Source organism: Rhyacophila brunnea, unplaced genomic scaffold (genome assembly GCF_057557595.1).
Source record: "Rhyacophila brunnea isolate RB1 unplaced genomic scaffold, BYU_Rbru_1.0 scaffold_161, whole genome shotgun sequence".
In the NCBI taxonomy this organism is placed as follows: domain Eukaryota; kingdom Metazoa; phylum Arthropoda; class Insecta; order Trichoptera; family Rhyacophilidae; genus Rhyacophila; species Rhyacophila brunnea.
This window is the reverse complement of record NW_028232818.1, coordinates 360723-432811: the sequence shown is the minus strand read 5'-3', so window position 1 is coordinate 432811 and position 72089 is coordinate 360723.

Below are 72089 nucleotides of genomic sequence, written 5' to 3'. Positions count from 1 at the left end.
ACTGTATTTTTTGTAATTAGAGTTCTACTAAACACGTTTTTTATATGTCGATTCAGAACAATTTCCATTTATTATATGGGTATTATGATTTTTAATCTAGAATGTTACAGATTTTAAAAGATTCAAAAAATATTTAAGAAATCTGACTTTAGTAAAGGGCAAAAATTAGTCTGTTTTCTATACAAATAAACTGAAAAATCTCCATATGTTCTTTTGCTGAAATATATTTATATGTTTAGTGCAATATTCTTGCTAGAAACTTAGGCGAAATATATTTTTCAAATATAAATATGTATGTAAGTTAAATAATAATAACTTTTACGCGATTACGAAATTTAGAATGAGTAATTTTTGTATTTTGAATTGCGAAATTTACATAAATCATCTGCAGATATTTTTGCTTTCGTTTTATATTCACTTTCATCGTATCAAACTCGTTTTATTTATAATTTAACAGAACAAAGAATTTAAAATTTAAATCTATAAATTGATTATATACAAGAAATAATATAATTTTTATTGAAAGTCTCTATATTTGTATTTTTAAGCTCTGGAAAACGGATATTTTGGGTTTTCTTTCTCTTTAGAAAAATACATTAAATCATGTTAACTATTAATACTACCCCTTTTAAACTAAGAATACATCCTAAATATTTAATAATACCTTTACGACCCTCTTTTCGCTTAAACCACTTTTATTATTTATTTAGATTTTTTATCCGTGCAAATAAAAATAAATCCTTTTGTGTCATTGAAATCACAAATATTGCAAGCATTATATTTAATTTAAATTTCATGTACATTCGCAAAAGTCTTCCATTATTTATATGTGTTTAAATAGTTACAAATACATATTATTATCAAGAAAAATTAGAAATTCAACATGTATTTATATTTTAGTAAATAAAATATTATTTCGAAATATATAAGAGAAAAAATTGTTAATCTTTTATATACAAAAAAAAAATTATAAATGAATATAATCATGGATAACACAAGAAATCATATATGTAGTGATCTTTAAACTTATATTAATACAGATACCCGCTACAAGAAATATTCAATTTGTTTAATAAAAAGCCCCCTAGCTTAACAATCGAACGAATTACAAACCACATTAAATCAAAAACAACTTGAAATAAAATTTATGAATATGTTATCAATTTAAGTGATAAATATATGTTAGGTAGTTTTATTAATTTATCCGTGTGAATAAGCTGTCTATACATAATCTAAGTGAAATTTTTCAATCGATAAATTTTCATGAAAAAACAGAAATCTAGAAGGTACTACTCTTTTCTTTTATAATTTAAAATAATATGAGATGGCTTTATGCATTTCATGTTAGAGATAGATAAACCATGTTTGAATATAAAGTTTACCTTTATAAAATATTTTTTTTGCACATTCTTTGATAATTCTAAATTTTTTCCTAAAATAAAATAAAAAAATATATAACTTGATCAAATTTATCAAATAAAATATACAGTAATTTAAACATAAAATAATTTTATCTGGGGTTGTGTTCAAACGTCATCAGCATTAAATTATATCTAAGCACAAAAAAATTTTTATTCCACATAAAACCACAAAGTATATTAATTGACAGCTCGAATGTAAAAATAAACGATAAATCGTAGTTTTCATTGTATGTTGCATTCTTTTAAAAGGTGTGATAAGAAAATTAAAATAATATTGATCATGAAAAATCATATTTTTACTACGTAGTTAGTTATATTTTGTGAATATTCATTTTACAAATAAAAAGTAACAAAAAAACAAATGTATTTATTAATTGAACCATCAAAATTAATATGATTACTTAGCTTATGTTGCAAAACCTGTCCATGGATGTAAAATAGTTTTATATTTATAATTTTTGTCATATATTAAGGAGTTGGGAATTGTGAAGTAATCAAAAAATACACAAAAGAATAGGATTTAAGCCTTCACTATAATTATTAAGTCTTAAAGAATAATATTATAAAGATATTAATGGTTAAAAGGTAATTCGTAATCTTTTCTATAGGGTATTGTAAAGTTACGCTTGTGTAAATTGTATCAGCTAAAAATAAAATTGGCACATAAATGAATTTTAAGTATTATAACATATGTTTTTAATTAGATCTTAATATTTTTGGAAATTAACATGGATAAATATAGTAGTATAAAAATAATTATAATCTCATTAAACCGATTCAAACGCGAAAATAGAATAAAATTCTAACATTGATAAGCGAAAAGTAATACGGCGTTTTTTGTGGAATTTATCTGTTTCAGGTCATTCTTGCACAAGCTTAACACCATAAAAACAAGAAAATAAGGCTCTGAAATATTATGAGGCAAGCTTAACAAAGTTACAAAATATTTATATTTTTCATTATTATTATATGTCTTATTAAGTTTGTAGGGATTTAATTAAGGTAATACTAAAATTTAATTGTTAATCTTAGTATGACTTATGGCATTCGATCTTAAAATAAATAATCTATAAAACGTGGTTCGTATGTAATTTGAGAAATAGGGTTGATACATTAGCCATATACTGTTCATAAACTAAGCATTTTTAGAAAAAAAATAGGTCATTAATAATAATTAAGTGAATTGATTTTCTATGAAAAGCAGTTTTTATTGTTCATTAGCAATAAATGACGAAAAACTCAGTAAAATTGAGAAGAAAGTTCTAAATTATCAAAAAAACCGAATTTTTCCTCGTGAAACAAACCTAACACCCCAAATACCATCTAATAAGATATATACTTTTAAAAAATTAAAATCAAAAAGTATTGCAAAAATTTTATTTTTCGACTGTTAATATTTTATTGTGCTTTAAAATTTTACTATAATATTTTTAAAAGAATTTTTATTTAAATTATTTTCGCTTAGAATTTTCATAATCAGCATTAGATCCTCTTTTAACTCCATGTGAATCGTTTTTTGGGCTATAAATAATATTATTGACTTTATTTATTAATTCTGTATCGCCACACAAGTAAAAATGTTTGAGGGCATCTTTTGTCACATCAAGCTTCAAATAACAGGCGCCTAATATTTGATGTATAAAAGATCTCAATTTTTTAAAGGATTTTTTTCTCGAAATATCGCAGAATATTTCTTTGGCTATTTTTATTGCCGAATCATAAAATTTTCTTTCATAGTGAATTACAGAAATGTATGCAGCGGCGTAAACACATTTAGGTTCGTATTTTAAAACCTTTTCGAAATATTTCATGCTTGTATTTAATGAATCAATATTTTTATTTCCTCTAAAATTTGATAGATGTAAAGTTCCAAGAATTAGGCACGAGTATAAAAAGTATATTTTTTTGGTTTTTTCCTTGATATTCCCGTTTTCATATTTTGTCACAATTTTTTTAAAGTTTTCCTTTGCTAAGTTGGTGTTTTTCATTGAGTAGTGATAAACTGCAGTGAATGTTAGAAAGGTTGTTTCATCCAAATTGATCAGTTCTTTGAATGTTTCAAGACAATTGCTTAAAATACCTTTTCGTAGATATACGTAAATATTTTTTTGTGCTATATTATCGAGTATTTCTAGAGCCTTTTCTTTTTTAACGTAGAAAGAGAGGTTATACATTGATATGGTATCGTTTTTTAGTTTATTCAAATTTGATGCGATAAAAACGCATATTATGTATATTTTGTTAGTTTCCAGGGTTATATTTCCTTTTTCAGACTCATTATCATCCAAAATATTTTCTTTTACACATAAAAATTCGAGTTTTTCAACTTCTGGAAACTTCAGTATGATTTTTTCATATAAATTTTCAATTATTTCGAATTCCCCTTCTCTCAAAGCCATAAAAAAATAAAATGCAAGATTGTTATAAACTAAATTCTGATCAACACATGAATTTCCGATGAGATTAAAGTAGTTAATAATACAATTTCCCGACCATCCCTCTTCTTTTTTGGTCTTATATATATCGTAATGATCTATTTCAGGCCTTAAAATAATTTTTTCTTTATTGTTTTCAATAAGATACATAATATTTCTTAAATTATCGGTATCAATAGATTTTTTCATTTTGCTGATATCGATGTCGATTTTAAAATTAATATCGATGCTCATTAAATTTACTTTAGATTCGTACAAATCAGAATCTTGGTAAAATAGTTTAGCTGCGACAAAGTCACCTACTAAATGGCTCATTTTTCCAAGATAATAGTTCATCGAATTCAAAAAGACGCTTCCATTTAATGTACTTATATTTCCCTTTAATTTTTTTACCAACGATTGAACTGTTATGCCCATTTCTTTTAAAAGTAAATGATCGTATTCCTTCTTTTTATTATATATACCCAGTAAATAATCAGAAATAACGCGAATTATTTCGACAAAATCTTGTTTCGATATTCTCGAAAAGTCATTAGACAAATCAGGATCATTTTTATTCTCTTCTTTCCCACGAATAAGCTTTTTACATGATTCATTAATTGCATCAGAATCGTTTTTTATATAATTTACTGCATTATAATCTTCGTAAAGGCTCTTTAACTTAGAAAAACGAAGGATTGACTCATTTTCAAACCTATAAGAAGATCTATTATTTTTATTTACGTTGCAAATTTCGATTCCAAGTTTATACAACTTACTATTATCATCAAACCACGAATTTTGAAAAGCTGTTTCATCACAATCATCTTCCCAATTATCCTTTTTCTGTATTTTTCTTTCTGAATTAAAAATATTTGCTGCTTTATCAAAATTGCATTCGTATAAAAGAAAAATACCCCGTAAATATTTCGCTATTGGATGCTGTGATTTACTTAACAAAGAAGTTATTTTCTCGGAATATAAACGGGATTCGATGTCATTAAATAAAAATGAATTACTTCTGCAAAACTCGTGAACAAGATTATTAAAATTTACTATTTCATTCGGCAAAGTTAAATTTGATTTACAATGCTTAAAAAGAGCTTTAAGAGAACTTGGCGTCTCCATAGTTCTTAATTCGATCAAACGTTGCATGTATAAAGATATTCGATAAACACTAACTACTTCTAGATCCTCTTTGACAAACATATCTACACCTTCAATAATATTAAGTATCTCTTCCCTTTCTTTAAAATATGTGTTGTAAATTCGTCCATTACTTTCAACATATTCGGATAACGTTTTCACACGATACATATTCGCTAATTCATACAGATCATCCATTCTTATACTTTCCGATAATACTAAATCCTCTATTGCCGACATTTCTCCATGTTTTGGAAGATTGTGTATTTCATATGATATTAAATCACCACTCTTTAAATTCTCTATTATCATTTGAGTTTAGGGTCCTTGAAAAATATTTGTGATCGAAATGTGATACATTATAATTAAAATTGGATAATTATTGTTTTTGAAGGTTAACTTCGAAATATTTTTTATTAGAGCAAATTTTTATAGAATATTATTTTTTCAATAACAGTATTCGATTTTAGTTTACTCATAAAGCATTATTAGGTATAATATCTAATTTTTTATAATGAAATTAAAAAAATTCTCGAATATAAATGTATTTGATGTAATTTTTGTATATTTTGTTTGTTATAGATAATATTCGATTCTATATTAACAGATAAAAGGTTTTTAAGGATTAAATGTAATTCTTTGTGATAAAACTGTGGAAAAGAGACAAATAGCACTTTATTGAGAAAATGCGTAATATTATTTTAATAAATTATGGATAATATTTTATTCTAGCTTACAAACTAAAGGGTTTTTAGAGGATAAACGTAACTCTTTATAATAAAGTTGAAAAAATTCTTAAATGCAAATTATAGAATTCAACCCAGTTAAAATATAATTCTTAGCAGTTATTTTTTAATCTATGTTTATAGACTGTTCACTTGAAAAGTATAGTACAATTTTTTGCGATAAACTTAAAAAAAAATACAAGCAAGTAATTATTTATGTGGATCTAAAAAAATCGAATTAATTATAGATCATACCCGATTATAAGTTTATATGTTGTAGCTTGAGAATTTTAAAATTGATGTTTTATAAATTAAGAGCCAAGTATTGGTTTTAGCAGAAATAAGTTTATTTTACATTTTTTAATGGATCAGGCATTTTTAGAGTTATTTGTGACAATTAATGCATGTGTATATATTTTTTAGATTAAATATTGCCAAAAATATCTCAAAAAAGGCATGTCTTTACAATTATATCTTAAATACCAGATTTATAATACCTGCTACTTAATACAATCGTTTGTTTTGAATTCGGAGATTATTTTGTGGGAGTTTATAATTTTATTGATTGATATTTACATGCTTTTTTTAATTTAATTTTGTGTTGATTACAGTATTTTAAAATGACTCCTAATGTATGGTTCATTGCAAAATATATCTATAAAAAATGTAATTTCTGTGCTACTCTTTGAATTTATTCAAACCGAGTCTACCCATCTTTAAAATAAACTATGAATATAATTTTTGATTTACAATTTAGTTTTTCTTATATATGAAATTTGTTTTTGGTTGTATTATGATCTTGTTAATTATTAAAGCTAAAATCAAAACACTGCAATGTAAAAATATGTAATTATCAGGTTCTTTGTAGAAAGATAAATTTGGGAAAATATATTTAGCATATTTTTTTGATTTAAATATCTGTAAAAGGAATCATGCCATTATGGGGTATCTTTTTGATATTCATGGTATTTTTATTCAATAAGATCAAAGAAATATAAATAAAAATTTAAAATGAATCTATGGTTTTTCAAGTGCCCAAATTCTATATATTTTAGGCATCGGAATTTGATAATTTGAAACACTAGTATTTATTGTTTTTACGTTTAATTAAAACATAAAGGATAGTGGAATTCTAAGAGTACAACAATTCATAATTGAATGAAAAAAATTTATAATGAACAAATTTTATGGTTTTTATATTTTGCATTATTATCGCAAAAAAAATATATTACACGTGATAATTTTCTGATTATAAATTGTCTGAAACCATAATAACCAAAGAAGAACATATAAATTCTATTATTGTGGTATAAATGTTTAAAATATAAGATAAAATCAATTTATTTCTTATTTCAAAAGGATATAATTCAGCATGAATTCTTTTAAAATGCACTATCCGTATATCTACGCTAGATCCAATTTTTATATTTGATAAAGTTAGCACATTATAAGTAAAAATTGTAGATAAATATAAGCAAAATCGATATTTTCTCCCACACGGACATTATCGAAATATAAAACATAATTTTAGGTGTTTAATTAGCATACGCATTTGATTATATGATCATTTAAGAGCGATAACATATAAAAAATTTTTTATAACATTGCGAGTGCTCAATTCTTTTATATTGTGTTTTTTTAACAAAATTCTAAAAAACATAACTCAGTTAAAATTATCACAATTTAACATAGATTCTAGATTTTTGAAAAATTATGCTAGCGTTGGAACTAGAATTATCGTTTTGAACAGAATATCTGAAAAAATATTTGATTTTCTCATTTTAAAACTAAAAACTATTAATAATTTTTTTTTCTATTAATTATTTAATATTTACTAAAAGAAAATACATAGACAACAATACCATTAAAAATATACGAAAGCAATACAAAACATAATATAAGTTTAATACTACGTTTGTGATGTTATATTTAAAAAATTATTTTGACTAATAAATCATTCTACGAAATATTTCAAATCCACAAAAAGCATTAAAATAAACTGAAACTGGAAAATAAACTTGAAAATAATCAAATAAATTGGCTTTTTAATACATAAGGGAAATATATTAGTTTATAAGATTTAATTCATTTATAAAATATCCTAATTATGCAATATTTTGGCTCGAATAAATAGAAATGCCAATACAAATAAATAATTATAAATTGAACCTTAAAATTATTTTTTTATTAAATTTAATGGGGTTTTTGACTGTTTCGAATATGCTTTTTGCATTAGTATACAAAAATGCCTTCCGATAATATTTTTATAAAACATAAAAAAACTTTCTTTTCGTCGTTATATAATTATATATATGAAAATTTTATAATTACTCATCTGTAATAACCGAAAATGCAACAAATAATACATTACGTGCATAAATTTCCGTTATTTGTTCATGAATTACCCCATTTAAATAAATTTTGTATAAAAATAAGCAGATTTTTTGTATATTTAATTCTTTTAGCTTGATTATCACTTGCTAGTTGAGACTAAACCAAAAAATACAACCATTACACAGTATATGGACCGTAATATGGTATCAAACATTATATTACGTTTTATTTCACCAAATTTTATTTTAAGTTTGATTTTTTTCATAATAACTTACACATATATATCTACAAAATCTGTAATTATGCAAATCATGAAATCTAAAATTTTATATTCTGTTCATCTTTTTAGAAACGCCCTTGACGTTTTTTTACAGTAGACATATTTTCATATATAATTCCGCTGTATAATTCACTTTCAACCTCTTTTACTACATGGATTAAGCACAAAGTCTTAAAATATTTCATTTTTTCTTTGAATATGTATGCATAATTGGTTTTTGTTAATTTGTATATTATTAGCATCACAGAATGATTATTTGTACATTTACAGGGAGATTTAACAATATTATAATGTTCAATTCATAAATAATATTCTTTTTCAAATTAATGTATTTTATAGGAATAGTTTTTAATGTAAATTCTTTTAAGTAACCAAAAAAATTACACAATTAAGTGGTACATAAAGTATATTTTTATCTATTTTTTGTGTTTATGTCTCGACATCAATCGAAAAACGTTTATAGTAGTAATGTCTTTATGGAATAATTATAGAACATAGACTTCAGAGATAATCATTTAGAATATAAATATTTTGCAAAAATATTGTTAATCATCTATAAATCTTTAACAATCAAAGTCAATATACAAAACACATAAATACCCGGATTAAAAACATAAAAATTGGCCAATTTCGTTTTCATATTTTTTTTCTATGTTCATGAAATCAACAAACGCTAGAGTCTAATGCTGGAAAATGATTTTCTAGGCTTATTTGATATATATTAGTCAGAAAGTAAAAAAAAAAGCTATATAAGACCATGATGAACAGAAGAATGTGTTATAAACTAAAGAATAATACATTTTATATAGTTAAACATCTTCAAAGAAAATATTATCATGTTTTAACTTTTATTGAATAATCCAATGCAAAAAAACAACGTATTTATGCCAATGATCATATAAATCATAAGTTTTTGTTCATATGTCTAATTGCCTGTATCAATAATATATTTTTTATTTTCTTTCTACTGTTCTGGAAGGTTATACATGTAATTATTAAATGTTTTTCTTCATAATTTAAGCATCTATAAACTGTCTTAATTTCTTAAAACCCTTTTTACTACCTTTTTTTATTTATAGTGTTGATTTTTTACTTTTAAATATTCTACCAAAATCGTAATAATTGTAAACCTGTGGTTGATCACCCGTTATAAAGCGCCTTTTGATTTTTCTAACATAATCTCCTTAACGATAGATTATTAAAGAAGTATATATTTTTGTATTTTCTCTTTTTGCTTCAAGCCTTAAATCGTTTAATTACAGCTGATTCTTTCTGTTTTATATCATCTAAATTTCTTTCAAAAATTTTTAAATGATTTTTTTACCTTTAATTTTTTCAATCTTTTAGTTTCGAAACTATTTAGAATTGTATTTTCTAAATTTAAATAAGCTACCCATTTTTGCAATCTTGTCATATCATAGCATTCTAATTCTTAATGGCTGTCTGAAATTCATATTCTGTGCGTGTCTTATATAACCCATACTATAGGAAAAGAATTCTGTTCTGTGCCACTTTTAGCATTTAAAAAGGTAAAAAATTCTTTAATTACACATATTTATTGCAATTATTACATACAAAAAAAATTCGAGACTCTGTGAACAACATAAATTTAGGCGCTAAAAAATTTGATAGAAATGTTATTTCAAGTCAAATTCAATAAAATGGTAAATTTCGAAGGAATCGGGAACTTTACTCGACTACTTTTCTGTTTCAATGCCTCGAGATTGAATTGTTATTTTTTAAATTATATATTGGCGCATTGTTATTTTTTTCTTATATTGATTATAAAAAGATTTTTCTGAATTTTTTGTTCTATTATACCTTTTTTTGATGGAAATAGAGTTACATAAGCTGATTAAGAATTTATAGTTTGATTTGTATTTTTGATATGATTAAACTATAAATAGTAAAGTATATAGAAAAAATAGAATATTTCATGTCTTTAAAGATATTTGCGAAAATCAATACAAAATTACATCTTTTTATATCATTTAATAAGATTTATAGTTTTTTTCTGTAAAATCTATCCATAATTGTTAGAATTCTAAAGCAATTATATGCAATATCAATAGTACTTAATATGATTTCTTTTTAATGTATAATTTTTATACATATATGATTTAATAATATAATATTTGTAACTATTTCATGATTTAATTGTTTATATTTTTATTAGTGTTAATTTTCTAGATGCTTTCTATCTTCAAGCGTAATATGAAGTAAATATTTTGAAATCTAGACTAGAACATAAAGAAAATATATTATTCATATTTTAATTTTAGTCTAACTGTTTGAGTATATTTCTAAAATTATTAATTGTATTTTCATCATCTAGCTTTTTAAGATCTTCTTCAACTTTGATTTTCATATCGTGTATTTCTTCATCAATTTGATTTTTTTTCACCTGGAAATTTTCAATTTCTTTACCCATATTTTCTTGAATATACTTTTGTATTTTTATGGTCTTTTCAGTTATTACTGCTCTTTTCGACTCATTTATAGCATAAACTTTATTAATTTTTTTAATTAGATCTTGTAATTCAGTTTCTTCACTCTTCAATTTCTGAATGTAAGAAGACATTTGTTTTCGTGCAGATGTGTAAAACGTTTTAATTTTGTTTTGTCTTCTTTTAAAGGCCTCATGCAACTCCTTGTCTTTAGAATCATATATGCATGATATCTCTTCTTTTATTTTATTTAAAAGTTTGTGATTTTGTGATTTTATTTTAGATTTTAGCATTTTTATTATGCTGGTTACCATTTTTTATGCATTTTTTTTTGGTATAAAAATAAATAAAAGTTCTATATTTCAATCTATTTTATTATAACAGTTTTGTGCAGAGAATAAAAAAAGGATCTGTAATTATTAGTAATGGTAAACTTTAAATTATAAAATAAAAATTTATAAAATAGACAAAAAAATATAAAAACTAAATGAGGTAATTTCTAACCACAATGTTATATTTGAATATTTGATTTGTTTGTGCGTAAAAATAGACATTTTCTTATTCGACATAAAGAGAATTTTAGTTTATAATATATAAAAGTAAACAGTTTCGGATGCAATTTTCCCTCCAAAATTAAGTAGATTTATATGAGTATTTAAGAAAAGTAACGATACACATAAAAAAATAAATTAAATATCTGTTTTTTATGCAATTAATGAACTTTTTTTTTGTATTTGATATTTATTCTTAATAATGTAATTTTTTATTTGTATTTTTTTACCTTTTTATGATTAAAAAAAAGTTAAAGCTTTTATTTTGATACAGCAATCGAGTAACCACTTCGAAATATATCCAATTCACTTAAATAATGGCTTTATTTATATGTGTTTGAGTTCGAGAGTTGTTCCAGTGCCAAAAAAAGTTTCCGCCCATGGCTGAAAGTAAACTTTTGCTAAATAATGTTTTACAGGTGTTTTCTATATCTCTTGCAGCTAGCCGACAATAATATTCATTTGGCAATATAAAAATTCTCTTGCATCCTAAGAGAGAATATTCAACCATTTCGATTGAAGATTATAGTTCAAATTTTTGCATCACATAATCATAGCTACTTATTTTTATTATTAAAACTTTCATTGGCTTGGTAGTTTCTTAAATAATTTTTAAGAAATCTCATATGTGTTTATAATTTTTATAAATATTCTAATGAATGATTTGTAATTTACGAGTGTTTCATATAATTATTTTGACCGAGTTTAAAAAAATAAATGGATTTTGATGTTTGTCTGTCTAAAAAGATGAATTCAAATGACCCTAATATTTCATTCCCACGTTTATCTAGGTTTTTTTATTTCTTATGCGCAAAAATCAATCTAAAAATAAAAAATTACACTATGCATCAGTTTAATTTGGTGTTACTATTCACATATTTTATTTAATCATACTAGAAAATTAATTTAAAGATTAAAAAAAATAAAAAAAATATAATCCTGCTTTTTTTTTAATCAATATAATATAAAAATAATTTTTATTTTCTGATATTCAAAAAAACGGATCTATTGTATCACCTTGAGGCAAGAGATAGTGATGTTTATATATTCAAGATTTTTATAAAATTCAATTAGTTCATACTTGGGTGCTTTAGTGTTTTTAATTTATATTAGTTAATTATATCGCCACTTCTCGAAAACATTCCTCATTTCCCTAATAATAGCTTTTATGCCTTGTGCATGCGTTATAAAATCGATTAAAGTTGTTTAACTACCATAAAAAAGTGTATGTACAAATCTAAAAATATTCTTTTGCAGAAGACATTCTAATGGTATGTGCTGTATCGCTTACAGCTTGGCGAAAATAATTAATGTTTAGTAATTTAACATAATCCTTGAATAGAAGAAGCATATAATCTTTAATAATTTAAAAAATAAATTTTAGAACAAATATTTGTGCATACCTCAGCTTTATAAAAATGAACTAGGTGTTGAATTTTTTGATAAAATAGTGTTAGAAACTATATTTGTTTTATTTTTTAACCATACACTAAAAGTTGTTTTTATTTATGTGTTAATTTTGTTAGTGTAATTTTAGATTCATTCTTCGAGCTTAATTTGATTGATTTCCTGTCCACACATCATATTTTTACTCTTGGCCATATTCTTTTCTCCTAAATCTTCTTATTGTATAATAAATTACTTTATTTTTATTTATGGGCTAATTTATTTTTGTAATTTGTGTTTTTGTTCACAGGCACAGCTTGCTTGATTCTCTGTACGCACAGCGTATTTATACTTTCGGCTATCTTCTCCTCTCCAAAGTCTTCTTTAATACCCCCTCCTTCTTTCGAGACCTATTAATTCAAGATTTTTTCTCAATCCAAAGGTTTTTATATATACCCCAACCTGATTTGTGATATCTAGTTCCTTCTGGTACCTTTTATGGTATCGTGATACCCCACCATCCATTATATAATAAAAAGTACAAATTTATTATTTTAATTATGTAATATAAATTTTATTATTTCGATCAAGTTATAGAAATTTAATTATTTCGAAAGTAATAGAAATTTTATTATTTTAATCAAGTAATAGAAAATTAATTTTTTTAATCAAGTACTAAAAATTTAATTATTTTATTAAAAAGTTTAAATTCAATTATTTCAATCAAGTAATAGAAATTTTATTATTGGCTTGTATATTTTGCCTATAAAAATATAGCTTCCGCTTAATATTTTTATTTTATTATTTTAATCCCGAAGAAAAATAATAATTACTTTGCTAGTATATTTCACTTCTAATAAATTTTGACAATAAAGGTTTAATTTCATCATTAAACAAGTAAATAAAATAAAATATTTTCTGTGTATTTATCCTTTAAAAATATAAAATTTTCTAAGGGAACAAATTATTGTAAAATCAAAACTACCACTGTGGAATTTTAAAACCCCCTGATATTACAGTAGATGAACAATACAGATTGCTATATACTCGGATCATTATTTACACTAGGAGTTTCGTACGAAAGAACATCACCATTAATGCAAGTGATATCTTTTATATCTTTTTTTTATTATACACGTTCCAAAATGAATAAAAGTAAGCGAGTCGAATTTCTTTCAGAAATAATAGATTTACATGGTGTCTGTGTTTTAGCAACAATTAATATTTTAGAAAATCATGCAGTTAAGAAATTGCTTCCTTTTCTTCGAATGAATTGTCTCATGCGATTGGGTGCAATTATAATGATTATTGGATATTTTTATAGTGCCGCTGCTCTTGTTTATTTGCAAAGCTCTAAAACATCGTTTGCAGTTAATGGTCCGTATAAGTATATGCGAATGCCTTATTATGCTGGACTAATACTTTCTATTCTTGGTGCTTCAATATATATGGGAACATTCGCTACTTTGGGATTTATCTATTCAAACTATAAAAATAAGCTTAAGTTTATCATTGAAAGAGAGGAGTTAATGGTTGTTAAAGAAGACGAAAAGTATAGAAAATATATGGGAACTGTAAAAACATTTGGGTTTTGAATATTAAAATATTATTTTTAAATCAATATTATTTGGGTATGATACAGAAAAAAAGTTATAAACCGTCAAATTGAAATAAAATATACGAGTAGGAAAATTTCACGTAGTATTAACCTTAAACTTTTCGCATTAAAATTTTAAATATGTTTAATTATACGTTATTAAATTCTTTTTTTTGAAAATAAGTTTAGTACCGCTCTTTTTTACATTTTTGAAAAGGGTATAATACTTCTTATTTAATCTTATAATTTCACCTTTCCCTTTTATTTTATTATGGAATATTTAACACCAAAACATATAATTTATTATATATTAAATTTTCAAAAAAAAATTCTTTTCACTCTATAAAAGGTGATCTAAGAGAAAAAAAGTAAAATAAACAGTTTCCAATATCAGTAATTATATAGTAGATTTTCAAATGAAATCCCTTTTCAGTCTATAAAAGGTGATCTAAGAGAAAAAAGTAAAAAAAAAATAGTTTCCAATATCAGCAATTATATGGTATATTTTTAAATAAAATTATTTTGTACTGTCTAAAAGGCGATCTAAGAGAAAAAAGTAAAATAAATAGTTTCCTATATCAGTAATTATATAGTAGATTTTCCAATGAAATCCCTTTTCACTCTATAAAAGATGATCCAAGAGAAAAAAGTAAAATAAATAGTTTCCTATATCAGTAATTATATAGTAGATTTTCAAATGAAATACCTTTTCACTCTATAAAAGGTGATCTAAGAGAAAAAAGTAAAATAAATAGTTTCTAATATCAGCAATTATATGGTATATTTTTAAATAAAATTATTTTGTACTGTCTAAAAGGCGATACAAGAGGAAAAAAGATAAAATAGTTGTAAGTAACAGTAATTATTTAGTATATTTGCTAAATAAAATTATTTTGTAATGTATAAAATATGATTCAAGATAAAGATAGTTTCAAATAACAGCAATTATTAGTAAGTTTAGATAATAAAATTGTTTTATTATCTATAAAAGGGTATCAAAGAGAAAAAAAGATAATAACCGTTTCCTATATCAATAATTATATATATAATTTTTAAATCAAATTATTTTGTGCTGTCTAAATACGATTCAAGAAAAAAAAGTAAAATAAATCTTTTGTAAAAAGAATGGTTTTTGAGTAAACGATTGTATTGTAACATTAAATACCTCTAAAATAATAATTTTGCATTTTAGTGTATTAAAACTACAGTAAAATCTTATATATTTTATGTCACTGATTAAAAAATATAATAATAGATCCTTTCTAATGCATACTTATCATGAAGCTATAAATTTTATTCTACTTAGGCCAACTTCATAACAGTAAAAGTCAAACTTGAAAATTATACTTTACGTTTCGCTAGATTAAAAGAGAAAAATATTCAGCACATTTTTTATATTAAAATAAATGCATTCCTTATTCTGTTTATTGCTGGATAAATATTTTAAACATAATTAGTTTAAAGAAAGGTACTATTAAATTTTATTATTCATGTATTTTGTTGAAATCCTTAGATAAAAATAGATAAATTCATACAAAGAATAAATTTATTTTAGTTTAAAACTTAACTGATGTATTTCCAATGCCGTTTTCCTACACAACTAAAATTTTTTTATTTCGACCAAAATATTATAAGTCTTGTTGCTTTAGAAAAACTATATTTCTCTAAAAAATTTCATCTGATTTTAAAGATCATGCAGCAAAAAAAATTGATCACAAAATCATAATTGGTTTTATTTAATGTATTTCCTTTTGCATAATTAAAACAAAATTTTTATATTGATCAATTTTAATATATCTAAAGAAATTTCCGTGAAAAATATAAATTTTTAGAAAATATAATTTTCAGTATTGGAATATTCTAAAAAAATAAAGATTGTAATTTACTTTAGTTATATTGATAAAAACCCAGTTTTTAAATAATATTCACTGACGTAGTGTATCTTTAAGGATATACTTCTAATAAATGAATACATTTTTACTCTTTCATTAAATATAGTTATAAAATCAATTTTATCAGAAAGTATTGGGCTGTTTGGACTCAATTTTACGTTCCTTTGTTGAAATACAATAAAACTGCGCTAATTTTTCAAGACTTATCAAATATATCGAAAGTTATTTAAGTTCTAAAGCAATATTATCACTATTTAAATATTTTGATTCATCTACTATTATTGAAAAAAAAAAGATAGTCGAAAGTATAAATACGCTGTGTGTACAGAGAATCAAGCAAGCTGTGCCCGAGAATAAAACTAAAATTACGACTATAAATATAGCCCTTAAATAAAAAATACTATTAATTCATCTATAAGGCAAAAATTATTGCATGTATTATAACTTGGGACGCAATATCATAAAAAGTACCAGAAGGAACTCAAAGTCACAAACCAGATCGAAGCATAAGTACAAACTTTGGATCAAAGTAAAAAATATGAGCTATTAGGCCTTAAAAATAAGAAAGGTAATGAAAAAGACATAGCCAAGTGTATAGATATAATATTTCACAAGAGAATAATGACGTTATGCTTGATGAGAAAATCCGAAATTACAATACTATTATCAAACCATAAATAAAAAATAATTAATCTTTAATTTTTTTACATTATAGAATTTTGATCTGACACAACCCGTTTAATTATCAATAAAATAACAAGATATAAGCATGAAAAGAACTAGAAATGTTTTTTTGCGACCCCTCGCCTAGAAGATACTAATAATAACAATAGCATGGTCTAGGAGTATATATAAAAATAATTTGCAGAAATGCTGTTTTTGTGTTGAATCAGATTTTTAAAAATGAAAAAATCTTTTTTTAATTTAGTGTGCTGTTAAAAGAAATAAAAGCCTCCAAAATGACATTCATCCCTTTGAGAAATAATAAATATATTTATTTGTTATAAATGTCATAATTTTGCATGTGAGATTGGTGATTAAAAGACAAGGTTCTTATAATTGAAAAACAATCAAATTCAGTAACTTGTAAAGAGACATAAATGAAAAATTCATACAAACCATGAGCCATAATAAATATTAAAATAACACTCTACAGTATTATTTGAAGATTATATGATTTTTCAAACGATTCTTAGAAATAAAAGATAAACAAAAAAAATTACAAGAATTAAAAAAAGCCACAATTTAAATAAAATTTATTTTTATATTTAAGAAGTTTCTAGACACTAAAAAAATAAAATCATGCCAAAATATGTAAAATCTAAAAGTAATATATTTTAACCATTTTTTTATCGTAAATACTAGAATTTAATATTCTATGAACACGTCAAGATATATTTAGAATATTATTTTTATCCTGAAATTAAGGGTCTATGTTAAAATAATTGGGTATGTATAAACGCTTGAGTGGATGTTAAGTTCCATTATTTAATATTTTACATTGTTTAAAAAATCACTTGGTTTTTATGTCTTCAAACTACCTTGCAATTTCCTAGCTTTTTACACCATATAGTGACGTATTTTATGCAGTTTTATTTTCTTTCCAAAATTGATAATCATTCGGGTCCCGCGTTCTTATGCTGTTATGTAAATTTATGCAATTTGATTTTTTAATAGATTTTTATTATAGTTTTTATTATAGTTTTTATTTATTTATAGGTATTCATAATTTTAATAATGCCTGTGATTCGAAAATTTACTTATCTTATCTATATTAGCATTTGCATTTTTATATTATTTAGACCATGCATAAAAAAAATATGATGTGTGCATGATAAATATCCCGCTACTATAATGATAAATCCTGAAAGATATTTTAAGCACCATATATTGAATTTTTTTCGTCCAAAAAAAAACAAACTTTCATGACTAGTATTACTATCTGCCTTCTTTTGGCGTAAGTTATGTCCTACAATAGTGAAGAACTGTGATAAAATGCACAGAATCCATATAAAAGTAAAAATAATTTAAATAAGATTTTCTATGATAATTTTTTATTTTGAATGAATTTCTTGTACTTTAAAAAACGATTTTAAAAATTTTCAAAATTAATCTGAGAAATATATTCTGTAGCATAGTATTTTGGTTTAAAAATATGCCAATTACATGGATCAAAGTAATGAAACACGTAAATACACTGCAAACTAAAATTGATGTTGGCCTATAAAATTTCTTTTGATGTTATACACAGGTATCACCTGATCAATTTTTCATGGATCTTTTTTTTCTAAGTATGCAACCTATAAACTGCAGGATAAATTTTCTTTTAAGTAGATTAGAAATAATCGATTTGTTTTTAAAATAATATGCAGCAATTTAATTCATAATAAAAGTAATGTATGATAATGAAATACATTCGTTGTTTAGATACCAAAAATAACACGTTAAATTGATAAATTACTAGCCTTTTCATACTTTAGAAGTAATTTTTACAATTTTATTTGTAACATCTTATGTAAAAGCTTATGCACACTATAATTAAACGACTATAAAATATTCGAAATTTAATTATAAACTAGATTTAAAAATATTATTATTGCTAAAAAGGATTATGTTGAGAGATAAAATTTACACCAAAGAGGTTTTAAAGTTATATTAAAAATATTAGGGCATCATTGAAAACTATGTAAACTCTATTATATTTTTAAAAACTAATTTGGAGTAAGTATCTTAGATTTAGACATATAAGAAAAATTATGTACTGTACTACAAAATATGTTTATCTGTAAAAATATTTATATATAGTAATTATTAATGATATTTGTTTGTATAACTTTATTTCGCACTGAAATTCTGAAACTCTCTATATTTACAAGTAGTCTTTAGACTGTAAATTAGATTTCTCAAGTATATTTTAAACTTTTTTTTACACGTGATTTCTTAAATTTAAAATTGCTATATTTTTTTTACTATTGTGTGTGAAAGTTTTTTTTTTAAATTTTTGTTTTTAGATCGAAAACCACACGAATAAAAAACGAGGATTATTATTTATCAACTCTTTAATTACACAATTGTATTATAATCGGCAAATTATCCAGGTAAATTTTTTTATAAAAATCGAAATTCGATATTTGTGGAGCATAAATTACAACTTAAAAAATGATTAAATTGTACATTAAATGACTAAAATCGCCTATAATTAATAAATAAAATTTTTCGTGACTTACTGAGGGATAGAAAAAAGCCAAAAAAAAAATTCTAACTCTATTTATAATATAGACAAGTTATACAAAATTTAAGTTGTTAATATTTGAAATAGACCAATTTTATGCATAAATATGGACCGAAAAGATATAAAAAATATTCATAAACCCTTTGTATTATATAGCAACTATCGTAATTGAAGATATTATGTTTATTTAGATAAACCTATCAAATTTACGTAAATTTAATCTATTGAGCAGACAAATAAAATCTAAAAATTAAAATATTTCGAATAGAGCTTGGATAGTAGGCTATAAATTGGGGTTTTAGTGGTATTTTATGCTTGAAAACTAAAACAAAAACGCCAGTAAAGATAATGAAACAGAATAAAATGTTAACATCTATTTTTGTGTACTTTATTAAATTTTTGAAGCTTCTAAAATATATATTAAAATTTTATAAATTATTATGTGCTTAGAAAAGTGACACTAGTTATTTTAATGACATGATTTCTGTATAAACATATCAATTTTAGTATCTATTTTTTGATGGATATTGTATTCATATATTTTAAAAAAATTTACACCATACTTGTGGATTCTTTGACGTATTTAATCGGCGCTCATATAATCGGTATTATATGGATAACTCACCATTAAAAAATTTATTAAAAATATATTCTATAAGAATTTTAAATGTATTTTTAGAAATTTTACACAAAAAGAAGATCATATAAACATTATCAGAGGTTTGAATAGTCCGTTGGTTTTAATTCATTAAAAAATAAGAATTAGAGATGTTTTAGGCAAAGATATATTTAATGCAAAAACTATTTATAAAATTTATAACTTCACTTATTTTAATTATATAGATAAATTTTATTTGGCTTGTTTGTTGCTATAAGTGAATTTTAAAAAATAACATATTAATTTTTAGATTATACTATGAAAGAACCCGGACAGACATATTTTTTTTATACATTATGCACCGTTATACATCTAATGTAATAATTGAAGCTAGTTACAAGATTTCGAAAAAACTGTTATCAATAAGAAACCTAAAAATATGATAAATTTCACATAAATAAATCATTTATGATATATTTCAAAATTTAAAGATGAAGTATTATATGTTGTAAAGTAATACAAGAATTTTCATGCATGTTAGTAGTACGTACAAAATAGACATATTTTTAGGCGCACCGAATATTAAATAGTATCAATATTCAAAATAAATTAAAATTACAAACGTATTTCTAAGACACCCTGTATTCAATAGGATCGTATTACTAGATTTAAATTGTTGTAATTATGCCTTAAATACAACTTATTTATGACAAAATAAATTTTTTTTATGGCTGCTTTCTGATCAAAAGTCTGGCTAAAGTATACAAAGCGGCCCGAATATAATAGAAAAAGAAAATAAAAACTATCATAATAAAAATCATGCAATTAAAGTCTTTTCAAAATATTAGGCTGGAGCTGTATTTTTTTTCACTTTTTATTTAATAAAATTATTAAAATCACCCATTAAAATAAAATCAAAAACTATATCAAGTGTCATGAACATCATAAAAAAATGCTAAAAATTTAATACAAACAAAAGATAATAAACAATTGATTAATATATCTTCAAAATGTAGAAGAATGAAATCACTTTTAAATAACAATGTAATTTATAGGTGTAGGTTTAATACATGCAGTAGAGAAGTAGAATTCTAGATGATTGGACTTTTAAAACTGAAAAATTCATATAATAGAGTTCTGGAAATATTCTGGTATTTAATTTATAGAATTTCCGCACAAGTATTTCCATCAAAAACAGTTGTAAAATAGGTGAGGTGTTACAGCAAAATCTTCAAAGACTATATTATCAAGGAAATAGATTGCAAAATAGAGGAACTAGTACATTGGTAGAAATCGATGAAACAAAAATGGGAAAACACAAGAATAACACTGGAAACCGAGTCGGGGGTGCGGTTTAGTGTTTTTTCGTAATAGAAGAACCATAGAAAGTACTTTCTTTGCTGTTCTATAAAAAAAAAGACTCTGATATAATCAAGGTGATAATTCAAAAGTATCTTGAACTGTATAGTATAATATATACTGATGGCGGAAAGACATATCCCATGGTTTTTTAAGAACCACGACTCACACATAAGATCGTTGTTTCCGCTTTAGGATATAAATACTCTATTATATATGCCTATACTTTAGCAATTGAGGGTAAAAATAATGGTTTCAAGCTTGCTATTGCACATAGAACAGAAAAAAAAATGATAGAAGTGGGCATCTTGAATATTTAACATGATAAATCAAAACAAATAAGATTTCGGAATGGCTTCTCTTGATGCTTTAAGATAAAATTTATGATCAATAAAAATTTCTTTTTTAAAACTTAGTAAACCGTAATCCAGAAAAAAAATAAAAATTTAAAACCCAGAAATAACATATATGAAAACTCTATTTTTACTTCCTATTTGAGCCATATTGTACAAGAGATTCCAAAAGTCAATTCATACTATAATGTAACAAAATGAAAAGGCTGAAAATAATTTTTTATTTTTTATTTGATAAATATTTTTCAATTAATTTTATGTTATTATCATAAGTGATATGAATTTTTAAGACACGGGTAAAAATATAAAGTTTTAAAAATTATTTTATAAATTCAAGTTTTAAGTATTTAGCATGTGGATTTAACATAGTTTATGATATTATACAGCAACGTATCTTTTTCTAATAAAAATTTATTATTTCAGTTTCCTATTTTTTACATTTATTATTAAAGAAAATGCATGTAACTTTGGTATTTAAATTAAATAATTTTTCTGTATATTTCTACCTTGGGATTATGAAAAGCCCTTGAATTAATAGGTTCGTCAGAAGAAGGGGTATTGAAGAAGACTTTGGAGAGGGAAAGATAGCCGAAAGTATAAATACGCTGTGCGTACAGAGAATCAAGCAAGCTGTGCCCGAGAATAAAAACTAAAATTACAACTATAAATTTAGCCCATGTAATAAAAAATATTGTATATTTCTATAGTGCCGTAGGTGATGGCTTGGATAATGAGGGTACAGAATAATATAAGTCGTAAATTAAGGAGTTGGAAATGCTAGCTGAAGCATAGGCACGAAAATAGAATTGAGAAGATATACCAACAAAAATTCTAGAAAGCAATAGGGGTCAATGAAATAAATTATCAAGATGACGAGGTGTAATTAAGTATCGGTTAAATTAGTTCTGAAGAGAGTTCTGAGGATTTTTTTGAATAAGATTAAATGGCCATTTTGCCCTCAAGAATAAAGATGACCAAGTGTTTTATTTTTAAGAAGAAATCTACATTCCAGAAATAAATCTAAAGAATAATTCATCTTATCCACTTATGATTTTATCGGTTTTACATAAGTTCGTTATTTAACGCATATATTCTGGTTTATTTAATATCATATGTTTTGCAGTCCTATTTAAACATCTTAAAGGCATTAAAAACATATTTGGATTGGATATCTTTATAAATAGTGTTGGAAATAGCAAAAATTAATGATCAAAATTCCAAATAACCTTGAAAAATCACCATTGTCAAATGAATTTGTTTCAAAAAGAACTATAAAATTAAAATAGAAGTATTAATTGATAATATTGCTCAATAAGTTGATTTTTTTTCTTTATTATACATTTTGAAATTTTAAGAATAAAGAGAATAACATCTTTGTTTAAAATATTTAAATCTAGATCCATGAAACATATTTAAGTGTGGTTTTAAATTAGATAGGAACACCTAGAGCGAGCTCTATCGACTATCCAAATACTATGAAACACATGTATTACATTTAAATAAAATTATTCTAAAAATACATAGGTATGATGTGTTCATTTATATTAGTGCTTATTTTTTTAGTGGTGCACGAGATGAGATTAAATTTAAGAAGTACCGGGCAATTCAGAGGATCAAGCCCTGATGTATATTTTTCAAAAAGTCTGTATAAAAACTCCAACGATGATAATTTAGATATTTTTCCAAATCCCGTGGCATCACTTTTCAAATCTGAAGGCAGAGAAAATGAAATATCGAGAAGAAATCCAAATTATAGATTTAGTATGCTCGACGATTCAGGAAATATATTTTCCGTCATAAAAAAAGTAAGGGATGGAATAGGTGAAACAAGAATTACTTATTCAAGAAGAGATTATCAACCTACTGGAATGACGAGCGACAAGAGAAATTTAATAACAACTGTCTTAACAAAGAACATCTCTGACAAATACACCAAGTCCGTTAAATTTGGAAATGAAAAGAAAAACTCTGGCTTACTTGAATTCCCTCTTACTAGAGCAGAAAGTGCCATGATTGATCAAATAATAGATGAAATGCAATCTATAAGCGAAGTGATGCCAGTATCATTTAACTTCGATCCTTTGGTTTCAACCTTTTCTGATGTAGGACTAAGGCACGAGGAAAATGATGGGGACTCTGCGAAAAAACAACGGGAAATGAGTATTTTAATTACTAAGCTTTATGAATATTTCGATTGATAAACATAAAATATTTGGATTCGAGTATTAAATAGATATAATTTATAGGGATATTTAGAAATTTTTATAAACACATTTTAATAGCTGATGTGACTGATATTTTAAATGCAAATCTGCTTCCTTGTAATCTAATCAAACTTTTGGTTTTATATAAATAAAGATATGTTAATATATGATAAAAAGATGGAAATTGAATTTTCCACCGAAACTTCCGTAGGCTCGTCACAGCGAAAAAAATATTCTTCATATTAATAGTAATTATTTTTGCATTGTAAAATTTTTAAAATTCAATTTATACCAGAAATATTTTTTCTTTTAGCGTTGAAACTTATTGCTATACTTTAAATATACAAAAAACCATAAAACTTTCTTTATATACTTTTTGGGGCTATATACTATTTTAAGATGCAAAATATTACATTAAAATTTTCTATAAGATTATTCATGGAGTCCAATTATATAATACCTTTATATTTTGAAAATGAAATTTTGTAGATTTCATAACATGAATAACCATGAATTAGACGATTTAAAAATTAAAATTTGCAAAAAAAATATGTATAAACATCGAAACAAAATGTAAATAAACCCTCATTATTTTCCGTGAAACATAATAATTTGCTATTGTTTGCTAGATAAACATTTATTTCGCTAAGATGCAGTCAAAAAATGATAAATATCATCTAAAATATCCAGTAAAAAGAAAAATATGCATAAACCTGCAATAAATATACAAAATTTGATAAAATGATGTTATATATAATCCTAATAGAATCAAATAAATTAGGTATGTACTTTATTTTAAATAATCACACGAATTTACCATATTTTATATTCTTGAAGTTTATATTTCGTTTCCCAAAAATAACTGCTTGAAAATGTATATAGAAGTAAATAACACATAAAAATCATTATTATAAAGGCTCTACATTGTTTATATATTAAAATTATTGGAATATATGTTGTTTTATAGATTTTTTACGACTTTAGTTATGGTTGAATTGATTAAAATGCGAACAATAACACACCAGTGATATTAAAAAGATAATATTCTTGCAATAATTTATCTTCATTCCTATTTTTTAGTTGTCAAATTTTTTTTTAGAAACGCGATATAGCAAAATGCGCTTTTTCAACCAATCGTAATAACAAATATGAGCTTGTGGTGCCCATGTAAATTTTTGAAATTGCATTAAAGTTTTGCTTTTTAAGGTTTATAGATACGAGCATGTTTATTATTCGATCTAAAAACTGCTATAATATGTTAAAATACATTACCTAAAAATATTATTTGCTAAAAAACGTTTGATATTTTTAGAGATAAAAGAATGCACCTTTAACAGATATTTTAATTAAAAAAATAAAAAAACAATAATTTACGAAAATCGCATGACGATTTTAATTTTATAAACAAGATGTCAAAGATAAGAATTTAATAACTATATTTGAATCCTACACAAACCTTTACATCCATGCAATAATAAACAAATGAAACAAAGCGATCGCTTACGATTTCTTATATGTAGATTACTTAAATCTATTTTTAAAGTATAATACTCGAAAAATACTATAATAAAAGTAACTTTCAATTAAATATATAAAAAATATATGAATTTATATTGGGATCATTTTTTCTAAAACAAATAGGACCATATAAATTACCAAATTATCTGAAATTACATTAAATATCATTTACATCTTCTTTAAATATAATCATTGATGAAAAAATTACTACTAATATGCTATAACAGTTATATCGGAAAAAATATTAACATATATTGAATATATAGTGGTCTCGATCATAAATAATCAAGGATTGTTAATTTATTTGCATATTACAGTATTTATCCTGCCATTTTATTGAATCTAAAGATAAAAGCCCATTTTTTTTTAGAAAATGTTAGATATGTGTCAATCTGTAATTTTCGCCTGAAAAAATTATTAGCACATCCACTGTCTAGTTAAAATGAACTAGAAAATATATGGATTACGTAAATATTTTTTAGAATCAACATCTATAAATAATAATTGAAAAGAAGATGGGTCTATAGTTATATATTCTAGCTTTTTTTTTTAAATATTTTTATGATTTTTTTAATGGCGTCTTTTTTATAAATATTTAAAAAATATTAGCCCAATCAGATACTTCAGATATAAAATAAAGTTTATCTATTTTCCAAGAATTTTAAAAACCTTGGTTCATCCAAAAAAAATAATAGTACAAGAAATTCTTACAAATTAAAGAATGAATTAAATTCTATGTTTTAGATGTTGATTAGAAAAGACAGAAGTGATTGTGTTAATAGATAGATTGCATAGATGATTTGATTTCAACAATATTACAATTCAAAGAATGCAGAAACATATAGAATAAATAAATCACAAAAAATAAATTCAACTTCATTATCCTATTCAGTTCTATAAAATCAAAAAAACCTATTCGGTAAATATTTTGATACAATTAAAGGTAAAACGGTTTTTTAAACATATTTACTAGATTGTTTTTTTGCGTTTTTTATATTCAATTAAATTTAATCATGCTATGACTCAATTGATTGCATATTGGCATCAAGATATACTATTGAAAACACAAGCTCGGGACATATTGATAAACCATTGGGAAAAAATAACCAATATCATATATCATTAAAACATGTGTCCACACGTTACGCTATTTTTAGACTTTCAATAAAAACATGCTGATCAATCATAGTGGTACACTACGATAAAATTCTTGTCGCATAATATAATGAAATACATTTTTGAACATATTATAAATAAAAAGAATCACTTGAACTCGATATCATATATTGATAATTTTTACTTTTGTTTTGTTTTTTTCTCTAATATTTCCTAGAATAAAGTACTTTTTCGACCAAATTATTGGTTATATTTATCAAAACAAATTATTGAATTCCGTTAAACTCCGTTTTTCTTTCAAAATAAATATGTTTAACATTTCGCAAATTTTTTTTTTTTAAAAATAACTAAGATTACTTCCATAATATCTTACACTTTCAACTTTAAGTCACCAAGACAAGTACATCACAGGGATATCATATTTATTTTGCATTATTAATTTTTTTTTATTTTGTATATATGCCCCTCTTTACTTATAAATTTTTCAAATATAAAACAACACTTTAATTATTTCATTGAATTTTTTTTCATTACCATCAACCCCGAAAATAAATTCCTAAAACACCAATTTCTAAAATTACAGTATTATTGCATGCAGTAATTTTTTAATTTAATTTAATTTAATTTAATTCAATTTAATTGTAATTTTATTTTCATTAAATTTAAGTAGAATATAATAAATCTATATTATACAAAAGGGTTATATTTGAAAAAAAAAGGTAAAAAAAAATTTTTTACATCATTATTTACCTTTATTTATTTTTTATTATTTCCCATGTAGTTCATTTTATAAAAAATTATCTGTCCACTTAACTCAATTAACTAAACATAAATTTATTCTGTTAAATTTTAAAAAATATATATTTATCGGCATTTTTATCCCAAGCACTATGTTTCTTCTAGATTTATATATTGTTTCAATCGCTTATGTTCAAATATATATTTAAAAATGTGATAAAGTTTCAAATACAAATATTTGATAGCTTAAAAGCAAAAGAACGAGTATAATAAATTAAGTTTATATCGCACTAATAAATCAATAAATTTGTAAATGATATTTTAGTGCAGTCTTCATAGAAACTATATCAATTTATATTTAATTTTACAGATATTAGATATTTATGGGTTAATTTTCTTTTTATCTATTTAGACGTGTTCAGCGTGTTGGGAATATTGCACAACTCCTTGATGCATCTTTTGACACCTTCCTCCGATCTATCTTCATCAACTGCTCTTCTTCTCTCAAATGAGATGTGTTCAAGTGTCTTGTGGAGTGTGAGTGCTTGCATGTATGCTTCTACTTCGTCCGGGATTTTTAACTCCTTAAAATAGTTTTTATGATATTTTGTGACCACCCCATCCCAAGTTTATTTTACATATAAATAATTAAAGTAAAAATAATATTCTGGTCTAAAAGCCCGACTGTTTTCCCATGAATATGTTTTTGATATATCTCTATCACACTGGTTTTAAGTTTAGAATCCAGAATAGGAATATAAATCCAATTAATTTGCCGAAAATTCATTTAGGTTAATTAAACCGGATAAAACAATGCATTTATTTCAATATTAATTTTGATCAAGCAATATTTGTATCTAATTTCTCTATTTCTATTTTTGATCGTATTTTAAAATTTGTGTACGTATATATATCTGATCACCAATATATCGAAAATATCAATGTTAAGTTTGGTCAAAAAATTGTGTTTTTTAAAATATTCTTTTAAAGAAATTATTAATGTATTAAAATGTTTAAATACCAGATAATTTTTGAAAATTCATAAGATGCCGTTTTATTTTTATTTCATAATTGCATTATGTTCACAGAACGAGAAAAAGATATCAAATGATGAAACGCATAAAAATATGAGCATACCAATCGAATCTATTGGATATATATTTTTCATGGGAAACAATCCCACTAACATATGTAAAAACGGAAATATGAACTTCTCTGTTTTTCTTGATATAAAATCCGAAATTAAAAAAAGAATAAAAGTGATATACAAGTCTGTTATATGTGAAAAAACATCTACATTTCAACAAAATAGAGAACAAAGCGTTTTTGAAATTTTGAAAACAGATTTTTTCAAGACAGGATCAACAGTTTGTCATAGGGGAGCACATTTTTTCATTTCCAAACACCCATATCGCACCGTCTATGATCAACCTCAAAATTTGGAATCAAATTTTCAAAACACAACTCTTAACGCTCTTTTGTTTTTGCACTGTGAGCGATATAGAAGTTTTTTTAAATTAGAGGAATATAATTTTGTCATTGAGACCATTCAAAGGAAAGATGAAAGGTCCTTTTGGAAAGAAATCAAATCCAAAATAAATATTAAAGACAGTATTATCAGTACAGGACTAAAAAAATACGAGAAAAAGATGATTCAAATATGCACTGAAGTAATATTAGATTACATATATATAAGTTCATTCGGGGATATCAAATTTATTATAGAAACAATGAAAGACAACATATCTTTAAAAAACATGAAATGTGAATGTAAAAATCACAAAAATGTAATAACTGGATCAAAAGAAGATTCTCTAATATCACTGATTCAAAAAACAAAAATCGACGAAATAATAGGAAAAACTACAGATTGTAAAGGCTTTGATTCATGTAAAAAAATAAAATCGCTTTTCATTCATGAGAACAAGACTTTAAATAATTTTGAACTATACATAAAGTTTCTGTCACATGTAAACGCAGAAAGAATATTGAGATTTGATGGTGAAAATATATCCAAAGTTTCGACTAACACAGATAAGGTAGAAATGTTTTGCGATTTCTATTCTAGATTTGATCAGAACCTTGCTAACTCACTTAAATCTGTATATAAGGAACAGAATTTAGTTAATTCAAATGAATCCACGAATACAGCAGTAAAAAGAGCGGCTGCTTCCCCATCTAAAAGCTCATCTCTAAAATTGGCTAGAAGAGCAAGCGATTATGCGTTAAAATTACAAGAAAAGCTAGAATCATCAGGACATAACAGTAGTTTAGATTCGGAAAATATAAGAAAAATAAAAAAAAGGAGCCGCTTGAATGCAATAAGGTCACTAAAATCCAACTTTGTGAGTAAAGAAGAACTAGAAATATTAAATGCAGCAAGATTCATCAGAAAATTTGAGATAAAAGAGAGAGATCTTGAATTTTATCAAATTTTTGAAAATGAAATATTTATTGCTGATCCCGATGATGGAATATATAATTATTTTCATGGGCACATTGTTGAATCGACCCATCTTGTTCATTCGAAGCTTTTTTCAAATAAAAAATCGAAATATAGTCTTCACATAAAAAATACAGAAGGAAATGATTTGAGGACATATCACATCACACCACAAAAACTAGATCTTCAATTTTCATTTCTTAATGAAGTAATCATGAAATCAGAAAGTTCAATAACTGGTTCTTTAGTATTCTTGGATCTCTTCATTGAAAACACACTAATTTTGAATATATCTACTGATTTCAAATCTTTTGCATTTAATCAAGAATATCTATCGAACAAGATTGCGACGTTTGATATTAGCAAAATGGTGGAAAGAATAAAGATTATTTTCCCTTCTAATTGTTTTTCCAAAACAGGAAAAAAATCAGCAAAAACAAAATATAGAGTAAAAAGATCAAGATCTATCAGCTGTGAATCATCTGTTACAGAATCTTCGGACAAAGAGAATTTAAAAAAGTGTATATATAAAGGGCATATATATGATATTCTCGCTTGCATGGCATGCTCAATATGTTGTAATTTAAAGCAAATAGATGCGTTATTCAGACTAAAAGGTGGATATATATTAATTCCTAGACGCAAGAAAATCCTCAAAAAGGCGGATTTTGTTTCCTTTGCATCTAAATATTCGGATATCAGCGACGATAAGTTTCAAACATTTAACAAAATTGAGGGAATGTATGATTTTATTACAAAGTGTCTAGATGATTTTTATTATTTTATTGAAGAAGTTTCCTATAATGAGATAGAAAATTGTAGATGTATTTTATTCAATATTGATAATGCGAAGATTAATGACATGAACATTCCATATTTTTTCAGAAAAAATTTTATATGATTCCCAAATTAAAATTTATTGCTCAAAGTATATTTCGTATTAAATATATGACATAAAAAAATTGGTATTAAAATTATTTTAACATATTTATTTTATTTTATAAAAATCCTGGTTATCCATATATTAACGATATAATTTTTTTGATACAATATCTTTGAAAATTATTAAAAATGATTGAAAATTTTTTTTTTGTAATTTAATAAGAAAATATAATATACTTTCAATAAACCTTTTCCTAAGTTTGTAATGAATGCATTTTACAGTTCAGAAACTAAAAAAAATGCGCAAAACTTAACTTGCGTCAAATGTATAAAATCTTGAATCCAAAGGTCGAGATATAAATTTATAGCTACATTCTGTTGAATTATTCTTAATTGGCTTTATTTGATTGAATATACTGATAACAATAAAATATAATTGTTAATTGAATACTGTAATCTATTACAATATACAGATAAAATGCTAATCCTCTTATAAATATTTTTGTTATTTTTATGAAGTATTATATGCCAGGGGGTATATTTTCATAAGATATTAGTCATAAAGGCTTAGTATACATATGAGTCTATTGCATGAAATTTTTTGCTTATGGGGGAATTGTATGCCTCTAAAGACATATATTTTTTTTTTCAAAAAAAAATTTGAAAATATGTATTTAGTTTAAATTTTAATTTGATCTTCGATACCATGCATTATGAATCTTCAGTTTTGTAAAAAAAAGAGGTTTTTTATATAAAAATGTCATTTTGGGCAATCTTTTTTTTTCACGAGGCATAAAATCAAAATTTAGACCTATTAATTTCTTTTAATGATATTTTAATGCCAATGCATAAAAATACTCTCATATTTACAAGGATCTGTTAAATAATTTATCAGATGATTCATTATTAATTTTTTTGTTTAAATGCTATTTTGACTAATTTGTTTTATACATGATGATCCGTCGCTTGTATAAATCTGCCTCCGCCAGAAGTGATTTTTATTTAAAAGAAAAATAAATAAATTTTGGTATGATGACGTACTTAATTCAAAAAAACTTCATATTATACATTAATGTATGTATAAAAATGTGCGATTCAACTTTATTAATAAAATTGAATAAGATTCATAAATAGTGAGGCATAAAAGTAACCATATTTTAGACTCAACATATTTAGATTGTGAAATTTAGCCTTAAAAATCGAAAAAGATTTCCGAATTCTTTTTTTTTGATTAAGAAATATGAATTAATAATGGTAAATAAAATGTGATTTCGAAGAATAATAAAATATATATCTGCTGCCCCATTAAAAAAATGAATTAATAAATTATTTTCGAATATAATTTTATGCATAAGCTTTTGCTTGAAGAACATATTTGAAATGATTAAATGAAAAACAAAAAAAAATAAATCCATTTTTAATTCACTAAAATATAACAAAAAGGCAAAGTTTGAATAAAAAAATATTAAAGAATAAAATTAAAAAAAATAAAACCGACGTTTAATTATATATTTCACCCATAGAATATTTCATTTACTTCGCTTTATTTACATTTTTTTTAGACGTAATTGAACACGAACTTAATTCTATCGATTTCGTTTGATAAAATTAGCTGATATAAATATAATATAAGTTTTAATATCGCTAAAATGTTAATCGAGGGTAAAAATTCGTATTTTTAACTTTTTTTCGACAATAAATTTCTTAATATTATATTTTTTTGCAGGTTTGTATATTAGAATATAGAGTGGTACATTTTTCGTTCAATTAATTTTGCCAATGGATAAGATCGTAACATCTTCCGAAAATTTTCTAATTTATTTGGTTTAATAATAAAAAAATATAATGCCTCGCATAAATTTTTACTAAAACCGTGTCTCCTTATTATTCTTATTTTGCTTTCTTGATGAGAGTTAGCTGTCTTTTTATTTATCATTTATTGAGAAAAAATTCGCTGTATTTTATAACACAAATACGTTTGTTTTCTAATTTAAGAATATTTTTACATGTTGTGATGCTTTAAAAAAATCACGATAGATGTAAATAGATATGAATGAAAGTCTTTTAATTTGATAAAAACACAATTTATTTATGATTTTCATACTTAAATAACCACATTACCTTTCTAAATATCCCAAGCTCTGAAAAAAAACTAAGAATTGTCAAATAATATCTTAAATGTATATTTTTACTATACCACTTTACCCACAATATTTTTTCTTGCAGACAAGATAGGGTGATTTTATATTCATAGATAATTATTTTGGGGGTTTTAGCTAATTTTAAACCCTTTCGTTATATTAAAACGACCATAAGTATAATTTCTACGCATGAAAGGCAAAAATATACCTTTTTTTTTAGTATTTATGGCTATTTAACTCAATGTTACAAAATTTATCGCAATAAAATATAGTTATAACACTAATCGTGGCACATATATAAACGAAAGGTTCCAGAAAGCGTTTCCACTAATTAGAATTGTAAATAAAAAGAAAACGAACAAATATAAAAAAAGAAGATATAGCGCAAAGTATATATGAGATTTGTAAACATAATCAACTCTATTTTAAGCTCGCAGATGAATAAATCTAAATTTATAATACAAAAATTAACCCATAAATGTAAGTTTTAATAATATTTACTTAAAGCCTCAACATAATCACAATTATATTAGTAATGGCACCAAGCTGTGTGGAATACAGTAATTAAAACAATACAACCATGATAAAACTAAAACCATGCGTTTTATACAAAAACTTGATATGATTTCGGTAAAGCAAAGGTAAATCTTTGAATCCAGGGATGGAAAAAACAAAAATTAAAACATAGAATTCTTTTACATGTGGGGATAGTATAATTTTATGAAACGATATTTACCTAACCTTCTGCATCTCACAGCTGAGTATGGTATATAAACACATTCAATTATTTTTTTAAATGATTTAAGGCAAAAAAACATACTTGGTATTCGCTCATATTTTGTTAACTAGATAGTTCACAATATAAATATTTAAACTTGCAAAATATAAAATATACTTTAGATATAAAATTGTTAATTCATACTATCAAAAAATTACTGCTGATGATGACATTAAAAATACACTAAATGGCCCAGAAAATATGTTTTTAGTTCTTTTTAATTTTTTTATATTATATTAAATTAGATGGTGCAAGCGAAGCTTATCACATAGACTGGTAGGGGCAAATAATGGCTTTGTTATTAGAATATGCAAACACAAATAATATTTATTGCATTTAGACATTAAAAATATTTTAGACATCTATAATATAATAGAATAAATTTTATTTGATGATTATATTTAAAAACTAGAATATTTAATCAAATTAATTATTGAATAAATCGTAGTTTATGCTTACTAAATCAAGTATAAAACACCAATTTTTGTATTATAGATATAATTCAGTTTAGAAATTTAGATTGCTTGCTTTATATAATTTATTTGTCGTGAAACATTTGAAAAAGTTGCTTTAATAAATTAGATTCTTTTTATAAAAATTCATTTTTTTTGTAATAAATTTAGTGTATTACAAATCTTGATAAAATCAAACCAATAAGTAATTACTTCATTATAGAACTATTGTTTATACATTTTCATTACATCAAAAAATCCGCAATACTTCGTCATTCAATAGCTAACACCATCTAAAAAACGACTTATATATTCAAAAAATGAAAATTTGATTCATTCCTATTATTTTTCCTAATCACAAATAAATCTGACAAATCCTTCAGTATATTTCATTTTGTATCATTCCCATTTATTTTTAATGATTTGCCCTTTATATTTATCAAGCCGATTGTGTGATATGATCCTTGAAGCAAACTTTATCAATACTTTTCACTATCTCTTTCTATGCTATTATTCATCGATACCCCTCACCTTCCTCAAGACTTAAAATTCCCAAATATTATTTATGATATATCTTATTCGTTTTAATAAAGCATAGAAATTACTTTATCAATCCTATGGTTTGCATCGCATCATTCCAAATATTAATTATAACATATCCAATTTGTTTTAATAAAGTATAGAAACTACTTATTTTTTGTTGTAAAATTATTCCTTGAATAATCTAAAAAAATTAAAAATTAAGGTAAGCTAGAAAAAACCACTTAAGAAATATTGTAAAGCTCACAAAAAGCAAATTGAAGCCTGAAATATGTTATGAATTTTCTTATGGATCAAAAAATAATAATTTCGAAAATTTCAAAAACCTAAAATGATGGTATAGAAATTCTTTATCGCTTTATTAAGTAAATGAAAGATATTAAATTCAAAATTATTTGATTAGTAGATTTATCAGTACTGTATAATTTCTTAGCTTGGAGCAATCAATATATTAAGGAATGTGATTCAAAATAAAGAATAGGTTCCCACGATGCACCCAATTCAAGCATTTATAGTAGACCTAAAGAATGGAGTATAAAAATATGGTGATTATTTATAAAAATCAATGGTCAGGCAAAGGGTAGAAATTATAAAATTTCAAGATATTTTTAGAATATTAATGAAGATTATAGTTATAATTTTGAAAGTGCATTCATTTATATTTAAATAAAATTACATTTAATTATGGATTAATTATGATATTTGATTTTATCTTCAAGCAAAACGTGAATGATTAATCGTGAATCATCTTAAACATAACCTATTCTACATCTCTCTTATTTCCAAGACCTAATAATTCAAGGGTTTTACTCAATCCTATAATTTGTATGTATACCTCGATTTAGTTTGTAATTAATGATACTTTCAGAGAACTTTTATTATATTTTGTTACGCACCATTTCATGCTACAAATATGGTATGATCTTTGTCTTAAAGGTGGGTACATAAATTTCATTTGTGTGTTAATTTTTTTAATTCAACCATTATGTTTTACTAAGACTTAGTATGCAGCATGAAATGATTATAAAATATGTTAAAAATCTTCTTTCCATCAACCCCACTTCCTTTCTCCAATAATATGAGTCCGAATTTCAAAAGAGTACAGCACCTACTTATTCATGTTATTTATTTATTAAATACGCATAAAGGCTTTTATTAAATAATAAGCAGAAAATCTACAAATTCAATTTAATCATTAATCTAATCAAATTTACGCAGGATTAATTTAATGCAATTTCTTTTATTTAGAGACACAGTTAAAAGAAATCTCATTTGTTTACTTTAATTCAAAAAAAAACGCTTCAAAATTATTTGATTTATGTTAATTAACAAAATAAATTCCTATAATTCTTAGGTTAAATTACACACTCTAAAACCCCTTGGATATATTTATTAGGAAAGAAATATGTTCTTTATTTACAAAAAATTTCAGATTCAATATCAAATATGCATTTCCTTATATAAACCACTTCCCTTTTCGCTTTCTCAATAAGTTTAAGCTTAGAATTTTTGACTATCGTATCGTCCATTAATTTTTCGTAAAAGTAATCACAGTTGGTGTTATTTAACATATCCAGTCTATCCTCGATTTTCTTCAATTCTAATTTCAAATAAACGAGCTTCATTTTTTATAATATGGTTTGAATGTATTGGTTTCTAATTTGGTGACTATATTGACCGTTTCTTGATATATTAATAAATTTTCTTATTTATGGGTTAAGTTCCTTTTATAAATTCCATCTATTGAGACGTAGTCTTGATACATTGATAATGGGGACTTAATTATAGTTTAACTTTATTGAAATATTTTGGATATAAAATATTTATTTTTTGCTATAGAATAAATTTAATAAGTCTTGAATGAAGAAGATGCATCGAGGAAGATTTTAAAGATAATGAGGCTGGCAAAAGTATCAAATAATATTGTCCTATAGACAGATCCAAAATTTTTATTGAACAAATTTAATTACTAAAAATAAATTAACCCATTATTAATAAAAATGTCTGATATGTTGACACAATTAAATCCCAATGATTCAAATAATCACATAGAATAATATATTAAAATACAATGAACAAAAAATATCAAACAAGCCTATTCTATCGAGAAATCTGTTGAGTTTGAACATGCGCAAATTGCAAAAACAAAATATAAAATAATATTTTGTAAATATAATGAGACAGAAGGAAGTATCAAGAAAATCTGTTCTATAGACCATTCTAAAGTTTTTATTGTTCAATTTTTAACTTTAAAAACAAATTAAGCCATAAATGAAACTATATAGATATACATATATAATCACGGATTTCTAGTATAATTTTATAGATAACGTAATTGGGCTATAATTTTGTTATACAAAATGAATGAATGAATTATTATTGATTTTTATTTATGGGTTAATTTGATTTTCAATTTAAAATTTTTTAGACAAAGATTTCGATTGCTTTTTGGAACAGATTCGGCTGATACTTATTTCCACCTCGTCATTTTTGAAATCTTATTCAATGCATCTTCTTGCCTCAAATAAATATTTTTTATTTATGGTCTAAATTTAAATTTATATTTTTAGTTTTTGTTTTCAGGCACAACTTGCTTAATTCTCTACGTGCACGGCGTATTTATACTTTCGGTTACTTTTCATCTCCAAAATTTTCTTAAATACCTCTCCTCCTCTCGAAATTCATCAATTCAAGACGATTTCACATTTCCGAGGTCCGAATATATGCCTCGATCTGATTCGTGGCATCCAGTTCCTTCCGGTATTCTTACCGAGAAGACTTATTTATAAGTGTCTTCTTCATTAAAATGTTCGTGCTTATGATCATGACTTTGTGTCATTTGGCATTTCCAACTCCTTAATATACGACTTATGGCATTTTGTAACCAATACATACAAAATTATTACTATAAATAAATATATTTTTTATTTATTGGCTAAATTTAAATTGTAATTTTAGTTTTTGTTCTCAGGCACAGCTTGCTTGATTCTCTGTACGCACAGCGTATTTATACTTTCGGCTATCTTCTCCTGTCCAAAGTCTTCTTAAATATCCCTCCTTCTTTCGAGACCTATTAATTCAAGGGTTTTTCTCAATCCCAAGGACGATAAATAAATCATATAATTATTTTATTTTAATATATATGCAATGATTTTAGCATGGGAAAACCAATTAGATTATTTTTGAAACCTAAATTAAAAATATAATTTAATAAGAAGAATAATAAAAACAGAGTAAAATAATATTATAGGTTGTAAATTATTATATTGAAATAATAAAATGCATCCTCTATATGTAATAATTTAAAATTTTATTTTTACTCTTCTGGGGGTTGAAATTTTTCTTTTTTCTTTTTAATCTTTTCTTCTTTTGATATTTTTTTATTTCCTATTTCTTTCTCCTTTTCACTATTAATTTGATCTTTAATAGAATCTGTTTTTTTATTTATGTCTTTAATCAATTTTTTATCTTTCTTTTCTTCGTTGTTTATTTGATCTTTACAAATATTGATTTTTTTCTTTTTTTTCTTGTTCTTTTCTTCTGTTGAATTGTTAATTTCATCTTTATCAGTGTCTGTTTTTTCATTTATGTCTTTTTTTACTTTTTTATTCTTGCTTTGTTCATGACAAAATTCATTCGGACTTGATTCGCTGTTTTTATTATTTTTATCATCTTCATCTTTCGATAAAATGTTCTCCTTAATATCCCCTCTATTTTTATCACCATTTTTTCTCTTTTTACCTCTATTATTTTTCAATTTACTTTTTACCTCTGGCAAAAACCTTTCCCAATCCTCATTTTGAATCTTAGTGTCCTTCTCAAGTTCCCTCTTAACCATCAATCTTTTAATTTGATGAACAGGATGAAGATTTCTAAAACATCCTTCAACAATATCCATAACTTCCTTTACTCCTGAATATCCTCCAACAACACAAACAGTTTTTCCTTGAACCAATATATAAGTTTTAGTGATCAACATAATAGCTTTCAACGTCTTTCCATCACTACCTTCTAATCTACTTCTTCTATTAATAAATACTTCTTGGCTCTTACATAACGCACTTATCTTAATTATCTCGCTCGTATATTTATCTTCTAAAACTTTTACAGCTTCTGCTAAAGGAACACCGCGAGAAATTAAAGCTATCATGTCACGGCCTTTAATTATAATAAATGGGTCGCGAGTTTTAGAATTCGTCTTTACGCTAATCTTGTTCTCATCGTAGTTTATTTCTAGTGTAAGCTTTTTTTGATCAAGTGCTTTGCTGATGTATTTCTCTGTTTCTTTGATGTACACCTTTCGGTAGACTGGAAATAATACTGTGAATACGCTTTCTTCTAGAAATGCGTCTTTTATTAAATCATCATTGAATTCTTCTATTTCGGGCTCCATTTTTTTTTAGTATGGGCGATTTAAATACACCGAATAAAATTGAAATGTTAATTCTTTATTCATTTAATTAATCATCTTCGTGAATTTATATTGTTTTACATAAAAAATTTTAACAAAAGATTGTAACAAGACACTTGACATCATCTTATTTGAAATAAGATGAGCAGTTGATGAAGATATATCAGGGGAAGATGTAAAAAGATATATCAAAGAGTTGTGCAATACCTCCAATGGGCTGACTACGTCTCAACAGATATAATTGATAAAAGGAAACTTTACTATAAATAAAAAATTATAATGAAATATATCAATACAGCAATTATGTCTGATTTCTTCTATTTTAATAATATAAAATCTTGTTTTTTTTAATTCGATGCTTTCAAAATGAAGATAAATTATTAAAAATCAATTTATATTTTGTTATAGTTTTTTTAACTAAAACGAAATTTAAATAAGTTGACTCATTACTTATATAATTCTACTGTGTATTTTTAGGATTCAATAAATCATACCATCTTTTCTCTACACCAACCGGAGAAATATATGAAGTAACGAATTGATTTATTTAAATTTCGTTTTAATTTAAAAAGAACCAAACAATAATTATTTATTGCGTTTTCAGAGTAACTATGACTAGATTGCTCATTGGAGCGTCTAAGAATTATTCATCATGAAACACAATGGGGTATTTTTTATATAATTTAAATGAAAAATTAAAAAAAGGAAATCTAAAATTAGAGGCAACAAATAAATATAAATCATAAAAAACTGGTGTGAAATTAAAAGTATTATACACAGAAAACATATTTTATTGTATATGTAAAAAATAAATTGTAAGTAAGAAATGCTGTTCGTAAGAAGCATTTCATTGTAGTGCACATAATGAGATAAAGGCTGAAGTTAATGCTAAGGAACTATAAATAAAAATTATGTATTTACGAGTCAAAATAATAACACAAGTCGTATATTAAAGACTTGAGAAGGCTAACTGATGCAGAAGCATACTCGAAAACAGTAAGTTTGAGTAGAGACTTGAATTGAAAAACCCAGAAAGAAGAGAAGCATAGAGGAATTTTGTAAAAATTATTGGATGGATAATAGTATAACAGGGTTGAATTTTTATTAAAGGTGGGTGATGCATAGTGCATTTTGTTGAAATTAGGTGAAGGGAAGAATTGTATTAGGGTTAAGGAAAATCGTGATTTAATAAGTCTTAAAAGAAGAAGATGCCAAAGAGAAAATAATAAGGAAGTAGGATTCCTTGGAACAGTAGATTTTTAAAGAAATGATTTATTTAACAATTTCGCGAAAATTTTCAACTGATAGTTGAGGAAAAGAAGATGTAAACAAGAATTTTGCGGAGAGTATGTGATTTAAAGAGTTCAAAAATGGCCTATTTCAAAAGACTAACTAAACTTTAGAAAGTTCAGTATTTTAATTTATTTATGGGTTAATTTTGTTCCAAGCATTTATATTTTATTCAAGCCAAACTTCAGAATGATCTTGAGAACATATTTGACTCTATTTATTTCCGCCTCATAATCTTTACAATATTTTTCAATCATCATCTTCTTTCTAGACTTATTAGTCAAAGTGTATTTCTCTATTTTATTGTTTGTGTGAATGTTTCTGCTCGTGTCTGCATTCCTAATTTCAAAAGATATAACTTATGATATTTTGTGGCCACGCGATCCCAAGCTATGGTGCATGGTACTATTTGGTTTCTGTCTGGCTAAAATTGTATTTATTTATAGGTATACCTTTGTGGTTAAAATTTAAATTTTGTTCTCGAGCACAACTTGTCTTCTTTCTCATGAGAAAGGTTTTGATACTTTCGGCTATGTTCTGCTCTGAGACCTATTAATATAAGAGTTTTTTCTCAATCCAAATATTTGTGTTTATGCATCGTCTGGTTCGTGACTTTGAGTTCCTTCTGGTAAATTTTATGATACTGTATCACCACCCCACCATAGGTTATAACATATAGGATAATTTTTGTCGTGCACTTGTACATGGCTTGGTAAATGATTTTTATTTATGGGTTGTTTTGAAATTGTAATTTTATATTTTTTCTTCAAGTACAGCTTGCTTGATTTCCTGTGCACACATGGTATTTATACACTTGAATATATCCTTTTCTGTTACATATTCTTCGATACCTACCAACCTTTCTATACTTATTAGTTCAAGTGTTTCCCACAATCCTATAATTTGAATGTATGCCTCAATTTTGTTTGTGAATTCGAGCTCTTTCATGTATCTTTTATGATAATGTGTTATTCCTGAAATCCATGTTTGGCTTGATTTAATAAAAGTAATTAGGAATAAGAAAATCCACGCTCTAAATTTATTCTATATTTGAAAATTGCATAAAAATATTGTAATAAGTTACATATGGTCATCAATTAATTTAAAAAAAAGGATATAATAAAATATTTTTTTCTGACATTTTGGATAATGGGTGAAACAGAAAAATCAGAAGCAGAGCACTACAAAGATAAATCATGCGAAACTGCGGCTGTAACCGAGAAAAAGATGTGTTACCAACGGAAAATGCACAAACCTCCTTAAAAACATCAACAAGACATCTGACGCTAGAATCGATGTTTACATCGACAGAATCTTCGTCGGATGAATGGATTCGAGATGCATATGCGGCAATCCTAATACGCTCCCATCGTATGCCACGCTTCGGATGGGATAAACTCCAAAAATATTACAACGGAAAATTCCAATGTAATTTGTCCCAACAGGAACTCAAAAGACGAGCGATGAGAATATTAATATACCAAAATGGAAAGAAGTCGGTTGTCAAACGATTTGATGCCGAAAACGTCAAAAAGAGCAAAATTAAGTGATCCATCCCATTTTGGAATTGAAGAGTATAGAAGAGTCGACATGTGTAGAAAGGAATTCAATGAAATATACGAAAGCTTAAAAAAGGCAAATATCGTTGAATTTGAAAGGACAAGGAAAATCCCATACTACAAAGTTGACACTAGTACTCTCCAAACTATTAATATGATAATAGGGACAATTACATCCACCCAGAATCCTAAGAATATGTCCGATGTTGCAGTGTTGCTACAAACCGCACAACAGACTTACAAACGCCTCACAACACAACCGAGAAAAGACAACAAATATATTTTAGAAAAAATCAGAAAAATTGAGATAATAGAAAGAATAAGAGATGGACTAGAATTATATAAAAATAAACGCAGTGAAGTAAAAGAAGAAGAAGTAAAAAAATTAAGAAAAATAATGCAGTCAAGGAACATGATGCTAGACATAGATGATCATCTTAAAACTGTGTTAAATATTTATACAGAAAATATTAGAATATTGCAGAAAAAAATAGAGCAGTACAAAAAAAGATGTGACTTCACCAGAGAAAATAACTGCTTTGAGCTTAATAGAAGACTTTTTTTATAAGACACAAAACAAAAATTATTCAATCGAAGCTTCATATGAACAAATCAAAAATTTTTTGGATGAAAATGTGGGAAAAAGGAACGGAAAATCAGAACAAAAATAATTATAACGATTACCTATGCCCATTTCTACCTGTCCAAAAACAGGAAAAAATTTGCTTCATAACAGAGATTGAATTTGATAATCTAATAAAATCACTGCCAAACTGGAAAGCTGCTGGACCAGATGGAATCTTTAATTTCTTCATTAAAAAAATGACGAGCCTGCATAAATTCATATAATAGATTATATCGGATGTATGTTTGGAAAATAAAAATCAGGAAGAATAATTTTACTCAGGTACGAAATATCTTATACCAAAAGAAGATGACAAGATAGGAAATGAATTTAGACAAATAACATGTATGTCTAATTTATATAAATTAACGACAAAAGCGGTCTCAAAAATAATTCATTATGAAGTAGAGACAAGAGAATTAATTGCAGAAAATCAGTTAGGGACAATAAGGCGCGTTCAAGGAGCAAAAGAACAAGCTCTATTCAATATTGCGAAAAATATAGAGCATGGAAATAATTTATATACAACGTGGATTGATGTAAAAAAGGCGTTTGACATAATAGAACATAACTACCTACATGCATGTATTGAAATTTGAATCTATCAGCATGGATAACATCTTTCATACGAAAGATTACAAGTAAATGGAGTATATCGTTAAGGTTAAATGGAGAAGAAATCATGAATAAAAGAATAAAGTAAGGAATACCACAGGGATACAGTCTGTCACCTTTTTTATTCGTTCTATGTATTGACCCCTTAAGCAGAAAATGAAATGAACGCTTTCCGGGGGCAGTGTAATGAATGATACAAACACCTAAACAACAAATCACCTACTCTTCATAGATGACCTCAAATTAATATCAAAAACTTCAGAAACAATTAAACTCATGACGGAGGAAACACTATCCTTCTTTAATGCAGTAGGCCTTGAAATAAACAAAAACAAGTCTGCCACTAACCATGAAATATATGCGAATGTAGCAACATTTATAGAAGGCCCGGCAGCCTACAAATATCTTGGGGTAATTGAGAATAGCAAATCAGAGCTAAAGCAAGAAACTATAGATATAATTGCAGAACAAATATTAAATCGAATAAGAAATTTATGTAAGACTAAACTTAATGCCGGTAATTTATTTAAAGCCATTAATAAACATGCAACGTCACTTATAAATTACCACATAGGCGTATTAAAATTAGAACCAGAAGAATACATCAAACTTAATGATAAGATAAGAGATATTTTAAACGAATTTTCCATTCACCTCCAGCCTAGTAATAAACAAAGATTATATATAAAGAGAAATGAAATAGGACGTGGGCTATGTAATATTGAATTTAAAGCTGAGAAGATGATCTACCAGCTAAAAAATCTGCTTGAAAACAGTAAAAACAGCTCACCGAGGAGTTCCGCGATTCTAAAAGTAGAAAAAGATAACAAGACACATCTCTCACTAATTGAAGAATATCTTAAAAATAAATATCATGCTAATATTACCGATATCGAGACACTGGAGAAAAGGCAGCAAGAAAGTTTATTCTCTAAAATAAAAGAAAAACCATTGCACCAAAAACTTTTTAAAGCTAAGAATAATGATATGGTTTATATTGTTGAGTCATCAATATGGATAAAAGACGGCAAAATCTAACCAAGTGAAGAAAGGATATTCTGTTTTATTCAAGACAGAAATGTGTTTTTCGGTGAGAGGATTAAATGCCCATACTGTAATGAAGCTATGAAAACAATTGATCACCTTGCAACAAGATGCAAGAAAATTTTAGAGCATAATTACACGCGAAGACATAATGAAATAGTAAGATGTCTTCATTTCCTTCTATCAAGACGATAAAACTTCAAGAAAACCAAAAATATCAGAACTCACTCAGTACAAGAGATCTGCGAAAACGAAAATGCAGAAATAAAAGTTGATACTCGAATTAAAACAGATATTTTAATCAAACAAAATAGACCTGATATTTTTCTATACGATAAAAAAAAATATGACTACGCTGATCGAAATAGGTATAACGAGCCTTGATAACTTGACTGAAGTTGAGAATGAAAAATATAGGAAATATGACATCTTGGCAAATAAACTTGGTTTAATTTACAAATGCAAAACAAGAATAATACCATATGTGATGACTTGGGATGGGGTGGTTACAAAAAATCATAAAAAATATGTTAAGGAAGTAAAAATACCGGACGAAGTAGAAGCATACATGCAAGCTCTCACACTCCGCAAGACACTTTAACTCATCTCATTTGAGAGAAGAAGAGCAGTTGATGAGGATAGATCAGAGGAAGGTGTCAAAAGATGCATCAAGGAGTTGTGCAATATTCCTAACACGCTGAACACGTCTAAATAGATAAAATCGATAAAAAGAAAATTAACCCATAAATAAATAATAATTATTTTTGTATCCTAATCTGTATTTCTATTCCGACTGAAAACAGCATTCAAAAACAAGAAATCACAATAAGTTTTTTAACTGATATTTTTTCATTGAGAAGTCATATATTAAGCCCAATCAATTATAGCATAATATAATATTGCATACATAATAAAATTTAATTCTCAATTTTTTAAGTTAAGTAATCTAGTTTATCTTGCTCATATAATAATCTAAGAGCACATTTCAAATTATTTTAACCCACTTCTATGGCGTAAAAGGGGAGATAGTGACAGCAAAATATCATAAAAGGCATTCAAAAAAAAACTCGAAGTCACAAACCAAATTGTGGCATATATTTAAATTATAAGATCGAGAAAAATTTTGATGCCAAAGGTTTCAAAAGGAGTAGAGAGATCGAAGATACTATACGAGAAAAGTTTAAAGCAGAATGTATACTCATGATTTCCTCTAATAAATAAATCACATTATGCTCGAAGAGTAAATCTAAAATTCAATGCGCAAATAAACACACTAATATAAATTTTTTCAAAGCCTTTTCACAATAAAATAAGCAAAAACACCTTTTTATGAGTATTTACAATATTAAAGATAATATCTTCGAATTTTTTGTTTATTATTGATCAAATTAATTTTTTGATATCATAGTAGAAACTGTAAGTGTTGAAATATAGTGGTATCACACTTCGTTGATTACTTTGATAATTAATTTTGCTATGATTGAAGAGTTTTTTAATACCAATATTAAAATTATTGCAATATATTGGAATTTTTTTTTATTTTATAAGTGATCAATGTTGAACAGTTTATAATCAGTTGAGTTAAAATCATATAAATTTTAACATAGTCTAAAAAGATGAGTTAATTATAGGAATACCTAGTACTAAGATATAATTTTCATGTATATAATCATAATTTAATGAACACAAAAAATACACGATTCATAGGCCATTTAATAAAATATTATTATTTATTTTTATAAAAACATCATTTTTTTTTATTAAACGATCAAAAATCAATATATTTTACCAATTTTATGAAAAAGAGCTTGCTATATAATATTTAGAATGTTTTTGACCTATATTTTGAAAGAAACATATATAATTGTCACCTTAATAAAAAAATAGTTATTGCTTGAAAATGATTATCCAACATAATTAATGATTGAACAATTTTATTAGTTGTATCAAAGCATCAACAAAATTTTATTTATATTTGTAAACCTCGAAATACATCACATTTTCTTCATTCTAAATTTTTCAGTAAACATTATTTTTTGATTTTATGATCTTAAGCTTCTTTTAATAACATATTTTCTGCTATTCATGATATTTTTATTATGTTTCATGTGTATCTTTTGATATAAATTTTTTCAAGCATAAATTATAAACAGTTTAGTACCGTTAAATTTTTCTTGTTGATTTTAAGATATACTGCAGAGTATATCGTTTTTAGAAACATAAATTTTAAATAAAATTTTTTTTTTGAACACAAGTTTCAAGCTTATATATTTCTTACTGAGAAAACTTAGAATATGATCTTATATTTCTACTATATCATATAAAACACAAAAACACACTAAATATGATTATAAAGTATACAATAAAAACATAAATATTGTTGTTATTTCTAAAACTTGTCAGAAAATGATAAATAAAAACTAGTAAAGTTCATTATATATTTAAAACGACATGGTAGATCTATGGTAACAGAATAAGTTGTTTATAACTAGAAATAGAATTTAACTTCTTTTTTTCTTTATTATAAAAACGTTGGATGCAAATTAAGTTTTTTTATTTACTTTATAAGCAATAACAAAGTCATTTTATTTTACTTTACAAACGACTAGATAAAATATATGAAATTAGAAATATTAAAATTATACTAAAATAATAAAATGCGAAATTTTAATTTTCTTGGTTGCCATTATCGACTTTTTTTAATAATAGTCTTTTTTTTACAGCGAAAAATGCGGCATACATAGACAATGAGTATTGAATTGTGATTTACAATATAAAAAAGTATAAAAATTAAGGTGTATTGATAGCATGTTTGCGAAAATGTGTCTAAATAAATGCTTTTACATTAATCTTTTACATTTTAGAATATGTATTAGATCTCAAATTTGGAAAGGGGGAACTTTTGATGATAGTTTACAAATAATTTTTTTTTCTAAGAATTAGAAGATTAATAAAAACAATTTATTATATCGTTTGCTTTAAAAAAAATCCTTGACAAAGCAAAGCGCTTCATTTTTTTTCTATAAAAAAGGTATGCGAATAACTAGTGTCTGTGTATCCTAAAAATATCAAGCACTTAAGAGTGCATATTTATGTGGTATATTGCATAAAAAATAGTTTTTCCACCAACAAAAACAATTTTAAATAATAAGCTGTCATGATTTACGTCCTTTTTATTGAAAACTAAAACATATAGCCTAGTTTTGGTAAAGAAACCAGTTTAAAAAAAATTATATTTTTACCTAAGTTTGTTATTTGCGTTATTTAAACAATTGCTCTGTATAATAGTTTGTATTCATTCATTTAATTTTATAAAATTTAATCTTCTGTCCATCAAAATGTTAGAATACAGAGAATTAACAATAAATGCTTTACTATAACAGTAATAAAAATTTAAAAATTCTAGTAACATCTAAAAAAGACTTTTTAAAAGAAAAACCAATGATAAATAGTTCTATTCAATTTATCATGATCATCAAATTCTAGTAAAAAATTGAAATTAAGATTTTTTCCTTGGAAATATAGAAAAACATAATTAGATTTTGAAAATCCTTTTTAGGTTCGCTCATTAGAAAACGAATTGAAATATAGAACGTGGTATTTCTTTTTGAGGTAAATAGGGTTTTCAATTATAAAATGTGTAAATTAAAAGCCTACTAAAAAAAACCAACATAGAGTATGAAATCCAGTATTTTTCATGGTCATTTTCGTGTAAAATATTTTCATCTTAAAATTATTACGCTGAAAATTAAATTTTTGATCCAATAAAAATATTTTTTGCTGCAATAAAACAGAAGTGCAAATATGAATTTTCTTATTTAATTTAGAAAAACATTCTAACCATATTTTGTAGTCAATTATCTATATTTTAGTCGCATAATAAACATCGAAATGGTAATTTAGAAAAAAATCAGGTGCTGTTTCAAAATTACTAGTGTATATAAAAGAGTTGTGGATGGCATCAGAAGAATTCCATAAAAAATAGAATTTTAATATTGTTTGATTGGATTTCAAAGAAGAAAAATCGAGAATAATACATAATAATCGTTAAACGAGCATTTACTATGCGGCTATAAAAAATTTTTTACCTTATTAATAATAGAGATGAAAGAATATGGGGGGAAAATGTCAAATCATACTATATATATGGAGAATTAGATAAAAAAGCGGAAATCTTAATCGCTTATAAATACTTAGAAGAAAAAAATATAACCTAAGTTTTTTATGTAAATTAAGATCTAAACAGTGTAAAAAGATAAAAATATTTTTTTAATGAATAGCCATTTAAATATAGTAAAATACTTTGCCTAATATATCATAGCTTCAATTATATTAATTTTCAGCATATATTTTCTGTATTCTGACCCTAAAAAAATGGTAATCAAAGTGCATTTTCATATATAATAAAAAAAGTATAAAATTTCAAAACTTTGTAGAAATTTGAGTGAACTTTTATTTATGGTCAACCAATTGAAATTCATGAGGCAGTTTTTTTTTATAGAAATCGGAATATCTATCTGACGCACTCTATAAAAAACAAACGCTTAAAATCAAAGTTTCGAGGATAATACAAAAAAAATATTGAAGCAAAGTATTTTTAAAAATAAAAAATAACACATATATAAAAGCGAAACAAAAATAATAAGAGCAGAAACAAAAACAATAAATAAGAACCGAAGAAATATAAATACATCTTAAAAATGAAAATCAAGTTGAAAAATATAAAAGCAATCACTTAAAATCAGAAAAACGACACTAAAAAATGCAAAAATAATCATTTTATATGCGTTCATTTTACTAACACGAAGGTCAGCATTATTATTTTATTATATTGGTCCATTAAGCCAAAATTTATTAGGTTGGGTCTGAATTCGTAGGCGCACTTTTTTGAAAATTTATCTTTTAATTTCCAAACAAGTTACCACTTTAGCTTGTGAATAACAAATTAGCATTAATATAATGAAAAAATACTATCAATAGATTTATTGTCATATGTATTATTATTTTTATGTCGAGAGAAAAAGTCTATATAATATGTTGACTTGTTTATAAAATAAAAAGATAGATTCCAGAATATAGAAGTTCATATTAAATACAAAGAAATAGGCTTCTTAGGTCAACTGAATTACAATTTTAACTATAAAATAAAAAAGTGAAGGATCTAGAACCACAGTTTTGTTTAATTTTACTTATAAACAACGAAACCACCGATTTTTTTCTTAATTTATATTTAAATCTGTTTTTTATATCTATATTAAAATCCTTGCCTGAGCTTTAATTTTTATTTTGTTATAAGGATCACAAATATACAACAAATTTTGTCTATTACATACAGCGCTTTTTCGCACATAAACCTTAAGAAAAGGATTTTTTATAACAAATATTAGATTTTTTAACCATATTTAATTACAATAAAAATAGAATCATATAACCGGGGTTCTTATTTATTTTCTTTAAACACCATATACGTAAATACTACCATGTTTTATTTCCTAAAATTTCGCTTGCTGGTAGAATTAGAAGGCAGTGGAATAAAATTGGGATCGCTTGGAAAAAGACGATTCACATAAGTTTTAAAATTCATTGAAGAATCTTGGACTTTAGAAATTTTGTACTTTCTAAGTGTAGTTTCTTTATTACCAATATCTTCATCCGTTTTACTTGCATCAAATAAAAGGGGGAGACTACTATTTGTGCTTTTATAAGAAATTCCTGGCGATGTCTTTATTGTCTTTAGTTTATAAGGGCAATTAGATTCATAAACATCAAAACATTTTAATAACGATTGAAATATAAATAGCCTTCTATAGCATTGATCTCTCATTAAATGTAACTGCTGTATAGATGGCGTTAACCCAGAATCATTTTGGCTATCTTTTTTTTTTAAATCAACATCAGCGACTTGCGTGATTTTAGACCTACTATTTTCTATGACAGGCGTGGAGAGTTTCGGGTTAGTATCGTCTGAACTATACTGTTTAATATTATCAAATTGTATTGATTCAATAAAAGTTCGATCCATAAGATTTTTGATCATAATATTTTGTGCCCATTTACATTCAATATATGTAGGACAATCATAAGATTTTTTTCGGACAATTTCAATCAAAGTATTTCTTAATTCTCGATTAATAGGCTCGCCTAAAAAAGATTTACCCATTTTTTTAGTTTGCCATTCTGGGTACTTTGAAAAAATTCCAACCAGTTCTCGCATGATAAAATCCATGCAACTTTTCTTATTTTTACACGCACAACAGCATTCACTGGCCTTTTTAGCTAAGGATTCAGGCGATAGAAACTCAACTTCAGGGCTTTTCCCAACTATTAATTCATTTTCCTTGCTTCTACAAGAATAATGTTTCTGTATTTGATTTGAATACTCATTTATTTGCTGGATAAATTTACCGTGTTCTTTTCGTTGCAAATCCTGTTCTTTTTCTTTATTCATGATAGAATAAATTGTAGTTTTGATGTCATTGAGATTTTGTATAAGATTATGAATAGATTCATAATTGTTAATTTTTCCTCTATCGTCCTTGCCATTAGTTTTAAGCTTGTTATAATCATTTTGTGGATTGGGGTTTTGGGTTTTATTTTTGGAGTTTCCATTATTATTGTGAGGAAAAAAAAATTTAGTTGTCGTATATCCTTCTGCATTATAAGATTTATCATCTATATCGTGCTGAACTACGCTCTTAAGGATTTTAGAATTTGAATTCATTGATTCATCAGACTCTAAAATATCCTTTGAGTTTAATTTAAGTTCTTCGCTTGAATGGGCTTTGACATTCTTATTTTTAAATTCATCTACTGTACTTATATATGAACTATCATCTTCATTTTTTATTTCGAAAACTTCTTTCTTATCTTCGATAGAACCACTATTTTTAGAATCATCCTTTATTGATAATATGTTAGTCTCTTTGTTCTCATCATCTGATTTAGTATTTTTCATGAATTCTTCTTTCTTTGTGTTTTTTAGATCCATCTCCTCCTCCTTAAGACTACTGCTACTACCAATATAAAAAATACCACCAGATTTATGGTCAATGTCAATATTTTCAATCATCTTGGGTGGATCTTCTTTTGCTTTTTTTGACAGTGAAGCACTCGCTTTATCCACACTATCCGTTTCAGCATCTTGTCTTTTTTTTGCTTCCAATTCAGAATCTTCAAAAATACGGTCCTTATCCTTAGTAACTCTCTGATATATTTTACAGGAATCCTCCTTTTCTGATTTTAAAAAGTCTTCATTGTAACTGGGTTTATTTGATTTCAATATACAAAATTTGCTAAATTCTTGTCTTTCAGATGATTTAATTTCGCTTCTATCACTTGATTGGCTCGAGGTCGAAAGTGATTCATAAAAATTCTTGATTTCACTAATTTCAGATGATAAATCTTTCTTATGCTTCATTGTTGATCTGGTTACAATCCCTTCGGGATTTATTTTATTTGTAGATATAGTATGCTTAAATGGTGAGTTTTTAGATTCAGGATTCAACAGCTTACATGATTGAGAATCAGATGTTTTCAAATCGCATTCTTCATCAACTTCTATATTTATTATATGCTCTGAACTATGCTGTATTGATTTTTTATCTTGGTTAAATTCACAGTTTTTATCTTTTTTATTCGATGTGGGTTCAATAAGTGTAATGTATTCCACATTTTCAGTTTTTTTACCTATATCCTTCTTTATTTTTGAGATCTCTCTATTGAGAATTTCAATTTTACTAGTTATAGCTTCTTGTTGTATGGGCACTTCCGCCAATTTATCTTTCAAATCAACATCAAATAAAATATATTCTTTTAAGTTTGTGTTTGTACTGATTGGTGTATTGCATCTTCTACGAGCATCCTTTATTTTGGAATCATTTCCTTTTTCATGGTTCATATTTCCATCTGTTTTCTCTTCTTCATGTGTTTTTGATTCAATCACCGCATGGAAATTATGTATTGAAGGTGACTCTTCTTGACTGACCAATTCAGGCACATCTTCATTAATAAAGGTAACTGTTTGTGTTTTATTTTCTTGCACCTTTAGAATTTCGGCTACTGATTTATCGTTTTCACGCTTCGAATCACACTTATCCAACTCTTGATGCTCAAAAGATGTATCCGCCTTTGAAACCTCTTGACTAATCGTAGGTATCACACCAGTAAACTCACAAGATTCAGAAGACAAACCAGGAAGTATAAGATCATCTGCTGTACCATCAGAAGCAAAAACTAATTTTAATATAAAAAAAATATAAAAACATATTATTGTCATGTGTATTATGAAAAATTACACCTTTATATAGCTAAGAAGTAATATATTTAGGATAAATAAAATAATTGACATTGACGTCTATCATTATATAAAATGAAATTATTATCCTATAAATACTCTTTGTAATTTTATTATACCTTTATTTGAAACTATAAACCGAATAATAAAATCATAACAATTTGTTATTATGTCTTTTTTGGGAGGTCTCAACCTGTCAAAAACGTCTGAACTTAAGCAAAATATAGCAGATTTTATTTTGTAATCCAAAACAAACACACATAAAAAAACAGTAATTTGACTTCGAAATAACAAAGATATTCAATATATAAATGTAATTTCTGAAAACAAGATATAATCTATTTATTTGAGTTTTTCTTTTTTTTGTTTAAACGGATATTGGGTAAAAAGTTTACCTCAAAAAATAGTTTACTTTAAAGTTACTGTCAGTTATACCAAAAAAAGAACTTGAAATCATCTTTTTTGTGAGAAGAAGAACAGTTGAGGAAGTTTGTCAGGTGAAAGTGTCAAAAGATGCATTAAGGAGTTGTGTAATTTTACCAATTATATAACTACGTCTCAATATATGTCTTTTATAAAAAGAAACTTAACCCGAAAAAAAAAATAATCATGTCTGATGATGCAATTATAGTCAGAGTGAGTACATGTGCATTTTTAAAAAATATATTCTGAGTAAGTAAAATGAATAATTTAGTAAATACTGATAATCATCGTTTCTTGACCTTTTTATTTTTTTTTGAGTTATAACAACACATCTTTTTAGTTTTTTTGATTTCATTTAAAAAACGCTATTACAAAACGGTTTTAACGGGTAAGAAACATTTTCTCTTTGTAAGAATAAAATGAATTTAAATAGCTGAAAAGCCGATTTATTCAGCTAAATTATCTTTAATACATATAAAATCGTATAAAAGATAAATAATTTTATTCACATTCTCAAAAACCCATATTCATAAAACAATTAAAGATGTCAAAATTATAAAATTAGCGTTAATACAATTTTAGTCCTTTAAAAGATAAATAATACTGATCTAACTATTATAATTGAATTTACAGTCAGATATTTAATTTAATTAATATTAAGAGGCGTCCACATAAAAAAACTATAATAATATTTATTTTTTTAAAAGACTTTTAATTAATTTTTTTAGACTTATATTGATTGACAGGGACATACTATAAAAATACTGAATACCTAGTATTATATATTAACATGATGTATACAAAATCATAAACCTTTGGTTTGGAATCATGCAATGATTATTTTTGATGCCTATTACTATTATTAAACAAAAATATTTGTAATAATAGGCCCTTTTTTGCCTGTAATATATCACTCATGACTTTTAATTTACAAGATTATGTCAAAAAAATTGAAGTGGATTAGCAAATCTATAAAATTGTCATTACACAATTTTAGATAAATAATAGAGTCCGAAAGCATCTATCGAGAAAAATGAAAATTGGAATCTTAATTTTGATGAAAAAATGTCATGATTAAGTAAATACGACTTTAAGCCGTTTATGCATTCAAAGATAAATTTATTTGGCATTTAATCTTTTTTTAAGGTGGAAGAACTTCGTCTAATACTATAATTTTTTTTAGTACAAGTTTTGAGCATTATTTATGATTTTTAATAAGTTATCAGGTAAAAATTTCAAGTTAAAACTAAAACTAAAAGATTCCAATATATTCTTTGAAATAAAATTCATGTAACATCTTTAACGCATATATATCGAAAATTTTAGACACAAAATAAGGGCTAAAATATAAATAAATCAATTAAGGCATCGTTTTAAACATAAAAAATCACAAATTGAAAGGATATTTTCTGCTGGTAAACCAAAATTATAAAATTTAGAGGTCATTAATCGTTTTTCAAATAGTTAAAAACGACAATCTGACATCTCACATATATATTTCCACAATTTTTTTATTTGAACGGAATTAATCTATTCAATAAATAAATACAAATATATCTAACAATGCCATTCATCAATATTTTTTTTAAATTAAAATTATAACATGCACCATGCACCTCTCAAAAAAAGAATTACTGATTGCAAATTTTATCCGAAACACGCAATTATCAAATAAATTTATCTTAATTTATTATGTTTGCAGGATTTTAAATTTGATGAATATAAGTTTATCTATTTTCCACCATATTTTTGAATATTTTCTACATATTGCGACAAATAGTGTTTTTTGAATCTTTTCTAATTATGACGCACTTCTTAAAAATACAAATTCTTTGAGTTAAAGATTCCAATAAGTGAAATATTTTCTTTTGATTTAATTTCCTGCAAGTAATTTTATAAAAAAAGGATATTTGTGCTTATAAAAAACAAGATTTGTTGCACATAAAATATAATTAAAAGCTTTTAACTTTCATTTTCGTGAAAGTGTGGTTATAAAATTACATTAGTCGCATATTAAAGAGTTTGAATCGCCAAATGAAGCAGAATTCATGTAAAAACAAGAGCAATGTATGAGAAACATGAAATATAAAATCGGGGGAGATAAATTTTTACTGCGATATAATCAAGATGACATTTAGAATGAAATACGATCCAAATCTGTTAAAAAAATATTCAGAAGTTAGGCTTTATTGATATAATATAATTAGTATCAATTGAAATATAAATGAAAATACAGAAATAAAAGTATATAATAATTAAATATAAGACTAAATAAAAACACGCCCTTCTATTATTATGAAATAATAACTAAAATTTGTTTGGATAAAATTTCATATATCCTTTACGATACCAAATACATGAGATTTTTGTGATGAATTTTATGCTACACACATGGTAAAAACATATTTTTTATACAATTAATCAATCGTTACTTAATTCAAAGCCTTTTTTTATAGAGAAAAATGTTTTTTAAATCTAGTATCACAAATAAAATATCATGAATCCTTATATATAACACATAAATATAAGTTGAATCATGTATCACAATAAACCCGAATTCTTCATCTTAATGAAATACATGTGTTTGCTTTTAATATGAAATAAATAAAACATATATATATTAATTAGCAGAAGGATACTTTGAAATTTTTTTAGAAAAACACAAGTAATATATAAGTAGAAATAAAGGAAGAAGTCATTGAAACACGATTCAAACATTAAAACTTAACTTTAAAATCAATACATTCACACAGAATTTTTATTTATAATTAACCATGAGAAATATTATAAAAAAAGACACAAATATTTCTTATATCTAAATATAAAATCACTTAATAGTAATTTGTATTCAAAAATCAAGTGCGTAGATATAAGAAAAAAAATATTAAAAATTCACCCGAATTTGAGCAATTATATTAATGGGTCTATAAAAATGGTTTTTTTCGGCACGTTTCCGATGCGAAAGAATAAAAATCACCATTTTGCTTTTTATTTACATTTTTAACATCTGAAATGTATAAATTATAATTTTATTATTATTAGAATGCTATAATATTGCGAACACTTTTAAAAAAATATTATTATGTTCTTTTTGTACGAATATAAAAAAAATCTACAAATTAGCTATGGTTATCAACTTAAAGTTATATTCTTATGCTTTATAAAATATATAATTCGTGAATATGAGCAAAAAAAATGAAATATAAAATAAAAATTATGCTACTTATAATTTTACTAAAGATTTTTGGCTTTTATGCTTTCAAAAAATCATTATAATTTTATTAAAAAAACATTAAATATGTTTTACTCAGTGTTTGATTTCATCTAATAAAAAAAGTGATAAATTAAATTATAAAATTTGTCATGGTATTTGTAAATTTATAAATATAAGTCAAGATAATAATAAAATGAAATTACTTAGATTTAAAAAGATAAGAATCATAAGTTTTTCTTTACAATTTCAATTTGAATATCAAAATATATTTTTAAGGGTGTTATATATAATTAAAAAAAAATGTCAAGGATCTGACCTGCTTGTAACGAGATATTCTATTCCCGCATAGAATTCATTTTTGGTGTCAATATTTTCAATAATAAACAATGAAAAAAAGCATTAATTTTCCGAGTAAAACGATTAGAAACTAGTTTAAAAAACATAATTTTCTAACTAGTAATGTAGCTAAAAAGATTCTAACAGATTTTTATATCAAAAATTTATAAAGTAATTTTTTTTCAATGTTTAAAAAACAAAAGAATTTTGGTGCTCCATTCTTATCCCAGCAGAGGCTTTAAGGGTTTGAAGGGCCCACTAGAGCAAAATAAATCTGTAGTTTCTTGTATAAATAGCTGCGAAATATGTGACGCAAAAAATATTACTTCTTTACATGCAAAATAACTATACTATTTGATTTAATATGATTTTATATCATAATGCCAGGGAACAGGCGGGCAAAAAAATATTTCTTTTGGGAAATTTCTTTTATATAGTTGAATATATATTAAGTTACACAGCAATCTTTATACCAAATATTTTATAGCTTCAGTGTTTTTATATTGTATTTTAGATGCATAAGCGATTATTATATTTATTTATTATTCAATAAACCATTCAAATAATCAATTGCATGTAAAAATACTTATAAAAAAGCAGAAGTGCAATATCATACATTTGTTCAAGAAAAAATTAAATTTTATTAAATTTTCTTGTGTGAAAAGTATCAGTGATTTGCAGCAAAATTTCAAATAAATTTCCACAAGGATGAAATAACCATCTTATATCAAGTGCACAAATTGAATAGATATATATTGTAACGAATTTTATTGGTTTTATATGTGCACTTATTTAAAAATGAAAATTTCTGGGTTTCTTTTCCTGTGGGGTTACTGAAAACATATATTTAATAAGTTATGTATTTTAATTTTAATACATTAATCTAAAAAAAGTAAATCCATAGAAATACACATGACTTTAGGACGTTATTTTTTATTAACAGGATAAAAATATTTTATAAATCAATTATTAATTAAGAGTAAGTAAATCAGCACTTGTTTTAATATAATAAACTGCAAAGACATCTTGAAATATTTTTATTTTTATTGGTTATGTATTTTATCTTAAAATTATCATTTTTTAGCACTAAAATATTTTTGAATTTCTAGTAACTATCTAATATAGATAAAACAGAACTGTATGTGTATTTTATTTAGATTAAAATATGCTGTATTATTTCGAATTAAATAAAAAAATTTCGTTGAACTTTCCTTAGCATCGAGGATATTAGAAAAACTACATAAAACCTTAAATAAATTTCAGAGCAGCCGATAACTATATTGCTATTTTTACTTGCTTTTAAACATATTTTTCTTTAAAATAGATTAGACTAGAAAACCAACCCAGCTCAAAATATCTACTGTGGGCTAAAATTTATCATAATCATTTAATCTAGATAAACTAAATTTATATTCGATTAATTTGAATTTGATAGTCTTTTTTTGTAAACTCTTAATTTTGTAACTTTATATTTTAATTTAAGCACACATTATCTATACCTTACATGTCTTTTTTTCTAAGATCTATTCTATCATCAATATTTCCAAGAATATTCATTTCAAGTGTTTTCCCATGTCCTATAGTATTGATAATAACCATTATAATAGATTAAAATAATATTAGAAAATTTATAGATGTCAATCAATTCGATTAGTCATTTTATTGGAATTAAACACCCTGTTCTAAAGACAGAATAAAGAATTTATAATATTATTTTACATATTATTCTAATGATAGAAATTGATGGTTATATTTTCGAATCAAATACAATAATAGAAATATGTGCATTTCCAAATATGAAAGTGCATAATTATTTATTAGAAAAATTGAATCTAGCCTATGAAGCCAGAATAATTGCTTTTGATACCAAAGGGAACATGAATTTAGCAGTTGGGCAAGGAAGATATGAACATGTCAATGTAATAAATATATTTAATCTAGAAGAATTTATAGAATCTCTAGAAAATATAAAACACGAGGAAAATTATATATTGGTGATTGATAGTTTAACGTATATTTTGGACATATGTCAAGAATACGATCATGTTAGAATGAAAATTATATTTAATACAATGTGGGATTTGATTTATACCACAGAAACAACCATTATAATTATAAACCATTTTAAAATGCAACGAAAGCATTCTAGATCTATATCTATACCTAGAATCGGAAAATTTTGGGAGAAAATTATATCATATAGAATTGTGCTTGAATGGAATAAAAACAAAATAGAAAGTCATATAATATCTTATATCGAGAAATAATGTTCAAGATAACCAAAATATATATTAAAATAAAAATATACACATCTCTAAATATTATATTTATTTTAGAGCTAAATGATTCGTTATAATTTTAGTTCTTGCTCTCAAGCACAAGTTGCTTGCCCCTTCGAGCGCACAGCGTATTAATACTTTCGGCTGTTTTCTTCTCTCTCGAAGTCTTCTTCAATACCTCTCCTCCGTTTCTAAATATTAAATTTTCATTTTTTTTTGAAAAATAATTAAAACTAATAAGCTAAATAATTAATTATAAAAAATTGCTAAGCCAATAAAAATTCATTACCTTATTCATCTGGGATTTTAGACAGTTATACATGTATTATAGGTATCATTGACATTTCATATATTTCATGTAAAATAATTGTAAGACATAAATTGATTCATAATCGTACTACACCCAATTCATGGTCTTAGAATGTAAAATCATACATAAAACAAATTTAATTGTTTTTTTGACAAATTAAAATGAAAATTTATTTCTTAATCCATACACTTCGCGCAATTGTGTATTTCAAAACATAGGTCTTTGAATATACGAAGTTAGTAGTATGTGAAAAAATTAATGAATCTATGTGATTGAAAAATCTGTTATGTTGTGATATAAAATATAAATTGAACCAAGGCAAAAAAGACATGATTTATATCCAATATTTATATACTTAAAAGAGTAATAATAAACATTGATCGTTGAGTATTAAAAACGAATTTATATTTTATATTCGTATTGCTCTGCGAGCTTTTTAATCGAAAATATTAATTTCACAAATTTTTTTACCCTATTAACTAAAATTTTAATAATGATAAAAACTTCGATCCTATATTTATAATATGATATACTCAAGTTTTTCTATAAATAAACATTATTTTTGTAGATTACTAGTATATTTATTTGTGAGGACATATATGCTACCCTTTCAATACAAAATAATATAATTTAGAAGGTCGATTCTGCAATCAATATTGAAATAAATGATTTTTTTTAGTATTATGATATTTGGTTTATATAAAATGTTATTATGAGTGGGATATGCATAATTTATCACATGAAATTTATTTAAATCTTTTTCTTGTAAATCATATCACACAAGAAATTTATTATATTAAAATCCATAAAAGAGAGAACCATTGTTCAGTATCATTGTTTTAACCAAAATTGTAATAAATCTTAATAGAATCGTCAATAAAATTATAGTTAATATAATATCCGCTTATAATTAAAATAGTCTCCAAAAAAATGTTGCCGTTATGAAACGCATATGTAAAAAAATCTAAAACGCTCAACAATATTTGACAATACCATTATAATGCATAAAAACTTCTTAAAAAGCGGCTTATTAAAGAAAATTCTTTTAAAAATAATTAATTTAAAACATCACATCATGCTATTTAATTGACTGATAAATATTTGATATATCCGAAAATCTTTATTTATGGTAAAATAGATTATATATCCAAAAAAAGTTATAAATGAGGCCAGAAAAGTTGAGAAAATTTTCATCATGTATATTTTCGGATTATATCAACATGAAATACTGTTTTTAAATGCCTATGCGATTGGATTTAACTATATTAATGGTAATACAATTTTACAAAAAAAAACCTTTTGTTTTCATATGATTTAAAAAAAATCTAGTTATTTGATAAAAATATAATTATATCTTTAATGTATATAAAATAGAAATCAATGTAAATTACCGGAATACCTCAAAATTTCGCTTTAGACCACAAAAAGGGATGACATTACATAGTACATTAAAAAGCTATAATAACACCAAAACCATGATTTGAAGAAAATCGTGCTACAATTTCATTTTAACAGTTAAATATGATGTTCTCGGTGATTACTATAAGCACTCTTCACTAAAAAATATATTTTAAAACCGCAGAAAATCAATAGAGATTCACAAAGTAGTTTTTCTAATTAATTTAGTAAAGTTCCCATAACTTGGTATAATACATTTTTTATCTTATTGAATATAAAATAAAACAACCTTTTCTCTTATATAATGAAATTAGAGTTTCATAAAAAAATAATCCTTATTAGATTATAAATTCGACAGTGATCAAATTCCAAAACCAATATACAAATTTATATAGACAATCCCTGATTAATCGGTGATCGCTGCCTTTTATATTCTTTTTTTCACTCGTGTAAATGTCTAGCTGACATTCTGCGTAATTTTAAGTTCAAGTATACATTCAACTCTTACCTGTGCATTTAAAATTAGTATCTGTACTAACTAATGAATAATTCGATATATTAAAGACATTTAACATGAGGATTATATGCAATGAAGTTTTAGATTTCGTTTAGGTAAATATAAAATAAATTTTGCATCAAAATTTACGAATTGATACAATACACACCATTTATTTGCTATTTGCATTGCATTTTTTTGTGGTCTTATTTAAATAATAAATTTGAAAAGTTACAACTATAGTGAGAATTACTTATCATGTTGCTTAAATATTAATGTAAAAATTTATTATATTCAATATATCATTTTCATTGCATTTTAAATGTAAAAAAATACAATAATAAAAGAAATACAACCACGAATCCAGTTTCTTCTTATTTGGAATGAGGCTCAAATTTAGAGAATACAATTTTTTTAAATTTAAATTAGTAAATATAAAGAACTTATCGAAATCTAAGTAGATAAATCACAATTTTATGCAATATGCGTTCTTTTTAAACAAATTCTGTTCTATCAACTTGTATAATATTATAACCAAGCTGAATCTTCAACCTTCATGAAATCCTAACTATACAGAACATTAAAAGTTTTAAATTATGAATTTAATATATGATCTGTTATTAACCTCAAAATATTTTGAAATATGGTCTGTGTAAACATATGTATGAATCTTAAATAAACTGGTTAAAACAAGACACTTGAACTCATCCCATTTGAGAGAAGAAGAGAAGTTGATGAAGATAGATCAAGGAAGGTGTCATAAGATGTAAAAAGGAGTTGTAAAATCTTGCCATTGGGTTGGCTACGTCTCAATAGATGATTTTGATAAAAAGAAACTCAACCTATAAATAAATAAAAAATAATATCAAACTGATTAATACAGCCCGACAAAATAATATTTTATTACATCTTAAATAGAATTTGATAATCGAAAAAAAAAATTTCATGAATCAAGTTGCATTACCTTGGTTACTTAAAAGTGACAATCGTTTTTTCTTCAATAAGGTTCAAACATACATTATCAACTCGACGTTTGATTTTTTAGATATACAAGTTCTTATGTACAAGAAAATAATGTCTAGTTATTGAATGTTGATAAATTATCTTCGAAATATTTTGTAAATAAATTTTAATAGAACACAATATTTTTAAACTACATGCAGCCACTATATATTTAAAAACAACAAATCTCCGATAAAACACGAACAAATATCATCCCGATTGGAATATTTGTACTTTAATCATAAGCGAAATATTCTTGCATTTAAGATATTCAACGACTTCCCACCTTGTGCTATAAAATTATGGTCATAAACATAATATTAAACAACAGCAAAATATATACCTCAAAATAAAACTCTTGGCTTTTAGAGAAAAAGGTTAATAATTTTTTATATAAGTTGTTTGAATAATTCCCTTGCCTTTTTTATACAATCAGAAAAAATCATATTCATAAAGTATAAAATATGGTCGCATTTTTTTTAAAATATAATCCGTCATTTTAATAATTAAAGATACTCAAGTATCAGTTTTACATTTTACTGGGATCTTATTTATATTACACTCACTTTCAAATAAAAAGGATTGCTTTGAAAGGTTTAAAATTAGGTCAGAAGATTTTTTTATGCCTATGTGTTTAGCTTTAGAAATCAAGGGGAAAATAAAAAGCTATATATAATTGGAAACTTAGTTTAAAGCAAATATATCAAATCAGACAGACATTGATGATTTTTGGACTTAATATTTTTAAATTTTTTTAAACGATTCTAAAACATTCATGCTAGCTTTTTATCATTAAAAAAATGAACTAGAGGGCACGAAGACGGTAGAAAATAGATTAAACCACCATAAGAAATGTATTTCTGGTAAAATTAGAGTACGAAAGAACTTCAGTAAACTTAATTTAAATTATATCACAAATAAATGCAAGAAAATATGTTTAAAAATTCATTTAAAATATAATATTTTTGCTTACGAAATATTAGGATTCTTTAATCTTTACGAAATTAGATATCTATGACTTTTTTTATTGAAATGTGGTTATATTTTAAATATGTCTAAAATTATGCTAAAAATTCAGGTAGTAATAGTAAATCTAAGACGCTGTTAATATTTTGCAAAGAAATAAACATATAGATATGCTCTCTTTATATTTCAATTAAAAATTTAAGAAATGCTTAAAGTATATATATGGGTCATAAAGAAATGCATTTAATATGTAATAAGGAATTATAAAATCCCAGCAAAAGATACAGAACATAGAATTATAATATTTGAGCTCGTATTAGATATATTGAGACAAAATTAGATTTATGATCTTTATTTACACATTTATAATCTACAAACTTAACGTCTTCATTATTTAAGAATACAGTATTTGTGTATTTTGGTATGAAAAACTTATAAAATCAAAAATACAATTTTTGTCAATTTAGAATAGAATAGGACTAGAATCACAAAAAGTATAAAATTTATTGGTTTAAGTTATGACTTGAAGATTTTAGTGTGGAAAAATCGTGCGTTTATATAAAAACAGATATTAATATAATTTTATAAAAATGCAAGTGAAATTTACATTTTTTCCTGCAAATTTAAAGTATATCCTTCGCTAAAAAAATACAAGAAAAAATATTTTAATATATTAATCATTAAATTAGCATAAAACGTAAATAAAATAACCTATTATTTTTTTTAAATCTGTGCTATTACACATTAGTTTTAATACCACAAATTATTAATAAATTATGACGTAATATATAATGATCATATTAAAATTTCTATAATAAAGGGATATTTAAGCCATGAAAAATCACTCTTTTGACAATTTATTTCGTGTTTATATTCTTTATCTATCTATAAAAATTCAATGCTATACTTTATATTATTGTGCACGAATATGCGTAATTTTTTGTATATTTAAAATTCTAACTAATTTTTGTTTTTATCCCGCCTATCTATTATTAGCAGTGTAAACTTTTTTAAAACCGATAAAGATTCCTAGTTTAACAAATCACGATTTATTGTTATCTTTGTCATAAAAACTTTGTATAAATCTCTTATTTATACGTATACATCATGCCAAAATAAAATTAATATTTCATATGCTTCTATTTTAGCTTTTTTTGCACCTTTATTCGATATTTTATGCATTTAAAATATACTTTCACAAATAAAGATACAACCTTTCTTTTTATATACATAGAATAGTTCATATTTATTTTTTATTAGACATTCAAATTAGACAAACACCGACGATTTGTTTTCGTTTTCAATATAAATCACGTAATAAATTATATTAGACAGAATCAGCCGGGAAATTTTAATTAAATTGATTTATTAGTGAAAAAAGTTAAAACAATATATTTTTAAGGTTCATAAATATTAAAATTTCTACTGTCACATTTTTTTTTAAAAATAAAAAATAAATAAGATTATTTTGAAATCTATTTTTTTTGCTCAAAAAATCCACAAATATTATTTTTAGTCGTTTTCTATTACTTAATTAGTGTTTTATGGGCTTAAGCATTTTTACTTTGGATGAAAAGCTAAATGTATATATATTAATTTTAAAATTAGGTCAGAGGATAAAATGTTTACATTGTAACGAAGCCATGAAAATAATTTATCCCCTTGCATAATGTGGCAAGAAAATATTAGGGTATAATAAAGGGGAAGGCACAATTAAATCGTAAGACGTCATCAATCCCACCTATCAGGACGATATAACTATAAGAAATCTAAAAAAATCAGAACTCACTCAGTATAAGAGACTGCGAAAACAAAAATGCAGAAATAAAGGATGATTTCAGAATAAAAGCAGATGTATAAAAATAAAAAATAGATTAGGTATGTTTCTTTAGGATAAAAAAGAAAATATAATATTGTTGAAATAAATAGATATAACTAGCCCTGACAACTTAAATGAAGTTGGGAATGAAAAATATAGGAAGTATAAGTATGACATCTTGACGAATGAACTACGTTAAATTTACAAATGTAAAACAGGAATAAAACCATATATGATGACTTGGGATGGGTTCGCTACATAATTCTATAAAAAATATGTGTAAGGGGTAATCCTGGATGAAGTAGAAGCGTACCTGCAAGATCTCACACTTAGAAAGACACTTGAACTCATCTCATTTGAGAGAAGAAGAGCGCATAAGAAGAAAGATCAAGGGAAACTAACCAAATATGCATCTAGGTATCGTGTAATATTCCTAATATGCTTACCACGTCTAAATAGATAAAATTGATAAAAAGAAAATAAACACATAAATAAATAATTCTTTATTGAAAATTGGTATCTATAGAAAAAATCACATATTAGTATATCATATATGGTAATTACTACAAGAGATTTTATAAGAAATTAAATTCATAAAATTTAGTTTCAAAAACAGAAACATTTCTTATAGATGTAAAAATGTTACAAACTCTTGGTATAATTACCCTACTATTGAGACCATATACTTATTACCTATTATAAAGTGTTAACAGTTTTTTTACCGTAAACAACTCGTCATTTACTATGAATATTATCGGATATATATTTTTTTATTGCGTCAAGATAGCTTTCAATCTAAGAATGTAAATAATATGTTTTTGTATATTGGTTTTCTATAAATAAACTATATGTGAAGCTCATTACTAGATTATGATGCAATAGTTAAGAAATACGCAGTAAATAAATTTTTATACAAAATTTTCTATTACTTGACGATTTTTATTACGATTTCGGCTTCTTTATCCAGTCTTGATCCTAGAATTGAGAACAATGTGAAAATTTTATCATAATGAATGTATGTAGCGTTGTCTAATACAGCAGCAAAGATATTTATATGCATGATATGTTTTCTTGGTGTGTTGAAAACAACATAAAGCTAATAATATTATATTACGTTATACCTTAATCTAATCGAAGAACGCTTGTTTTTTTATCGATCTTTAAAAATTATAGTTTAATTTTCATGTTTTTTGTATTCTAATCATCAAATATACCTTTTATCTATCAAAGCTATATTGCCTCATTCAAAAATATTAGAAGTAAATATTATATCAAAAAAAGTATAGTTTATTTTATTGAATTTTTTTTTAAAATCATATAAATTACATTCATATAATATTATCGAAGTATTTTGATGTAAGATATCGCAATAAGCTTCATATTAAAATTAAATATTGAAACACGAAAGGGAACTTATCTGACTAACAGTGCACTACCTAATAGAACCAATAGATTGAAGCTATATTATTAATACTGCCTCGATTATTAGTCTGCAATTAAGACTATAGTTCTAAAGAAACATATTTTTTTATTTAAAATTTTCATAATTACTCATATAAAACATTTCTAGATGGGGCTGTTAAAAAAATAACATTAGTCGTATATTGAAGAGTTAGAACTGCAAAATGATGCAATGACATACGCAGAAAAATATATTGAAGAAGAAAATCAATTTTATAAAACAAGATTCAACGTTTCGAATATGGCTTTTTATCCAAAAATAGTATAGATTAAACATAATCAATTGCTCAAATAGAAACGTTCCTGAATATATCGGAAACCTAAAAACACAACCAAAATTAAAGATTTATTATAAAATGCAATATAAAATCCATACTTCAAAGGTTTATTGATGTTTATATTATAAAATTACTGTATGATTACAATTCAGTGTTAATATTCGTAATTATTTTCATTTTTTTATATAGTTTTCTCGAAATAGTTATAAAAATAAAATAAATCATACTATTGATGAGGAATAAAAAAAAGAGAGGATACTCACAAATACAAACATTAAAAACTGATTATGTGATGATAAAAATAACCAACAACTTGCCAGAACCTCACACGGCCACAAGCATTCATACCACGGCTCTTCTAACTCTCATAGTCATATACAGGAATACACTCACCGAGAAAGAGCACTGGATTCAAGAGGCTTTTACCTCGATCCTAAGACGATTCGGAAGAATGCCGAGATCTGCCGGCAAGAGTTCCTGTAGAGTCACAATGATATTTCTAACTGTGATATGAGCATGACTGAAATAAAAACCGAATCATTAAACGCTCATTGAAATAATGATGGGAAAAGAATATAAGTCCGGAAGTTCAAAGAAATAGAAACGAAAAGAAGAAAACGAAGCCTTCAAGAGATCGACTAAAAAACATAAAGCCATTTCATTTACCTCGATAGGTGCAAAAAAACATTTCTTAAAATCTGACGGACTTGGAAAATATGGACATCATAAACCTCCCGAGAATAATAAAAATACTTAATACAAAAGTTAAAAGAGAAGCGATTGAAGGTTTGTATGAAGCAGTTAATGTACATATCACAAACTACCGCCCTCAAAGCATGTGAAATATAGCGAAGATTTTGCAAGCTGTCATATGGAGTTACAAAGAATTAATATCAAAACCTGCCCAGGAAGGAGATGACTTCGTATTAATAAAGGACGAAAAAATAAAAAGGTACGATCAAATAAACACAATGCTCAAATCCTATGCAAACAACGGAGGATAGCCTTCAGAAAGTGAGACAAGGTTTCTAAGAAAAGTCATATGACAACAAAAAAGAAACTCGACAATAAAAAAGATGCCCTTGAAGTGATTAGTAAAAATAAAGACAGGATAAGGAAAATAAATAAACAGATAGAGTAATATTAAAGAATAAAAAATTCCACAAAAACAAACTGCCAGTTCGAATTCAACAGAAGAAAATTTAATAGGACATGACAGATACAGTAAAACCGATAATCAATCCAGAAAATAAAAACTTTGTAAATCTCTGGTCAAATATGTATACATAAAGCCTAGAAATGATAAACTTCGATACGGCTCTTACAAAAACGCGCCAGAAAACACACTTCAAATGTGTTCTTATTTCCGAAACAGAATTCTTTTAGATCATCAATTACCTACCTAACTGATAAGCTGCAGGATATGATGATATATACAACTTCTTCATAAAATAAATTACAAAATACCACCCAATATTATATGAAACAAGTAAATCAGTATGCCTGGAAAACAAATAGGTAAAAAGTTGCTTCTACTCTATGATCACATACCTTATACTTAAAAGAGAAGTTTTAAAGTGATCAAAATTCAGATCTATAACATGCATGTCAAACTTTTACAAATTGAAAACTAAAGCTGTCAGAATGATATTTCAGATAGAGCTCGAATCCCGAAACCTACTATCAAAAAACTAACTTGGGACGGTCAGAAGAGTACAGGGAGCTAAAGAGCAGGAAATTATAAACGTCGCAACAAACAGTAAACACAATAATGAAATACACGTAGCATTGTTCGTATTTAAAAATAATTGACTTAATCGACCACGAGTATCTTCTGTCCTGCTTATAAAATCTTAACATACAAGAATAGATGATTGCCTTTATATCTAAACTAACAGAAAACCTTAAGTTAAATCTAAGATTCAACAACGAAGAAATAGTGAATAAAAAAATTAAAAGGAATTATACAAGGGGATAGTCTATCTGCACTGCTGTATGTTTTTTGTATGGATCCACTAAGCCGCCGATTAAATGTAAAGTTCCCATTAAGATCCATTTATCTCGATAAGAAGGCATTACAAACTAAGTATATCGGTTTCATTGACGATTATATGATTTTGGCGACAGAAGAAACTAACTTAAAACTAATGTACAATGAAGCAACACAATTTTTCAGATGTATCGGAATAGAAATAAACGTGGCCAAATCAGCTACTAACAATATAAATTACAAAAATAATGCCCCAGGAAAAAGAGATAAATATGGATATAAATATCTCACGATACTGGAAGATTCCAAATCGAAAACCAAGCCCGAAACGAAACATAATTAAAAAAAGAACCACTAGAAGCGGTATAGACATATGCAAAAATAAATCAAATTGTAAAAATATAAAATAAGCGTTAAACGAATATGCAAAATCACTGAAAAACTACTACGTGGGTTTATTGAAGCTAGAGCCAAAAGACTTAAGAAAGTTAGACGATGAAATTAGGTAAAAACTGATATAAAATGTATAACACTTGCAACCATCTAATAAGGACAGATTATATCTCAAAAAAATTAAATAGGACGTGGATTGGAGAATATTGAGTTTAAATCCGAAAGAATACTCTACCAACTATATTAAGCTGTGAGCCAAGAAATCTGACAATCACTCAGAAAAGCTGCAATTTTAAAATTTGGAGACGAAAATGCGATCTACCTTTCTGTAATAAAGATTTCCAACATTAAAATACTACCTCTTTGACATATATCTTACAGCGCTTGAATTAAAACAAAAATAGTGTTTATTGTGTCAAATAAAACATAAAACAATACATCAAAAACTCTTCAATGTGCATAAATATTCAACGCTTATAATATATGGATCCTTAAAGTGGCTGCAATATGGAAATATCAGACCATTAGAAGAAGCGAGATTCTGCTTTATTCGGATAGAAACGTATTCATTAGATAAAGATCAAGGTGCTTAAATTGTAACGACCCAATTAAAACTATCGACCACTTAGAAACAGAATGTAAAAAAATGCTTGGTCATGACTATGCAAGAAGACACAACGAGATACTAAATTGTCTTTGTTATATGTTGGCGAGAAAATGAAAATTCGAAAAAAACAAGAAAATACGCAGACACTACGTACAAGAAAAAATGCAAAACTGATTCTCGGTGATCAAAGTAGACTCATGGATTAAAATAGAAAATAAGTCTTCGAAATACACACCTGATATTCAGTTATATGACAAAAAAAGAACAGCATCACTCTGACCAAAATTAGCGTGACAAATATTATAAATAAACATAGTTAAGAACGATTAATTGAAGAAATATGACCTGCTAGCGTCAAGCTATTATGTAATATACAAGTGCAAGACAAAAATCATCACATATGTTATAACATGGGACGGTTTGGTGACACGATATCATAAAAGGTACCAGAAGAAACTAGATGTCACCTACCCGGTTATGGCAAATATAAAAACCATTGGATTGGTAAAAACCCTCAAATTAATAGGTCTCAAAAGGTGGTAGATTGAAGAAGACTTTGGAGAGGAGAAGATAGCCGAAAGTATAAATACGCTATGCCTGAGAACAAAAACTAAATATACAACTAAAAATTACTTGATAAATGAAAAATTATATATAATATATACATACTAGCACGGGAGAATTTTTACTAAGATTGGATAAAATAATACTTGTTACTTCAATTATATTCAGTAGAATCTTTAGTGGAATTCATTGTAGTCTATAGAATAATTCTAAGAATAAAAATGGATGTATGTTGAGTATTTTAATAGTTTATACTTATTTGGATATTATTTAGTTAATTTGATTTTTAGATATTTATATTGTTCGATAAAACTTCAGAAGCCTTTATAACAGATTTGGTATTATTTTCCAACCTTGGCATATTTTTGATACTATTTAATTAAGCTTCTTTTTTAAAAGTTTTTTTACTAGATTTTCCATTTTCTATCTTATTGATTGCGCTTTTCTTATGTTTAGTGAGCATTTCTGGCTAAGTAAATAGGCCTTATAGTATTTGTTAACCACAACATCCCAAGTTATGAAATATGCATCTGTTCATGTATGCACTTGTATATAAGAGATTTATCATTTTCTATTAGGTCATATTTATTTGGCTTCACATTTTAACATTAGGTGTATTCATAGTTGCACACCCATTTCTATCAATATGATCAAGTTTTTCTTCTTATAATGCACAAAATTTTTAGTTGCCTATGTTAAAATTTTATATTCAATTCCATCGCGGCAAGTTTTTTCCTCATTTTTTCTCAATCGAAATCATTTCCGACCTTATTTTATTATTTAAAATTTGATTTTAACAGCAGCATAAAGTAGATGCATCTTTTTACTTTGAAACAATCCATGTGAAATCATGATAAAGCATTCTTTTACACCTATTTTCTAGGTGAATACTGATTTATATGTTTCTCCACAGAGTTAACGTTTTGACTTTTTCCAAAGGACATATTTCTAATTAGAATCAAGAAAAAAAATTGTTTTTTCTATAGGTTTTATGTTCCCAATTTTCAACCTTCTCGAAGATTCAGCTATATACAAACTGTTCATGGATAATATATACGATTACATAGAAACTGTAACACGAATACACTTATTATCGATTTTTATGTCTATTATTAGAATATTTTATTTCAAAACATCATTGCGATGAATTTTTAAAAGTGGCATATAATATTGGATAAATTACATATATTTATGCAGTTTTATCACATAATGATGCCAGAAAATAAAATAATATAAATTAGTTGATAATTCCTATAGAATTTTATGTGCATTTAAAAATATTTTTTATGTTTTTATGTACAATAGACCCGAATAAATTAGTATTTTTATTAAAATGACGTAGATTACAGATAATATTTTTAAGATAAAAAAATCATGGCTAAAAATCAAAATTTACTAGAAATTTTATTTTAGCCGATTGTATTTGGAAGAATTAGAGTTCATTCTTCAAAACGAGTCCTTCACCCAAACAAAGAATTGGAAAGACTATTAAACCAATAGACCTTGAAAAGAGGTAAGGTATCAAAGAAAATTTAATAGAAGACGATATGTACAAGTGTATGATATGATATATACACGTGAAATCAATCAAATATATCGTGAAGAAAAAATTTTAAACAAAAAAACTAAAATTAACCCACAAATAAAAAGATTATTGTTTGATGAATATATATGTCAAAAAAAATATAATTAGCCAAAATATCATATAAGAAAATGTTCTAGATACTTAAAAAAATGCATTAGAAAATATTTAAGCCTGCAAATAATATTTTCTCATAGCTCTAAATGAAAATGCACGTGTTCTAAGCCAAGTTACCCCGAGTATTCAGCTTTATACACTGAGCTTATAGAATGGAAAAAATTTATTCAAATGTTCGGAATATTAAATTTTTATAATCGTTAATTTGTATTTTTAAAACTTATATTGATATAGAACTTACATATTTTAGTTTGGGAGATAAACATAATAGCAGATGCTAGAATATCAAAAGGGATTAAGCAAATATTTAAATATTTGTGTTTTTTATAAGTGATCAAAATATTCTTAAGGATGAAATAATGTAAATTATAATTATAAGATAATTTAAAGATTTATTTTTCTTCATCATACATCTAATTATACTAAACAACATGTGTATTTCTAAAAATTAAAAATATTTTATATTTTCT